Source organism: Engystomops pustulosus, chromosome 11, assembly GCF_040894005.1.
Source record: "Engystomops pustulosus chromosome 11, aEngPut4.maternal, whole genome shotgun sequence".
NCBI classification, from domain to species: Eukaryota; Metazoa; Chordata; class Amphibia; order Anura; family Leptodactylidae; genus Engystomops; species Engystomops pustulosus.
The window spans coordinates 39,018,668-39,090,756 of NC_092421.1; the positions used below are offsets into that span (position 1 = coordinate 39,018,668).

The window sequence follows — 72,089 nt, forward strand, 5'->3', positions numbered from 1 at the left end:
TGCTTACTGTGAGGGCGCGTTCACACGTTGCGTTTTGGTCACGTTTTCAATGCGTTTGAAACGCATATACAACAGTTGATGAGAGGGGATTTGCCTAATTACATTACCGTTTACATTTGTAAACGCAATGTTAACGCATGATTAGGCAAATCACCTCTCCTCAGCTGTTGTATATGCGTTTTAAACGCAATGAAAACGCAGGTTAATACGCAACGTGTGAACGCGCCCTCAGGCTGCGCTCACATGTTGCTCTTTGGTTGTGTTTTCATTGCGTTTTAAACAGCTGAGATGAGGTGATTGGCCTAAATACATTACTGTTAACGTTTGCATTTACAAAACGCACGCATTAACAATGTGTTAACACATGCATTTTGTTAAGACATGCCTTAACATAGCGTTAATTGGTCACCTGGCAACGCTGAGGGTGCGTTCATAACGCAACGCTAGCGCACAGGGGGAAGTGCTTGGGCCGATCGCATATGCGCTTCCCAGAAAACGCATACGGTTCTCTGGAAACACATAAATCACCTCTCCTCAGCTGTTGTAATGCGTTTTAAAACACAACCAAAGCGCAACGTGTGAACGTGCCCTCAGGGTTGCGGCAGAATTAATGAATCCCCCCCACAGTGTTCTGATTATCGACTGCATGCTTTCCGTAGAAACGCACATGTGATTGGGCCTCGGCCCGCCGCATTACACTAGTGATGTGTTTGTAAACACACATACAGCAATGGAGAAAACCGCTTCAAGGGCGCGGTCACACGGTGCGTTTTTAAACACATTACAACAGCTGAGATGAGGTGATTTGCCTAATTACATTACAGTTAACATTTGTGTTTACAAAAGGCAGTGTAAACATGATGTCAACGCATGCATTAACAATGCGTTTACATTTGCGTTTGGTTACCAATTTGTTAACCCCTTAGCGCTCTGCGCCGTAGCTGTACTGCGCAGCTTCCGACGATTAGCGCTCAGCGCAGTGCAGCTACGGCGCAGAGCCGATGCCGGTTCAGCGCTGCATAGTAGCCGAACCGGCATCGTTAGCCGCGGGATTTCAGCGGTAATTTACCGCTGACATCCCCGGCTAACACCCGCGGTCGGAGTGGGCTCCGATCGCGGGTGTTTAACCTGTTAAATGCCGCGGTCAACGCGACCGCGGCATTTAACTTGCCTTCTGGGGGTCTTTACCCCACGATCGGCCCCCCCGCACCGTTTTCGGGGGGGCCGATTGCTGTTTTGGCACCTCTGGGGTCCGATCGGGACCCCAGAGAAGCCTGGAGGGTTTACCTTTAAGATGGCGTCTGTGACGTCATCTTAAAGGCAAAGTGTCAGCCTATGCATCTGCATAGGCTGGCACTGCTAATACCCTGCAATACATTAGTATGTTAGTAAAACCACTTTCAGACCATAACCTTCTCTCTTTTACTGTAAATAGCTCTTGTCCTGTACAGAATAAGTCCATTTATCACACATACCGGAACCCACGTGCCATCAGTGTTCCCCACCTCATAGAAACTGTGCAGCCATCGCTGTCCCCCATCTCCTCTCTCTCCTGTCCTAACCTGGCCACTAATCATTACAATCATGTTCTCAAAAGCGCCCTGGACAAGATGGCACCACCATCGGTTCGAGCCTTTCGACACAGATGTAGGCAACCTTGGCAGACGGCACTAACCCGTTTCCTTCGTAAGTGCGCCAGGAGTGACGAACGTCTGTGGAGAAAATCGGGCACTTCCTCTGACTTTCTTCACTTTAAATTTATGCTTAAATCCTATAACTCTGCTCTCCATCTTGCTAAACAGGTCTATTTTACTAATCTAATATCTTCTCTTTCTAACAACCCCAAAAGGCTTTTCAATACTCTTCACTCCTTACTAACACCAAAGGTGCAGCCACCGGTCACAGACCTTGGGGCTGAAGATATGGCCACCTACTTTAAAGATAAAATCGACTGCATTCGCCAGGAAGTAATTTCTCAGTCCACTAACTCCATAAATCCACTTTTCTCTGATACCTTACCCTGTTCACTCTCTTCCTTTGAGCCAGTCACAGAGGAAGAAGTATCCAGGCTTCTTCTCTCTGCTCGCCCCACTACCTGCATCAGTGACCCCATCCCCTCACATCTGGTACAGTCTCTCTCCCCAGCAGTCACTTCTCACCTAACTAAAATCTTCAACCTCTCTCTCTCTTCTGGTGTCTTTCCCTCTTCTTTCAAGCATGCTATTGTTACCCCTTTACTAAAGAAACCTTCCCTGGACCCATCCAGTGCTGCTAACTACCGACCAGTTTCTAACCTCCCTTTCATCTCCAAACTCCAGGAACGCCTGGTCTATTCTCGACTTTCCCGTTTTCTCTCAGCTAACTCCCTCCTTGACCCCCTGCAATCTGGTTTCCGCCCTATGCATTCTACGGAAACTGCTCTTACTAAAGTCTCCAATGATCTCCTCACTGCTAAATCCAAAGGTGACTCTTCTCTCCTCATTCTTCTGGATCTCTCCGCAGCGTTCGATACTGTGGACCACCAGCTCCTCCTCAGGATGCTTTGCTCCATTGGCCTAAAAGGCTCTGCACTCTCTTGGTTTTCCTCCTATCTCTCTGACCGCACTTTCAGTGTCTCCTTTTCTGGATCTCTCTCTTCTTCTGTTCCGCTCTCTGTCGGGGTTCCTCAGGGCTCAGTCCTAGGTCCTCTCCTCTTCTCCCTCTATACTGCACCCATTGGACAAACCATCAGCAGATTTGGTTTTCAATATCATCTTTATGCTGATGACACCCAGCTGTATACCTCAGCACGTAACATCACTCCTGCCCTAATCCAGAACACTAGTGACTGTCTCTCTGCTGTCTCTAACATCATGTCCTCTCTCTTCTTGAAACTTAATCTTTCTAAGACCGAACTTCTTGTCTTTCCACCATCCACTAAAAGAGCCTATCCTAACCTCTCCATATCAGTCTGTGGGGTCACCATAACCCCAAAGCAGTAGGCCCGCTGTCTTGGGGTTGTGTTGGATTCCGACCTCTCCTTTGAGCCACACATTCAATCTCTTGCTCGCTCTTGCCGGATGCATCTCAGAAACATCTCCAGAATCCGACCGTTTCTCACATTTGAAACCTGTAAAATGCTAACTGTTGCTCTGATTCACTCTCGACTAGACTACTGTAACTCTCTACTAACCGGTCTTCCACTCACCAAACTCTCTCCTCTCCAATCGATTCTTAATGCAGCAGCCAGGCTCGTCTTTCAGACTAAACGCTACACGGATGCCTCCAGTTCATGCCAGTCACTGCACTGGCTGCCAGTCTCCTTTCGAATACAGTTTAAAATAACAACCCTCATCCACAAAGCTCTGAATAATGCTGCACCTTCCTACCTCTCCTCTCTTATCTCAGTCTATCGCCCAACTCGTGCTCTTAGATCCGCCAGTAATCTTAGATTAACCTCTACCCTAGTGCGGACCTCCCACTCGCGTCTCCAAGACTTCTCTAGAGCTGCACCAATTCTATGGAATGCTCTGCCCCGGACTATCAGACTAATACCTAACCTCCAAAGTTTCAAACGTGCTCTTAAAACCCATTTCTTTAGGCAAGCCTATAACACTTATTAACTGCATGAAGTTTTAACTCTTCTACTAACCCGTCCTGTGTCGTCCTCCCATCTGTTATCCAGCAACCAACAGGCACCAGACTTCTATGCAGTCCCATTCACCCTGGACCTGGTATATAAGATGACGGCTGAGTGGTTCAAGCGACAGCAATTCCATTTATTATATTTTGTTCTATTCCCTAAGAAGAATGGCTTGACCGTTAAATATTCTTTTACCTCGTGTTACCCCATCATCTTCATAAACCGTAAGCTCTGGCGAGCAGGGACCTCACTCCTGTTGTTCCATACAAATGTTGTGCTCTGTTATATTACATTTGTATTTGTTTCCTATGATTTGTAAAGCGCTACGTAATATGATGGCGCTATATAAATAAAGATTATTACATGGCGTTTTTAGGCCGTCTTTTGTTAGTGCGTTTTCAGACCGGTTTGTGTTTTTAACAGGTTTGACCAATTATCTTAATACAAACTGGTCATAAACGGCCCAAAAACAGGTTCAAAATGCCACGTGTGCCGCCAGCCTTATCCCATCAGCTACTGACAGGCATAGGGGGACTGTGGGTAGCTAAAATAATAATAATGCTAAAACACAATGTAACCTCAGCATGTGATCACAATTCAAGACCTTGGAATGCGTCAACAATGCAGCGCATTGTAGGCACGCGGCCTGACGCACGATAACATGCAAGAATGCACCGTGTGACAGCACCCGGAGGAGATATATATATAAAATAGAAGGAGGGCTACCCGAGGCAATGCCTGTTGGTTATGGACCACCCATCTGCAGCAGGCCTCAGGTATTTCAATATTCTAATGTAAGATTCCATGGATACCAGAATTTTGAGTGCGATACAATATCTGGAGTAGAATCATAATACTCAATACTGATGCTATATTTTCAAGAAAAGGGGTGTTGAATATCTAATTTCAAAATGTTTAAGGCGCAATCACATAGGGTATTTACATTGCACTTAGAAATGCTGTACAAGCACGTGGGAACGCTAGCGCACAGGGGGAAGCGCTCGGGCCGATCACATATGCGTTTCCCAGAAAACGCATGCGATTGATAACCCGACTGCATGCGGTTCTCTGGAAACGCATATGCGATCGCCCCGAGCCCCACCCCTTGTGCGGTAGCGTTGCATTATGAACGCGCCCACAGCCCCAACACTTGTGTTTCCACTGAAACACACGTGACTGGTAACTTTAGTATCCTTTTACACTTTATTGCCACACTTGGCTGTGGGTGTTATAATTTTTTGCGACATTTGATGTTTTCATTGCTATCATTTTTAAGACCGTATATTTTTCAAAATGGCAAAAAAAGTACCTATTCAACTATTTTCCGTTAAACGCAGTGAAAAACCGTTATTATATTTTGATAGATCAGAAGCATCGATAACTAATGTGTTTATCATTTTTACTGTTTACTTATTTTTATACAAGTTCTAGGGAAAAGGGATTGATTTGAATTTTTAGGTTTTTGTATTATAACTTTTATATTATAATTTTGACTTTTACTATTTTTTCAAACTCCCTAGGGTACTTTAACCCTAGATTGTCTGATCGATCCTATCATATACTGCCATACTACAGTATATGGGGATTTCCCTCCTCATTCATTACAATATGCTGATCGCAGATTGTAATGAAGGGGTTAAACCAAGGCATCCTTGGGTCTTCGTTAGACCCGAGGCTGTAATGTCGACAGATCGCTGCTCCCCGATAACGTCAATCCTCGGCAAGATGGCGGCGCCATTTTTTAAAACCAGCCAACAGCTTTGGACGCCCTTTTCATGCACCCGCAGCCGGTATGTGAAGACTGTTGCGTGACATGTCGTGATGCGATTAGAATAGAATAATCTTAAAATTTAGCGAACCTGGTCAAATTGAATTAAGAAAAATTTGCTCATCTCTAGCAGTCAGTAACAAATGTGGTGCATGGTCCAGCTAAGCAGAAACAGCCCCATTAGGTGCAGATTTTTCTGTCTTTTCTGACACAGAGCATCCGCAACACAAAACTGGCGCAGACACTTTAATAAAAGTGGTCTCCGAGTTGTGTATTGGGAGGTTCTGCAGCAGATGGCGCGTGTATGGGGAGGTTCTGCAGCAGATGGCGCGTGTATGGGGAGGTTCTGCAGCAGATGGCGCGTGTATGGGGAGGTTCTGCAGCAGATGGCGCGTGTATGGGGAGGTTCTGCAGCAGATGGCGCGTGTATGGGGAGGTTCTGCAGCAGATGGCGCGTGTATGGGGAGGTTCTGCAGCAGATGGCGCGTGTATGGGGAGGTTCTGCAGCAGATGGCGCGTGTATGGGGAGGTTCTGCAGCAGATGGCGCGTGTATGGGGAGGTTCTGCAGCAGATGGCGCGTGTATGGGGAGGTTCTGCAGCAGATGGCGCGTGTATGGGGAGGTTCTGCAGCAGATGGCGCGTGTATGGGGAGGTTCTGCAGCAGATGGCGCGTGTATGGGGAGGTTCTGCAGCAGATGGCGCGTGTATGGGGAGGTTCTGCAGCAGATGGCGCGTGTATGGGGAGGTTCTGCAGCAGATGGCGCGTGTATGGGGAGGTTCTGCAGCAGATGGCGCGTGTATGGGGAGGTTCTGCAGCAGATGGCGCGTGTATGGGGAGGTTCTGCAGCAGATGGCGCGTGTATGAGGAGGTTCTGCAGCAGATGGGGCATACATTGGGAGGTTCTGCTGCTCCTGCTCATCAGTGGCTTTAGTAACATAAATCAAGAAATCCAGAGATTTAACTCTTACCCTGCGAGACAACTTGTCTGCATAGCCATTAGCAGCAAGAAAGCAGGGCAAGGCTACATGCACACTGCCGTGAGCCCGCCGCACCGTAGCACAGCGGGCTCACGGCAGCGCGGGGAGAGGAGGTGAGCGCAGCTCACCCCCGCCCCTCTCCATAGCGATATATGGCCGCAGCGCCGTAGCACAGGAAAAGATAGGACATGTCCCATCTTTTCCCGGGCTACGGAGCGGTACGGTGCCGCACATGTACGGCACTGTACTGCTCCCATAGGGCGCCGTGAGCCCATAGAAGTGTATGGGGGACGTATATCGGCCGCATATACGTCGGCTGTATATACGTCCCCCATACTGTAGTGTTAATGTAGCCTAAGAGTTAAATCTCTGGATTTCTTGCTTTATGTTACTAAAGTCAGTGATGAGCAGGAGCAGCAGAACCTCCCAATATATGCAGACAGGCAGGTTAAGGGTTAAACCTCCTTACTAGTCAGAGATGAGGAGACATGGCCCATACACCAATACTGAGGAGCGGCCATACTGATGGTTCTCATCAACATCAAGTGTTTCCATTAAGTAGAATAACAGAGTGGCAGTAAGCAGAAACCTCTCCCGACCGCAATAACTACTTATTACTTATAACAACAAAGGCAGCAACCAGCATTACAGCTATTAATACAGTAGATATAAGGAAACCTTCTGCAGAGCTTCATCTACTGCTGGTCTCTGTTATTCTCCTCCACAATAGAAAAAGGTAATGGAAACCCCTATGTAAAGCTGAGGACCTGTGGTTGGAGGGGGGCCCCAGCCACAACTTTGCTATGGGTCCCACTCATTCCTAGTTACGCCAGTGGTTAGAAGTTATCTTTATCACAGTCTTACATGCTGGTGTGTGCCCCCTCTAGCAGGATCCATTCTTCTTTTAGCTTCTTACGCCATTGTTATTACAAAAACAAGGCTTTAAAAAAATATGCAAATGAGCCTGAGGGGCTCCTGGCTCAATTGACAGCTATGGAGCCCCTCAGGCTCATTTGGTTAATTTAAGGTAGTTTTTAGCTTAAAGCAGCTAAAAGAAGAGCATATCCGGCCACAGCAGGCACACACCAGCATGTAGTTGTGTTTGGTTCACCATCCTTCTTCCGGCTGGTAAATTTCCGTAAAGTGAACGAGGTTGAGCAGCAATTATTTTTGTTTCTTTAAGAAATTTGTAAAAATGTAAAATAAACAAAAACAAAAAAAAAACAGCAACAACAAAATAAACCCCACAAATAAAGTACTGAAAGTAGCAATTTTTATTTGAGTTAAAATTATTTACAAAAAAACCCAAAGACATACTTCATGAAACTGGTACAAACTTGATTTTTATTTTCCTGCCGTTGGCTTTTGCTCCAAAGATCACAGCTGAGAAATACTGTATAAAATAAAAATAGGATTGGATTCAGAAAAGTACTCTACCATTCTATCTCCAATGGCTTGTATTTACACAAATATATACAGTGGAAAAACAAAAAAGTTATTTTAAAATTCTTTAATCTGAAATAAGGTTCCAAGTACCCTTTAAAGCAAATGGGGATTTCAGCCAAACAAAATGTACTGCGACTTAAAAAAATGGCTCCCAGAGACTGCGACTGCCCAAGCATCAGCCCCCCACCTTGCCAGAGCACATCCTAAGGAGCGTCACCAGACACCGCGACTCGTGTTATTAGGATAAGCTCCACCTTTTAATATGCAGAGATAATGTAAAGGGCTCTCATGTGAACACTATGCAAAAAAACCTGGAATAGTATTTGGTAAGAAGTGTGTAATATTCATGACCGGTGCGAAGACCACATACATGATATTCAATAGCTCAAAAATAAAGTGAATTTATTAAAGTAATTTGTGAAATTTAAACAAAAAGCCAAATTATTTCTTCCACTGGTTAAAAATTTGGTTTTAAAAGGTTTCTCCATTAGATGCTGCACAGCTCTTGGCCTGTACTTTACTGTGTGCGCTATTCTGGCTTTGTTCGCACATGGTGTCGATGCACTGTAAACCGATATTATATGCAATTCAAAATCCATGTGTGAACGCAGGCTCTGGAGTCCACAGCAAATAATAAGCGGCTGCCTGGTTATAGCAGTGATCCTCCCAGCCTGTGAGTGGCGCCTCCTTTCCTTTGGAGTTGGAAGAAGCACAGGAAGCAGAGTGTGACAGGGACTGGGACATGTTTTACAGGAGTAGAAAAGAAGCAGTAAGCAGTTTAATCTTGTTACTAGTCAATGAAAAACCCGTTAATTTGTCATATAATTGTAGACAAGGTACTGAAATCAGACACAGAAAATTAACCCTGCCATGCAAATTAACCCACACAAAGAAATACTTCACTAAAAGGAACCTGTCACCAGGGGCATCACTAAAGCCCATTACAGCCGCATTACAAATATGTCTTTCGGCATTCAAACCAAAGCAAGCCCTGGAAGACATCTTTGCTATCCAGCTATAATGGACTTCTACAACCTGTCTTTAGTAACAAATGAGGTCCCTGGTGACTATGATTACAAAACATTGTTCTTGTTCCAAAATGGTTCCTTTCCATGGCTGCAACGTTACAAAAATAAGTTTGTAAACTTATATGCAACTCACCTGATGTGAGGCCAATGATGCTAAAGGAGTCCTGCATAGTAAATCCTACTTGCATTGCCCTGCAGGTCTCACTGCTAGGACATGCTGCTATGTGGAACACAGAGTTCTGTTACATTATTGGACACTTCGTGTCAGGTGATGTCATCTAAGGTCCTGTTACATTTGAAATTTCTACCTCGTGTATCTGAGCACATGAAATTACAGTGCGGCATGGAGGAGGAGTAGTAGTCCATGTTGGCATGCTGTGATTTCATGTGATTAGATACACACATTGGGTATACATTTCAAATGTAACAGGACCTCAATTGACACTCTGGCCACGTGACATCACTCAACAAGGCATACGACATGCAGAGGTTTAGATGGGAGGGGCCGGTCGAGCAGGACACGTTCCCTCTAATGCCAGGGAATATAAGTCGATCTTATGGGGATGTGAGGGTATCGATTTTTAGTCCGTTAATAGGGCTCTATGGGAACCTGGGACTTGGTGTATTTGTGGAAATGCGGTGACAGATTCCCTTAAATGGTAGATTTGACTGTTTTTTGTAATAAACGGCTCTTGCTTTTTGTACAGCTATGGGCATCCAGCCCTCTGATTTCTACAAAGGCAAAACTAGCCTAAATGCAAGCACGAGTATAGCGAGTCAACATGTAAGATGTGGTGAGTATTAAAAGCCGAGTAGAAACTTAGCATCACTTCCACCCCTTAAAAATGGCTGATCTTACTAAGCAGGCATGTAAATGAGTAAAACTGAGGAAAAATATTTTCCCACCATGTTCTCAGCTCCGTCTGCTCTATAGTATTCTGCATGTTCATTGTAGCAAACACTCTCAAAGTAGATATAAATAATAAAACATAGCAACAAATAGTCACGTCCCCTCCGCTGTGTCTCATAAAGCAACTTGGTCCTATGTTAGTGATCCAGATGAAATTGGAACTGTACTGGCGGGGAGACATATACCTAAAGTTATAGCGTGCGCTCATCACACCGTGACCGGGGGTCATAGGCCTCTATGGGGACCGTGATAGGCCATGCGCATGGGGGGAATAAAGCTGGGACAGAAGCCAGTTAAAAACAGATTTTTCAGAATTGTTTTGGAAAATCTGCACAAATTTGGGAACACGAAATTCTTGCTACAGCTCAGTTCACACTTATTAATTGTGAGAAAGAAATATTATAAAGTAATGCTACCCCCACCCCCAATTTAATAATGGAAGAATCTGCTGAAATCTGTGTTTACCTCCTACTTCTGTACTTAACTAAGGCTTTTTATTGGCTGAACATGTCCTGTCATGTTCTATCTGCAGAAAGTATGATAAAAAGCAGGTGGAGGGGAGCAGAGGAAAAGAAAAAAAAAATCAATATTAATTCATAACCCTGTCCTTTCTGCACCCAAAGGTTCAATGGGGGATGCTCATCAACCATTGGACTCATTGTACACATCATATTCATCTTGATGGGTTCCCTTTAAAATTAAAAATATTATTAAACATGCACAAGTCAAAAAACCTTTCTGTAAAAGCTTGAACCGGGCAGTAACTCACAATCGGGACCTATTAGCCGTTACTTATAAATAAAAAGGGGCCAAACCACATAAAGCTATTCTTTGGAAAGACAGACTTGCCTTCTCCATCGCCTATAGAGCCATCATTTACTCTTCATCTGTAAAGAGCACAATCGTGGGAGAAAGTGCAATATTAGTGGATTCTAGAAATTGTCTGAAAATTAATATATCTTATTAACATTTTCACATAAATATTGCTAAAAAACTCAACTAATATGAATTTTATACACAAGACCTTAGACTACCTACCTTGCTCTTCTAGCTTTGTGGACTTTTTTTTTCTATTTTTTTATTATTTAGATAAAAGGCAGAGATGCAGTTTGGCTGATAACTATATGGCTTACGTAAGGTCTCCTTGTCATCCTGTACCCCGTCAGGGAATAGCAGAGACTGGGAAATATTCTCATTATGTATATAGATCTACATCAGCAGAACATTCTCCTCTCATCTTCTCAAAATGTTCACGCTAACATCCATGAGCCACACTTGTCCATCACATCACAGAGCTCCCTCCATCTGAGCCTGAAGCGACCTTTCGTGGTAGGTGGTCAGAACATCCGGCGCTTAAATTACAAATTCACGTGAAGAGCGCCCGCCGTTTTCGCATGTTGACAAAAAGTTTATGACACGGAATTAAAAGGTGCAACAAACTTGTGCATTGCAGCGCAACGTTAAGAGCCTGTAAATGCAAGGAGGACCCTTGATCATGGCTGAAGGCATTTTTCCCATGTCACGCAGGGTGGTCGTTACAGAAGAACAAGGGTAAAACGCTCCCTGAAAGTAATTAAGGGCACATGCCTTCTCATTGACATTAGTCCAAGATGACACCTGAGATGGACCACCTAAAATATAAAAATAGACCCCCACTGAGTTCATTCTGTACAATTGAGCTATAGACAAAAGTGTATCTGAAATTGCGCTCTGGCACACTCCATCCAGCAACCCCCACACCCCAGTCTTCTGGCCCGCCAATGGCAAAAATTTGGTGCTGCACCACTTAACAGAATTCACAACAAAACTGCTTTAAAAGGTATCCATAAATCTTAAATTAAGAATAAACGGGGTGGAGAAGGAAGGGTTTAAGGTGAATATATACAGAAAATACATTGTGTTATGATCGGAAGCATCTAGTACAAAAAAAGAGTAAGCAAAATAGCCAAGGGCCAAAAATCTGTTAACAGTTTTCTAACAACTTTTACATAACTCTTAACAGTTTGGAAGCATTAAAAGCCTATTACAAAGCAAACAACAAAAGAAAGGTTGAGAAAACGGGAAAACCAAAAAGGAAAAAAAAAAAAAAGAAAAAAAAAGAAAAAAAAAAAAAAAAAAAGAAGGAAAAGCAGCCTTTCGTCTGGAGCGCGGTTAGCAGATGTCATTGTACTGGCATGTAATGCAGTACTTCAATAGTAACACAGCAGTTGCACGATCAGCAGCAAATTCTTTGCAAGTTTACATTTGATTCTTTAGAACTGGCCATGACCAAACTTATCCAGAGGAAATAAATAGAAAACCCTAATTCCACCCTACACAGAACTCAAATACTGTGAGTACGGCCGGGTCTCATTCATCTACACAACCTCCGCTCCTTAGATTCCAAATCACACGGGTGTCCGGCTGGAATCTGGTTGAAGAAGCAAACGCAAGCTCAACAAGACGGCGAAAAGGGGGGTCCGGTTTTTCAATGTAATTCACACAGAAAATTGCGCTCAGTGCATCTTCATGGACTCTTATACATGACTTGTTCCTTTTATACAAGGAGTTTATCCAGCATTAAGAAGTCTGTTTATGTAGATACCTAGCAGTGTTCCAAATACTCAATGACTCTGGAGATTGACTTCTGCCCCGTGGTTCCCACTGCACACTGGAAGAGATACAGGAAACCAGTTACATTAATGGCGCGAAAATACACACAGTACACATGACGTATAGTAATTATAAACATCAATCACTTAGATGTATTCTGAATACACATGGGATATAGAGGTATTATGTTATATTCCATATTCTAGAATTCAGAATTTAACTTAAAGGGAACCTGTCATCAGGGATGTCCATTTTAGCTGGCAACAGCTCCTAATAGCCTCTGCTATGCAGATTTTAAAAATGGTTTATATAAACTACTGAAATCATTCATATAACCTTCTCCCTGCCAGCTACAAGTAGTGAGTCCCTGGGAAAGGGGAAGCTTACAAAGATTCAGAATGATAAAAAGTACATGGCACAGGCTATTAGAACCTGTCACCAGCTAAAAATTACATTCCTGGTGACAAGTTCACTGGAGAGTTTCAACATTTGCTAACAGTGGGACCTCCGGCACCATCAGTTCAGTTGCCTTCTAGAATAGTGTTTCTAGTGGAATCAATAAATTGATGTTCTTGAACCAGTTATGTATCTGGCTCAAGCTGCATTTTAATTCCTGGCAATATTTCAGGAAGCAGGACTCCAAGCATCATAACCTTACCATGATTATATTGACTCCCAGCATCATAGATTACTATGATCCCTGGAGGACATCATTCAGTCAGGAAATACCATCATCTGTATTTCAATGACCAAACCATATGAAAATGACTGCAAATTTTTGTAGTGCTATCGTCTCATTGAGTGAAAACAGCAGCACACAGCAGTGTTCTAACTCTGCTAATCAATTGAGTTGTAAAGTCCCACTGTAAAGCTTGATTTAGCGCCAAAAAGAAAGGGACAGCTATGCAATATGACAACTAGTTACTTACTGTAAGATTCATGAAACTGAGAAACTTTTTTAGCATTTCAGTCATTATTGAGAAATCTCCATCTGGTAGATGACTCCGTACAGTAGTCACGTTGATCTGAAAGTGTAAAACCAAGTCAAGAAATCAGGTCCTTGAACAATTGACAGGTCAACCTGAAGCCACATGCAATGCCAGTCAAATCTCCCATGATATAGCGTGACATCACAGGCCTAGATGAGGCGGTTAACTGCTCACTGGGACTAGTTAAGACATGTATATGAATGTGCAAATTTGAGGTTTAAAAAGCTTATGAATTTTTGATTAGCAACAGAAAACATATCAAACAACAGGTGGACGTGTGTGACAATCCTGCTGATCAATAGGCTGAAGCAGACTTCACTGTCCTGTAATTATATATACATTGGTCACAAGATTACTGCTTCTTTACAATGTTAGGTGCTAGAGCCATCTGAGGGAACATATATTGCAGGTTCTTGAAGATCTTTGGATCACCAAATGACTGACATGCAAACAACTCAAAGATATTTGATGTAAAACACAACACCACTAAGTATTTTACACTGACCGGACTCTCCTGACAGAGACAGCCCAGGAGCAAAGCTGTGTAAGAAGCGACAATGCAATCTTCCATGTGCTTTCCTGCATGTTGGAGGGCTGCATAGAAAAAAGAAAAAACGTTAAAGACATACAGCCATTTATTTTTACACAATACACCATTCTAGCTCATAGCTTGTTTGTCTTAACACTTTTGACCTTAAAGGAAACCTACCACTGCTGATGGTAGGTATTAGATGTAAACACCGGGCACCAGCTAGTGTTTTAAACCGCTATATCGCGGTTTAAACACATTTTGATGAACAGCCCCGAGGTAGCTTCGGCGCTGCGCGCGCCTCCATAGGAAGTGCCGGAGGCATCACGCGCGCACGGCTGCGCGTTGCGCCGAAGCTACCTCGGGGCTGTTCATCAAAATGTGTTTAAACCGCGATATAGCGGTTTAAAACACTAGCTGGTGCCCGGTGTTTACATCTAATACCTACCATCAGCAGTGGTAGGTTTCCCTTAAAGAGAACCCATCATGCAAACTTACCCCCCTAAACTAAATATATTTTCATAAACTGCCATGAGAGAGCATTGTCTCTATCCCTTCATTGTCCCTCTACATGCCTGTAACCCTAAGCAATGAGGTCCTAAAGCTGTATGCAAATGACCTGTGAAATGTCCAATGAAGCATTAGCATATTCAAGCTGTCCACTCTATTCATGAGTGGGAGGCACAGCCACACCCCCAGTGCATGACTGACAGGCTGTATAATGATGTGCTTCCTGGTGCTGGTGGCCACGCCCCCTGCAGCCTGTGTGTGCATTTGTGTGTGTGTATAGGAGAGATACAGCAGCTCCAGGCAGCCATGTTACAGCAGAACATGTCAGATTCATGTGTAGCTGATGTCTGTGTCTCTCACCTGTATATTAGGAGGATGCAGCATGTCAGCAGATGCAACACACACACTAGCCATGCTTTACTATACATTACACACAGACATGAGCAGGGGGAGGAGAGGGGAGGGGTAACAGGGGTGACATCACTGCCTCTGACCATGTGACCAGCCTCATTTACATAATAAAGAATAGATGATTTTACAATGAATAATGTATGAAATAACTAGATAAAGGCTGGGATGGGATAATTGTGAGCTGCTCCAACAGGTAGAGGTGACAGGACTAGTGACACAGACCTGATGACAGGTGTCCTTTAAGAAGTGAGAATTGCACTCCTGAATCAAGTAGTCCGTCTATAAATGTTATATGACCCATCAAATCACTAGCAGTGTATATCTGTACTGTGTTAGGCATCATGTCTGATAAAGAGAACTAGTATTCTCAAAAGCTCACCACCAAATAAACTCAGTCACAAAAAGGTATCGCCTGATTTCTTCACTCTTCTTTCCGTCAAATCAATGTGTTTTTGGCTATTTGCTGCTGAAGTACACACACCACCTAAGGCTAGGTTCATATTAAATTTTGTGCCAAACATAAGGCCATGTCAGAGGGATTGCTTATACAGGGGGATATGTTGCCCGGAGACCCCCCTCTCCCTTTGAATGCAGGGGGAGGATTGTACATCAGCAGCAGCCAGCGATTGGGTGCTGCCGATGTACTGTGGTGTTCCCCTAGTGCATCTTCCTGCTGAGCTGCCTAACAGTTGTGGTGGTGGATACAAAACGTTGTCTACGCTCCCCATAGGCTTCTATTGACTCCGCTGAGCAAAAAAGCAAACAATAAACCATTAAAAATTAGTGAAATTTGAAACCAAATGGAGCAAAAAAGAAATACATCTGCTAGTTCAAAAGCACAACAAAAAGTTCTCTCTGCTCCGGTGGCACAGTACCTACTTGGCTATAACTATAGGGCCTTAAACTCCACCTGCAAGAATTTACCTTTATTAAGGTCAAGTTCCTCTTCCTCCTCTTCCTTCTTTGGAGGTTCCTCAGAGTTGGGGCTTTTTTCGGTTGCTACCCACTGGATCTCTCCTCCGGTTTCCTGCCACTCTCCGCTCTTGTCATGCTGTGCTGTAGGGACTTCTTTTATCAGCTCATCTGTCTGACTCTCAGCTAACAGGGCAGCTTTCTCCCTCTCCAGGAAAAGCTAAGAGGGAAATTTAATGGAATATAAATCATTGTTGATAAAGGACTACTTTAAAAGGTGTCAAATTTCTCCAAATATTCTGTAGTATCCAAATCTAACGTTTATAACGAAGTTGTAAAATCTAGTCTCAGTTTCTACACCAGTTGAGTCTATGACAAGCCAAAATGTGGGACAAGCCAAAAAAAAAAAAGAAATAACGTGCAGCGCCCATCAGCAGCTTAGGTAAACTATACATTAAGCTTGCCCTTGTAATAGTTCAGCCATGCAGTAATAGGACCTGGCCTGTCTATCCAACAATGCACGGCTACGACAGCGCAAAAATGGGAGCGATCTCACAAAACAACAATTCCTATTGTCATTATGGTTATGGGGTTCTTTTAACACAGACATGAACTCTCTGGTACTGGTTAAACAGTCATTTTATGTGTTTCAAGTGGGAACAAACACTATTTTCCAAGCACTTAACATCACCTAAATAATAATAAATCTGGCATTGAACCCATTTAAATATATGCATAAAATATGCAAAATGAGCCTCTCTTACCAAAACCAACGCATGTACGGCATCAATATATCTCATTTCTACAGTGATCACTTCTCCCTCCTCACTAAAGGAATCATACGATTGTAACGTCTGCATGTTGACAAGGCAGTGCCGGTTTCTAGCACTGTACTCCACTAAATTGATCAACAAACCTAATCCCTAAAAAGAAGGAAACAAAAAGACAAAATTTCAATATACATAAGCTAAAATAGAATATTTTAGAGGAGTTCAAAAAAGTTGTGAAGAGAAACGCCTGGAGGTTCATACCCACAGCTACTTTATACTTGCAGGTCCGGTGATAACACTAGATCGTGTCACCACTGTAGAGGGGCCACACAGCATTGGGATTATTATAGCTGGATGGATGGATGACAGGGATTTTTTTCCCCCTAATTTTACAACATTTGTTGTGCTGAAAAACCCCTGGAATAAGTTTATCAAAGCGGATTATTGTGAATATTTATCAATTGTTTAGCTACATCTATGAATGATCACACACAGAAGTACATGTGTCAGCAAAGTCAGTCACTGCTGATGCACAGGTCATCACCCCACTTTCTGATGGTAGGTGCCCTTTAATGGGTTTACAGCCATAATTGCTTCCATTGCAATCTTAACCGGTTCGCGACCGCCCGCCGTGTATTCACGGCGGCGGTCGCGTTCCGATGCATGTAGAGGGCTCGCGGGTTGATCCCTCTCCATAGCCGGTAAGTCTCTGCTGCATATTGCAGCAAAGGCTTACCGGTAACACCCGCGATCAGTGCAGGCACCGATCGCGGGCGTTTTCTTGCAGATCGCCGCCGGCAATCCTTTCCGAGGATCGCCGCTCCCCGTGATGTCATCGGGATAGCGGCGATCCGTCGCCATGGTAGCTTCGGGTCTCACGAAGACCCGAAGCTACTACGGGTTAACCCATTCATTACAATGTGCTATCAGCACATTGTAATGTATGAGGAGTAAAATCCCTATATACTGCCATACTGTAGTATGGCAGTATATGGTACGATCGATCAGACAACTTAGGGTTAAAGTACCCTAAGGAGTCTGAAAAATAGTAAAAATAAAAATTAAAAGTTTAAAAAAAAACCTAAAAATTCAAATCACCCCCTTTCCCTAGAACTGATATAAATATAAACAGTAAAAATCATAAACACATTAGGTATCGCCGCGTCAGAAAATGCCTGATCAAAATATAATAACGGTTTTTCACTGTGTTTAACCCCGTAACGGAAAATCGCGTCCAAAAAATTAAAAATTCTATAAAAAGTGATCAAAAGGTCGTACAGTCCTAAAAATAATATCATTGAAAACATCATCAAAAGTAGCAAAAGATGACACCACCTTCAACTCCATACAACGAAGTATGGAAAAGTTATAAGCACAAGAAGACGGCAAAATAAAAAAAAAATTTTTGTACATGAGGTTTTAATTTTTGTAAATGTATGAAAACATTATAAAACCTATACAAATTTGGTATCCCTGTAATCGTATTGACCCAAAGAATAAATAAGATGCGTCATTTGTGGCGTGAAGTGAAAGCGGTAATATCCAAGCCCACAAGAATACGACACAAATGCGTTTTTTCACCATTTTCACTGCATTTGGAATTTTTTTCCCGCTTCCCAGTACATTGCATGGAATATTCAATGCAATCACTATGAAGTGCAATGTGTTACGCAAAAAACAAGCCGTCACATAGCTTTTTACATGTAAAAATAAAAAAGTTATAGAATTTTGAAGGTGGGGAGTGAAAAATGGAAATGAAAAACGGGAAAGGGCCCGGTCCTTAAAGAGAACCCGTCATGCAAAATAACCCCCCTAAACTAAATATATTTTCATAAACTGCCATGAGAGAGCATTGCCTCTATCCCTTCATTGTCCCTCTACATGCCTGTAAACCTAAGCAATGAGGTCCTAAAGCTGTATGCAAATGACCTGTGAAATGTCCAATGAAGCATTAGCATATTCAAGCTGTCCACTCTATTCATGAGTGGGAGGCACAGCCACACCCCCAGTGCTTGACTGACAGCCTGTATAATGATGTGAGGCTGTATAATAATGTGCTTCCTGGTGCTGGTGGCCACGCCCCCTGCAGCCTGTGTGTGCATGTGTGTGTGTGCGTGTGTGTGTGTTTAGGAGAGATACAGCAGCTCCAGGCTGCAGCCATGTTACAGCAGAACATGTCAGATTCATGTGTAGCTGATGTCTGTGTCTCTCACCTGTATATTAGGAGGATGCAGCATGTCAGCAGATGCAGCACACACACTAGCCATGCTTTACTATACATTACACACAGACCTGAGCAGGGGGAGGAGAGGGGAGGGGGAACAGGTGTGACATCACTGCCTCTGACCATGTGACCAGCCTCATTTACATAATAAAGAATAGATGATTTTACAATGAATAATGTATGAAATAACTATATAAAGGCTGGGATGGGTTCCTTGTGAGCTGCTCTAACAGGTAGAGGTGACAGGACTAGTGACACAGACCTGATGACAGGTGTCCTTTAACCGGTTAAAAATGTATGTCATAATACATGAAGAATTCCTAAAATCTCTTTCTTCTTGAAGGACTGAACTCGCAAGAATAAAAATAACTTACCAAAACTCGAATATCAAATCTCTGTTCTTGAGGTAGGAACTTTGGAACTTGAAGAACACAATTGAGTGCAGTGCTTATCAGATTGTCTTGCTCCCCAGTCTTTGTGCTGCCCCATTCTGTAGAATACAAATAATATTAAATTTAATAGTGCAGTAATAGACCATGTGCTGGTGCTACCACTATTACAGCCACCAAGCCACGAGAGAAAGCTGCAACACTGGTGGTGCAACGCTTTTAAAAAGACACATTTTATAGTTAATACAGTAATACAACAAGCTCATACCATTGTCATGTGTTAGATTGAGCAGTACACCAATGATGGCTCTCATACAGTCCTCCACAGCTTTGCCAACATGGCTGCCCGCACTGTGGTGTATAAGTGGCTTATTGTAAGGAATGCAGATGCTCTCTTCAGCTCGGTTGTATCTCTGAATGAACTCCTCGCAGTGCCGCAGAGCTCTGTCCAGAAACCAAAAGAAAGACTCAATGCAAAGTCATAATTCCATTAACCGGAAGGAGTTATCCCTCAAAAATGGAGGGGGAGCAGGAGAAGGAAAAAAACACAAACAATACAGTCAAGACAATAGCAATTGCTCCATGCAGTAATATATAGCGTCTATTGTATATGGAGACACCAAAGAGTAAGCCATGTACAAAAACATCTTATATGGGGAGAGGATGGTAAGGGAAGGATGGAAAGAGAATGAAAATTTTAAGTGTCCAGATTAGGGGACACCTCCATCAGTCTTTATACGCCAGATGGTTTATCTTCTAATACATTAATGTCTCAGGGCTGCAGTAATCTGTGCAGCAGAAACAGAAGACTATCACAGGGAGATGACAGAAGCGCTTTATTATCACTTCTCATCCGCTTTTCCAGGACTTACCATGACGTGTCAATTGCCTGGTGGCTTTTCAACTACAAGATGGTGTCCTACCACTCCCACTGAATACCACAGAAGCTTCAGAAATTGCATAGCACAGCGCTCAGCTATCCCCCCATACTCAGACTGTGAACAGGAGTGCTGGAGATAACCGTGCACTGTGCTCTGCAGTTTTAGATGTTCCCAGAGTATACTGTATTTTATAAATACATTGTAAATGTAAAATAAAGATTTGTTACGTACTAAAACAGAGAATATATTAAACAAAGTAAAAATGTAACTTACTTTGCTGAAGACACAATGAGTTGGGAATCTTTGTATGCAATTAAGTAGCTCTGGTTTTCTGGATTGTGTACGGTGACCTGGAAAAGTAGAATAATGCATAATTGTTACTGTTGTCTGGAAAGTGTAAATTAGGTAATATCACAAAATATGCCAAAGGCTGGACAATACAAGTTGTGAAAATCCTGCAACTACATATTAAGGGTTTACCAGCAGGTACTTAAATGAGAAAATTACCAGCCTGGATAATAGGAAGTTAATTTTTATCTTCAGTCCCTCTACCTCTACTGTGTAGGGGACTTTAGATTTTTACTCTAATACATCAAGAAGTGAGCACCTGTGTGACATCTCACGACCAGGGATCGGTTTCTGTGTTTCGATTTTTCACTCCCAGTCTTTAAAACCATAACTATTTTATCACCCAGTGTACAGAGCAATACGAGGGCTGCGGTTCTACTTCACAAAATTGTATTTTCTAGTGATAGTATTTCATACTCCATGTTGTGTACTGGTAAGCCGGAAAAAAATTCCATCCACAATTTGTGACTCCATTTGGTGCCAGCTCCATAAGTGGGCATTTGCAGTAAACATCCACTATGTATGAAGAGGGCTTAGCCTGTGAGCTCTCTTCCTACATCCTAAACGGTCATGCACATCAAAATACATTAGGAACGACAAAAGTGAAAAATAGCCACATGATGAATTGTCAGTTGTAGTTGTTGACGTTAAAAATAGATTTGAAATTGAGCAAATTTCTGAGATTTTATGAAATTCAGAAGTTTCATTGTGGTGATAAGATCTTAATAATCAGAGAGACTCAAACACAGGCCGGAAGCTAAGACAATCAACATCTAAGCAGTGTTCAGGCACTCCCGCTCATAAAATTAATGGAGGGGGGAGAAGAGTTCCCCTACATCATTTCACTAGTACAGGTATAGGTTATGTTAGCGTGCAGGTCATTAGGAGGTCTTTGGGGATCCCCTGTGAATAGTTTGATCAGCCCTTTCTTCTGGTTCCCCAGGCGCCAGACTTGTTATTTTTTTGCATTGAATATTTATATCTGTGTTACCCTTTTTGTATAATAACCCTTTTTAATTGAAAGCACTGTCCTTTGATATTATAAGTCTATTTAATAGCCTTCTTGTGTTCTAATGATTCCATAATTCTGAGGAGACGTTACCTACATTGATTTCTTAATTTGTGACTAATCTATTATTGGTGCATAATATATCTGTCAGAGAGCTATCAGAGCACAGTGCATTGAGACCCGGAAGGCTCTCTTCCTGAACTGCAGTCAGATCCAGTCAGCGAGGACCTAGGCTCCTTACACTCGAGCACAATTATACATTCATGAAAAAAAAAAAAAAAAAAACAAGATTAAGTTGCTCACACTCTCCAAGACTCTTAAACATCTTTCAGCTCCCCACAAAAATGCGACTAATTTTTCTTCATCTTCATCACTGTCGAGATGATTCACACATTCTTTCACTGTAGGGAAAATAAAATGCATAGTTAACATACCAGAGACAAGACTACATGCTGCACGTTGAGAAAACAAACATGTAAGCTATGTCATACCGACCTTTATCTACAATATGGTCCAGTCCACCTAAAAGCCTTAGCTCCTCCTTAAACCAATCTCCGGCACGCTTGGAAGTTAAGGACAACAAAGTCTCCATCGCTAAATGGCCAGTCTGAAAGCAAAAACAAAAATCATCATCAAAACCTTGTATACAAACAGATATAGCACAGCAACTAAGCGGAATTGCAGTTTTGCAACCAGGACTTACTGTGATATTTTCTAAATCGAGATGTTTGTTGTGAACGGTTTCACAGAGCTTTCTAATTTTCTCTTTTATTTTGTTCATATCCTTCTCATTCATGTGCCTGGAGGTGGTGTCTTGCTCCATTTCTAGAAGTCTAATCATGAGGTCTAAACTAGCTCGGTCAAGGTCCATGTTCAAGCGGTCTCTGCTCAATATGTACATAAGTGCAGCGGTACAAAGTGCTAGATTCTAGAGAAGGGGAATATTACACACAATGTATTAACATGTACATTCATTCCTAACATGTCAAAATTGTTTACTAACTGCACGCCATGTGTGAGCGCACCCTGACAGAAGGTAGTGCAATCCATGTGTAACGTTATTATAATACATTTTCTGGTGGTTGGTACATTGACTGTACAGCCCCTCTCATGCTGTTATTTTTTTGTTTTGTTTTTTTTAAAGGTCAATTAAGTAAAAGTTAATGGAATAACAGATAGTTTTTGTTATTGTGTAGAAGGGAATTTTTCTAATATATTTTTGGGAACATATTTTCACGAATACAGCTGGTGACGGGTTCCCGTAGAGTCCTAGTAACTGACACCCTTCTTTTAGCTAAAAATTCAACTTTAATCTATATTCCATGGAGTCATAGGGGGCATACCCTGCTTGGCCGGCCCCTCCCATTCAATCCTCCCCAAATTACAAATTTCTTCTCAGCATGTTATGTCATGTTTGCAATGTCTTCCCCATGTATGTATCTGATCAAATGATCACAACATGCCTCCTCCATGGACATCTACTCCTACCCATCTACCATGGAGGCATGCTGTGATTTCATGGATTTTCATTCACTGGTTTAACCCCTTAAGTATCTAACAAATTTTACTTTCCCGTGATGTTATTTATTATTCCATGCCGTGTACTGGGAAGCGGGAAAAAAATTCAAAATTAAAAAGAAAAGGTTAACACCCACGATGGGTGCAAGCACCGACCGAGGGTGTTAGCGGTGGGTCTTTGTTGCGATATGCAGCAAAGCCCATCTCTGTATGAAGAGGGTTCAGCCCGTGAGCCCTCTTCATACACCCTTCATAGCTCTGTGGCGGATATATCAGTCAGAGAGCGTGAAAAGGTTAAAAAAATCATTTGGATATTTTACTTTAAAAAAAAAAAAAGCTAAAAGAGAAGATCCTGCAAGAGAAGCCACACACCAGCATGTAAGTGTGCTTGGATTACAATATTTCATCTTTCTGATAGATGTCTTTTAAAAAAAAGGCTGCCAGAAACCGAAAAACACTAAACAAAAAAACCCACCAAAAACAAAACATTGGTGGCCGGGAGGTGGCTGCTGGAAAAAACCGTAACTTCACGGCCCCTCCCGGAGCTGTATAATAGAGGACAGGTTGGTGTGGCAGGCCACCTCAGCAGGCCGGAAGCTCAACACATTGCAGCTTCCGTACCCCTAAAACACCGGGAGTGATAGCTGAGGCAAGTAATTATATAATCACATTTTTTAAGCAGCCCTCTCCCAGCCACAAATGTTTTTTTTTTTAAGTCTCGGACAACCCCTTTAAGAAACTATGATAAGTTTCACAGTGTAAAGTTTATGATAAGTTTAACAGCTTAAAAGCAAACTGAGGAGAATGTTAACGCTTTCTGCTTACTTCCTGGCTGTACATTATTTTTAACCATCAAGCAGAAAGTGAGGGGTTAATCCTCAACTGTGGGAGCACACAAGGGGACATCAAATACAAGTTCATAGTCAGGCTCCATAGACACACACAGTACAGAATGAAATACAGATCTCTACAAGAGGTAGCATGCAGCACGTTTTTGTAAAAACAAAGCTGAATTTCTTACTGAAGTATATTAGAAAATGTTAACACTTCCCCCAGACACAATATTAAAAATTATCTCAAATGATTTAAGTTTTAAAAGCGGTATATGAGGGACATTCATGACAGGTGGATCAGATACTTCAAAATCCCTTTTAATAGAGGGGCAGGACAAAGAATTGTACATACGCCAGTGCATGCGCTATGATATCAAGAGTTCTTGCTATAGACAGCTTTGTAAAAGGGATCTATCAAAAAGTTTCTGCAAAGAAAACAGTTCTAATAGCTTATAAAATGAAAGCTAAGCTCTGATTGGTTGACATGAGAGAATAACACTTTTGGTAAATGAGGCCCAGTGTGTTTACTACAGATGAATATGTACCGGGTGATGCTGACTGTCATCCAGTGTTTTAAAGACCATGGCTACCATCCCATGTGCTCGCAGGTGCATTCGGAAACTTGGCATTGCACACTTTGTTGCCAAGCTGATAACACTGTGGAAAAAAAATAGAAGTATTTTGAATACAGCCACATTCTAAGCCACAAACATGATGTAAAGTGCATCCAATAACCCACTGTAAGCTTACACTAAGCTAATAATAGCCAAAAGCAAAAAGAGGTTTCAAACAACACCCTCCAGCGCAGTGACTTAGCGCTAAGTGTCCGATATATCAGACACAGGGCTGATGCCGGTTCTGCTCAAGAATTTAACCGGCATCGGGACACACGGGGTGCCGGCTGTGACCGATACCTGACACCCCAGTGTAACACCCACGGTCGTAGTGAGCTCCGATCGCGGGTGTTTAACCCATAAATGTAGCAGTCATTCAACAAGCCTTGGGGCCCGGGGGTGGTTTGTTCTTGGGAGGCGCTTTCCCCCATGATCGAACACGGGCCGTTTTTGGGAGGGAGCCGATCGTTGCCAACACTGCCAATACCCTGCATTACATCAGTATTGCAAGAGTTTTATCATCAACAAGCAATCAGATGTGCTGCCATCTTTTTGAAGTCGCCTGCGCCGATTGGCTGGAAAACACCCGCCATTGGTGCCGGCACCGATCAAGGGTGTTACCGTTAAGCCTTTGCTGCAATATGCAGGGCTCAGGACAGGGCTCAGTCATCAGTAAGAGGTTAAGAAGCAAACTCTGAAATAGCATCTGATCGAAGAAGGTTCCCTTAGCACATCACCAGGGCACCTTCCTAGCATGCTCCATTATATCCCACCTATCTTGCCATCTTCCACACTTTTTAGAGAAGTATGGTACACAAAAGATCAATTTGTAGAGTAAAAACACTTCTCCCAGCTTTGAGTATTTTTAGCCACAAGGGGGTGGGGGAGTACTAGCTGTGTTTGTAATGGCCATTAGAGGATATGGGGGAAGAATGTAACAGTATGACATTCATCTCACCTAAGGCATCTTGTGTTTATGGGCTGATTACTCTTCAATCCACTCAGCAGGTATTCAATGTCATCTGTGAACTCCTGGTTTTCACCAAACTCCACCACATCATTGAAGTGCTTGACGTGTTGTACGACGGTGTACAGCTGAAAGAAACGTACATCACAGGCAATGGTAATTATCTCATTAGTCCTACACTTATGATCTTTATTATTTGTAACAAAAACCCATTGTTGATGGAAAGAGAACTGTATTACTCATTTGCACCTACATTCTGGCAAAAGCACAGTGCATATATTTAGCCAAAAAATATGTATTTGTGCACAGAATTTTATGTGTAGACAAATTTTTGTCGTACACAAAATAAAATACATGTATTCATTACAGTGCAACATTTTATTAAAGAGGACCTGTCACCCCCAAAAAATACCACCAAATATTTACCCTCTAATCCTGTCCCCAGCCCCTTTATATATTACATTTTTTTTAAAAATCTATGTTTGCAAAGTTTGTTTTAATCGATCCGACCTCTTACCAAATATCCTTGTATTCTGTCCCCTGACAGTCAGCGGTATTCATGAGGGGGCCGGCCGACACACCCCCTCCATGCCCCTATCAGCAGCTCTACCTTTAAGAATAGCCGTCAGCAGCGTGTATATTGCGCAATCGCTGCCGGATCTCTGCGATGCAGCACACTGACAGCACCAGCTGCGGCGCACTGTACTGACATCAGCTGCGCTTATTCACAGCACCGGCCGAACATTCAACCGATTGTGAATAAGCCCCTCTGTGGTCTATTGCACAATATACGCGCTGCTGCCGGCTATTCTTACAGGTCCCCGACTGACAGGGGCTATTCTGTGCAAAGTACAACAGAAACTTCCAAAATTTCTTCTAACTTAGGGAATCTCACTTAGACACCTGAAGGGACCCCCATGAGCTATAATGGGAATCTCTCAGTCCTACATGGGGACCATTACTGCATGCAGATGTTGTGTACTATTAACTGCATCTACTGCCTCCATTTCTTAGGTTGTAACATATCTGAATGACTAATTATTCAGTACTTCTTACAAATTATTATTACATTGTCTACTATAGTTAAGATAACAATTATCAACCAATAAAGAATTATCTAATCTTAAAAGCTAGTTTAGGTGAAAAACAGTAAAACCAAGGATATGAGTAAGAGAAAAAATAAACTCACTTCTTTGTGCTCCTTCCTACATTTCAGTGCAGTCACCATGTCTTGATAGGGCTGAGTGGGAATTGTCACCGTTTTGATAACTTTAGGAGGAGGAGCTGGCGCTTTGAAGACACCATCATCTTTTGGAGCTGAAGTCTCAGATGGTTTTGCCTATAATCATGTAACACACAAGTTAAAAACTGAACAGACGGTGAAACGTGCTCTCTTAGACTAAGTATTACTCAGGGGTCTGTGGAAATCTGAAAGTTTATTACAATAGGGGAAAAAAGACCTTTCAGGAGGTGGCCAAAAAGCAGAAAAGGTCTGCCAAGGTATCTGCATTCTTGGGAACTAATCAAAAGTGTGGATGGGTGCGACTGCTTCACCAGTCAAGCAGAGAAACTAAGCGTCCAGGCCTCAGCTTTCATAAACCAACATGCTGCCAAAAGGTTTTAGACTTTCAAACCTTTTTCAGAGTGGTGTTGAGCGGAAAAGAGCAAAGCAGTCTAACCTAACACGCCATGAAAGATCAAATGCAAGCAGGGCTTAAGACATGAGGATATGGAAATGTTATGTTATGTTTGGACAGACGCCTGGTTAAGAGAAAACTTAGAAAACCCACAGTCAAAACTGTACTACATTCTGACTGAGTTCCTTATATTTAGTATGTCTTGTCACAAATCCTTAATGTTTACTTACTGGGGCAGATTGAGCTTTGGACGCAGGTAAGGAAGGAAGCTCCTCTGCTTCTGGTTGGTTCCAGTGTCTTGCATTATAAACAGCTTTTGTTGGGGACTATTAAAAAAAAAAAATTACAAACAACATGTTCATTGCTTAGGTATAACCATTCATGATGCATCCTTGACATTTCAAGCGTGAACATATTCCAGAAGTCCTCTAACACAAGCGCCGCATCATAGGAAGTAACCATAGTCATAAGCTTCTGTTTGGTTCCACTTTACGCAGTAAATGAAGTCGCCTTAATAGAAACCGACTTCACTGAGCGTGTGCCGTAGATCCATGGATGGCATTGGCTTCATGGAAGAAACACATGGATGACAAATTTGCCTGTCACAATGGACTCATGTGTTTACTTCCTACAGCACATGTGGTACCACATTTGGCGCTTGTATGGAATCTAAGAATGCAATACAAATGTACAGGGGCGCAGCTCAGCCCAATCACATATGTGTCGCTAAAGCACATTGTATGTTACAGCTCCCTGGTTACCGTAATTACTCGAGTATAAGTAGAGACCCCTAATTTTTCCACCAAAAACTGGGAAAACCTATTGACTCGGCAGGCGCGCCCTGCAGCCTGATACAGAAGACGACAGGCGTGGAAGACAGAAGAGGAGCAGCGCTGCGCATCGGGGGAGCAGCGCTGCGCATCGGGGGAGCAGCGCTGCGCATCGGGGGAGCAGCGCTGCGCATCGGGGCCGCCGGAGGGCGAGTATACACTTTTTTTTTTTTTTTTTTTTTTAGTACTGGGCTCTTTTGCTGATGTTTGTATAAGCCATGTGTTTTGTGCTGAAAACCTCGGCTTATACACGAATGTATACAGTATCTTAATTCTTACATCTCTGAGTTCTGGTATCCAAATTGGGTCCCTTTCACAAGACATTTATGTCAACTTTTATGTCAACTGTATACTAGCTCTCAGAACAGCAGCTAGATTACGGCCGTCATAGAAGTGCATTATGCACGGCACAGTATGGTGACAACACTTGTGTACATACGTATAGCCCAGCTGCTTGGCTCCCTATGATGAGGGGAAGGGTGAGCAGCAATCACCCAAACATTTTACACCCAGGTCCTGGCCTGGGCATAGCAGATGTGCGTGTGAGGGGGGCCTAAAGGCGACTGACATACAATAGCACAAGTCCAAGGAAGACACACACACACAAATACACACAATAACTCATGAAGGTATACAAATCAATTTGTTTTATAATAAAACAAAAATTAGGTAATTATACCAAATAGAACCAGATATTTACCCGTTTTGGTCCACTGAATATTTTTCGGGTGCCATCTTTATTTTTATCTCCTGCTCTGCTGGCAGGTTTCTTAAACACCTCAGGGACAGCATATGGATCTTCTGCAGAATCTACATAAAAAGAGAAATGACACAAGCGATAGGAAAATAATTTAGAAATATTGCAGAAAGGGAGAAAATCTAAATATCAAATAATATTACAGATTATTGCCTTTTAGTTTTATTAAAGTCTCCCTTCCTATGTCTATGGCACCTGGTTGGGTTTAGCAGATGCCGTTTCACGGCACAGCGCCCGAGCCGGATGGACATGGAAAAATTTAGGACTTGTCCTATATTTTGACGTATTATAGCGCAGCCGCTTGGCTTCTCCACCTGGCTGTATGCTACAAACTTTCTGATTCCTTAAATTACATATTTATATCTCATTATACTTTCTAGCAAGACCATTGGAGACCTTGCAGTTTCAGTGATTGCGCATTATACCACCCTCACAGGGCTTATTCGCATGGCCACTTTCAGTTCTTAAAATATGGACATAAAATAGAAGATACCAAGCTACTAGGTCAAGATTCCTGTCGAAGATGTCAATAAAAGCACTTGTAAGTGCTCCGAATATGCAATAAAAGAGCTTCTAGACAGATCCACTGAAGCCGTTGGTCTCCGTTCACAATGTGTTCTCAGATGGATCCTATATGGTTTTATCGGCTTCTTTATGTGGACTAGAGAGAGAACAAATCCATAGTGCAAATCGCCCACACTTTTAAAATGTTGTTAAAAATATTCTCACAAAGAACGATAAAATAGTGCTTTGTATAAAATCTATGTTTACACAAGCCAGCAAATGTATCTGCCCGACCCTGGGTCTCGCCATATGGCTTCTTCTGGGGCATGGCCACAACCACACACCTTTTTATACTGCAAGAGTCTACACATAAAATGAACAAAAATATTTAAATACAGGCAGTCCCCTAGTGAAGCTCTCTGGATACTTTACTTTAGCCCCAGACTGCAATGATCAACTGTAAGGTGTCTGTAATGAAGCTTTATTGATAATCCTTGGTCCCATTACAGCAAAAAATTTTCAACTCACTGGGGCAAAAAAATTTTTGTCTGGAACTACAATTATAAAATATATACTTCCAATGTGCATACAAATTCAACTTAAAAATAAACCTATGGAACCTATCAGAAGGCTCCAAACGGATTATTCAGAATTCCTGCTTAACCAATGAAAACAGGAAATCTGATCACTAATCAGTTTACAGAACGCCAGGAGCAGCACACCATCCTTATATCCTTACCGTCAGGAGATCGCCTCCTCTCTATGGATATGTCCATTATTATAGTGAACTGCCAATGAAAATATACAACAGTGAACACTTCTACTTCTTAACCAATCATAGGGGCACCTAGCCTCTAGGGGGATTTCAATTGTTGCGAACCACCAATAGAAATATACCAAAAGAGACACACCTATTATGAATTCCAACTAACAGAGAATGAATTACAGGAGGACACACCTTTCTAACAACCAATCAATAAGATGCCTACATTGTAACGTACCACCAATAAGTGCCCTAGTGTGGGGTACACCCCCTTCCCGACAATCCAATCATAAACGTGCCTCTCTTATATGGGGATTAACATTGTAAAATGCAAATGCAAGTGATCGAGGAGAAAAAAAGCCACATATACACAGTCTTAACATGCTGCTTTCAGTTTAACAAAATATAGAAGAAAATAAATTTGCAGGTTACTACTCTTTTCTTCACCCCTATTTTAATAATAACCTGTGTATTAGTAAAGTAAAAATACCTGTACAAACTTAATATTCTAACGTTATATACACTGTTCACACCCTAAATTTGAGTCTTAACTAGCACGTCAGAAGAACAGGGCACAAATTGAAGACTCGAATTGAAGAACATAATCGGAATATTAAAAAAGATTTAATGACACACTTTGTCAGCTCAGTTTATACAAAAAGATAATAGGGATCCCAAGAGGTTAATTTTTATGGGTTTAGAAATCGGTACTAGTAATTGGGGGTCGGAGGGGTTAAACAAAATTAAATCAGAGAGAAGCCTGGCGGATATTACACCTGATTACTTTGACCCCAAAAGGCTTAAATAAAGATTTTGAGATAAAGTTGCTAATTAAGACAAATGTAGGGTGTGAAGAGGGTGTGAGTATGTAAGGATAGATTTTTATTACGTTAGTAGAGATAATTTTCACTTCACTAATACACAGGTTATTAATATAGGGGTGAAGTAGAATAATAAGCGACTAATTTATTTTCTTCTGTATTTTGTTAAACTGAAAGCAGTATGTTAAAACTGCATGTATACATGGTTTTTTTCCCCTCGATCACTTGCATTTTTACAATGTTAATTTCCATAGGAATGGGGGGGGGGGTGTATACCACACTAGGGCACCTGTTGGTGGTACAATACAATTTAAATTCCCATAGAGATGATGCATCTTATTGATTGGTTAGAGAGGCATGTCCTCCTGTAATTCACTCTCTATTGGTTGGAATTTCCATAAAAGTGAGAGGCTTATCCGATTGGTTGGACAATACAATGATAAAGTGATAAAGTCCATAGCATCAAGGTATATTTCCATTGGTGGTTCACAACAATTGAAATCCCCATGGAGAGTAGGCACCCCATGATTGGTTAAGAAGTAGGTGTGTTCACTTTTGCATATTTGTAATGGCAGTTCGCGATAAAGGACCACCCCATAGAGAGGAGGCGATCTCCTGATTGGATATAAGGATGGTGTGCTCTTCCTGACACTCTACAAACTGATTAGTGATCCGAATGAATGTTTTCATAGGTTAAACAAAACTAGCAGGAATTTTGAATAATCCGTTTGGAATCTTCTGATTGGCCCATATAAGGCCATGTAGTAAAACCGGGGAAAGTTAAAGTTCCATAAATGGTTTTGAATGCAATGTAATATAGAAATTATATACAAGATATTTGTAAAAACATATAGTTGCGAAAACATAGATTTTATACATTCTTTGTGAGTATAATAAATATTTTTAATAATATTTAAAAAATGTTGGTGATTTGCACTATGGATTTGTTCTCTCTCTGGTCCACATGAAGGCGGTGATAAAACCATATAGGATCCGTCTCAGAAACTGTGGTGTGTTTTCCTGAACAGTGTGCATGGAGACCAAAATTGAGGTAGTAGCTTGGTATCTTCTACTTTATATTTGCTGGTCTTCAGTTTGACTTGCTTAAAAGCCAATACATTTGTGAGTATTTTTAACAAAAAATTTGTTCTTCTTAAAATATGGACAGTGTAATGGTTTTATTTGCAGGGCCAAATGCCTAACAAGGACACCGTAGTTATCTATGATAGCAGAGGTCCCTGCCTACTTTTAAGTAAAACAAGGACCAAATTGTGCCTTGTGACCTAATGTACAGAGAACTCGTTTTAACCTGTCCTGAAAACCAAATCAGGACAACACTTATAATTTACAGCGTGGCAACCTGGCTTGGTCAATGTGCGGTGAGAAAGTGTGCTCACCGCCCTAAGTGCCGGTGTCATAAACCTCAATGCAGGTCGTGTGCATGGGGCCCAATAGAAGGATGTAGATGGAGAACTCACATCCAGTATGAAAGGTTGCCACCCAAATAACGCAGTCACTGCTATGGCCTGCCATCAGAAAAATGCCCTTCCTGCAGCATGGAGTGGCTCAGGAAACTGCCCCAGCAGTCTTTCAGGCTCATTAGCATAATTGTAAAAGTTGGTTTTAAAAGGAAAGAGGTCATGGATAACAACAGAGGAAAATGAATGGTGGATAACGGAAGGTGAGGACAGTTCCTGATGGCCTATTTAATATGAAGACTGAAGTGGTGATAAGGGGACGGATTGCTACTCTCACACATCTGCTACCACATTGCTCTCTGCCACACTTGCAGTAGCTATGAAGAGTCGGGGGACATCTCAATACAGTGGAGGTGAGTCCGTATGATAACATTTTTCTGAAACGGAAGTCAGACATGTCATTCTATGTAATGCAATGAAGGCCCGTGGGAGAGCTACAGGATTTTCTGAGATTGGTGATAAGACAACCCCATTGATCAGCTTGACCTGCACAATGCAGAGAGCTGGAAGCAGGCCTCTCTCCGTACACTGCATGATGGCCATGCCAGACTATTATCACTCAACACAGGGGTGGTCTGAACTTTCCTGAACTATTCTACATCTACCTGCAATCTAACTAACTTTCTATTATACTCACCTTTAAGGGGAGTCTTTCCACGGCTCTGGAATTGGTCATGTGACGGCGCATCTTATACTCTCTCCACTTCCGCCGACGTAAATGCCACATCACTCACAACTCCTGCACGGCATGGACGCGAAAGTCTATGCACATGCTGGGCAAATACGCACGCACCGTAATACACAGCAGGTGTCGATGTGTATGTATATAAACTTTTGCGAACTCATGAGGGCATCGTCACAAAAGAGCTTACTACAATTAATGTGTGACCAACCCTATGACATATGTGAGCACACCAACATACATGTGCCATCACATATGTTGTGGAGCAGGTGGGGTATGTTTGTCACATATGAGCACCTCATATGTGACAATCCTCTCCACTACATATGTGACCATCCACATGTGAAGAAAAATGTAATCAACCCACATTACGGCATATGAGCTTGTGGGATGGCCGCAGTTGTCGCAGGGAGGTGGTCACATATGATCACATCTGAGACAGCCCCCCCTAGCATGTGACTACCCCCCAATCACATTCATACCACAATAACCAGCTTTAATTTGAAATGGGGTCAAAAGATATAAATCTAATTGCAGTGAAAATGGTGTCACCAATTGACAAATGAAAGTTCTACTTTATTCTTTGGGTCTGTGCAATCATGGGGATACCACATTTATATAGGTTTTATAATATTTTCATTCTCTGTGCCCTAGGCAGGAAACAAAAAGGTGCAGCGGGCCCGATGCAGCAGAGCCTGGAAGGTGCAGCGGGCCCGATGCAGCAGAGCCTGGAAGGTGCAGCGGGCCCGATGCAGCAGAGCCTGGAAGGTGCAGCGGGCGGGGTTGCCAGCACCGTGTAGGCTGGAATGGGTGGATACAGGCTCTGCTGTGTTTACAACACAATGCACTGTGGGGAGTGTAGTTTTTGCAGCACAAAATCGTCCATACAGAAAGCTGAGATTGTAAACATTTGCAGGCTGATGTGTAACCATATATGCAGGGAGGATTTAAAGTTTGAATCAAGGTAAGGGATTGTCATTAGGATCATGAACTACGAATACTGGAGAGGATTTTTAAGAGAAATTAGCTGCAAAAAGCACAGCACGGTGACTGCACAGTACACAGGCCTTAATAGACATTCAAGACCTCGAGGTCCAAATGAAAATACATCACCCTCCAAATCTGGGCCAATCCCATTAAACCACCTCCTTGTTTTGACATCCCCCATCGAAAGGATTACATTACCTTAACATTGTAGGCCAGTCTTTTCCTAGAACTTATACTTATAGGTTTACTTGGTTCTCTCAACTAACGGAGAATATATTATTTGGAGAGAAAACTACAATATTTTTGTTGTTCATTGCAACACAAGAATTAAAATATTTCACTGTACAGGATGTATTAACTTCTTAAATGCAGAATTGTAAAACCTAACTGATAGATTTAACATGTTTTATTTAGTAGACCTTTTTTGTAAATTGATATGTTCTGTACATTAAAGTAAACCTACCATCACGGATCTACCTACTTAGTGGCAGTATGCACATTTTCTAAAAAAAGCTACTGGGGCGTGGAGTAGCCGGAGTTGAGTATACACATTGCGGCTACTCCACGCCCCAGTAGCCTTTTTGATCCTCCTATCAAATATCTTCAGCACGCAGCTACAAGGAACCTCACCCACGAAGCCGGAGTTCTACACATGTCCACAACGCAGGCTACACGATCTCCGCTCCGAAGCCGGAGATACTGCGCATATGTATAACTACAGCTTTGCGGACGAGCGCAGCTCCTTTTAGATATCTGGGTAGGAGAATCAAAGAAAATTTGCATATTACCCCAATACCAAATTATAAAAGATAGGTTGGAGCCATCCTTACATTTGTAAGATGCAACTACCTAGGGAGATCCGTGGTGGTAGGTTTCCTTTAATCACAGGACAGCTGTATCATGACCTTAGTGGTTATGTGCCATAGAGACATGGGTCACTGGTTGGTTGGCAGACATGTAAAAGGTTTTATCCTATCCCAATTTTCTTAAAATAGCACAATCCTTTAAAGAGACAATACAATAATTTTTGGTTACCCCCAAAATTATCAACCATGCTCTGATTTTAACTCAATGATTACACTCTTTAAGTGACCCAATTACCCTTGAAGGATATGAGAGAAGGATCAGAGAAAACTTCAGAAGACATGAAGGACAGCTGGAGCCCACCACCTATTTCCCTATGTGAGCAGCTACACATCTATGACTTACCTTTGCTTTTGCTCGGTAGAGGACTACTACTGCTCATGGGTTGAGTGGTGAGTGGCTTCTCTGTGGTGTAAAATGAGCAGTTTTTGCTTATTAAATTCTACAATAAAGTGTATCCAACAATAATTCAAATGTTTAAATAAATCTTTCCAATATTACTTACCAATATTATTGGCAGACTGCATACTTTGCATATTGATGCTGCCTCCTAAGCTCGGTAAAATGGACTCTTCCATCATTGCTGTATTCTTGGCTTTCTTTTTGGATTTTCTTTCTTTTTGCTGCCATTCATCTTCATCCTCATCATCACTTTCACTCAAGTCGTCAAATCCAAAATACTTTATTCTATAGCTCGACTGCCCAAATGGTTTAGAGCCGCTGTAGTCATCACCAGCACCTTCCTCTTGTTCATCAAAGCCAAAAAACTCCAGTTTGGCATCCTTCTTAGATTTAGAGTTACCTGGGCGAAACCTGGTGGTAGTTTTTGTTGTTGCAAGATCAGCTTTTTTCCGTAAACGTCCTGCCTCCCCTAAATCAGTAGAAGGGCTTGTAGTAAACTCATCCATACTGCGCTCCATGCTATCCTGTATGGTAACATTACATACAGACAAACATGACGGGTGAAGGACTGTATAATCTCTAGTCCGACCAGCGGGCCTAAAACCACTGCTTTTATTCACAGCATTTGTCTTATCTGTCGCACTGTTAGATTTGCCTGAACCATCTAAAAGTTTATCAAAGTTTGATGAACCCTGTGTAGATTTTGCTTTGCTAGACCTACAGTATGTCCTACAATTACTAAGTTTTACATAACCTTGGCCAACATCTTCAGTCATCTGCTCCTCTGGGCTGATCGGTTGTTCCTTGAACTGGATGTAATCATCTTCAACCTTAGGACTTTCGACCTTAGGACTACTTGCACCTAAACTGAGCTCAAGGTCAGGACTCCCCGAGTTGTCCTCAGTCAGATCCTCCCAGTCAAACAGTCCAAATTTCTCTCTAGTCTGATCTTTCTGTAAAGGAGAATCTGATTTCTTCACAGGTTCCAAACCCCAGTCATCCGTGTCAGTGGTGAAACTCGAGAGGAAGGATTCCACAGGTTTTTTGCTACTATTACAAGATTTTGTGGAAACTCCAAAATTTAACATATCAAATGTTTTCTTGCTGTCCAAGCTGCTTGTTTGAGAACTGCAACTGTTTTTATCTTCCACAAAACTCTGTGCGTTACCTAATGAGGCAGAAATAGAAGAGACAAAAACTTCAATACACATGACTTTATACACCCAGGGTTAAGATTAACATTTCTGTCCTATTTAATTACATGGAAATTATTAAACCTCTGTCTGAACTGGAAAACATCAGACGTATTGCACCTTAACCGCCAATTATATGCTGAGGCATCATTAGTCAGGCTAGTTACAGGCGATCCTACGAGCTGCTGTGCTATGAACAGGTTAGGTTGAGGATAATAATAGGTTCACAGCAATGTATGAAACATGATGCACCAACTCTGCCCTGTTCACACTTCACCAGATCTGCTCTTCAACGCCACCACACCAGGGCTCACGTTTACTTCGTTATTTTGGTTTACTTTGTAATATATTGAATTTCAAATGCCCCAGCTTTTTGTTTACCCCTCCCCTTTCCTCTACTAAGGAAATATGCAGATCCTAATCTTAATTGAGAACCTGTGCCTTCACCCTTTAATGTGGGGACATCTTTATATGCCCTCATTTCACTATAGAACTTTAACCCAGACAAAGCACAGGCAGAGGTCTTAATACCAGTACATGCAAAATGGATGCCTGTACGAAGAGGAAAAGAGTATTATGTATTTTTTCTCATCTTCCAAACTGTCCTTACGCTTGCGGTTCTCATCAATGGCAATAATGGGTCTTGTGATTAGACAGAGTGGGGCGATTATTGAATTCCATTATCCGGCACTGTTCAGTAAAAGCTGCCGATGCTCGATCACATGACACATTAGTAAGAAAGTCGTGTCGATGACCAGCAGTGCTCAACAAGTGGTCCAGGGAAGAATCGCAGTGCTTTGGGTGCTGAGGACACTACCTTGGTGAACCAAATTCCTCATTAGAATGCAGTTGGTTATCACACTTAATTTTGTTCCTTCTCTGGCATTTTCCTTCTACTGGGAGTTCCATGTATGTAATTTACTACTAGCGTTAAACATGTGATACAATGCCAGTCCCATGTTCCGCTGATTAAAAAGGTAAAACCTCGAAAAAATACATATAATGGAAATCTATCATCAAAATCATCTGTGATAAACCAGGGGAACTTACTCATATGGGAGATTAATCATGTGCCAATATGGTGCCATTATGAGAGCAGCCACGCCACCCATGTCTGGCCAGATACATCATGAGGCTTAGGTGTCTTGATGTATCCGGAAGACGGCGTGTACTTTTGCTTAACAAGTTAAAGAAACCCCCTTGCCCAACCCCTCCACCGGACGCCACACACAGTCACGCCCACAGTGCGTGGAGGTGGCGTATTCGCCATTTTGCGCTGCTCAAGAATTTGTGATTAGTTTCTACATCAGAAAACTCCTCTAAGGCTTGCTCTAGGGCAATTCGGAATTACGATTTAATGTAGTGTGACATCTGAGTAGAGTGATAGCACAAATTTTAAAGTTTATGTATATGAAAACATGATGGGGCTGTGCTAGTAAAAATAACTTGTCCTGGTGCTATGACAGCATAGACCAGCGGTGGCGAACCTATGGCACGGGTGCCAGAGGTGGCACTCGGGGCTCTTTCTGTGGGCACTCAGGCCTTCACCCCAACACAGGGTTTGCCAGACAGGACGCAAGGCTACGTCCTGCGGTCCAACATAGCCCTCAACTTGCCATGCTCAACACCATTTTAAAGCGACATCCTTGGCTGTCAGGGCTACAGGAGGAATGAGAAGGTGTGGATAGAGATAGATTATTGTTGGATCTCCTGCTCTGGGAACTCCAATTCTTCCTCTTCAGGGGACCATGGAGGGAAGCTACAATCCAAATTTCTCTATGATCTTTCTATTGCATTAGTGAACTCATGATGCTAATACGATTGAAACCTGTGATACAGCAGGGATCAATAAGTTACTGCTTACGTTGTCAAGTTGGCACTTTGCAACATGTAAGTGGGTTTTTGTTGTGCTTTGGGCACCCTATCTCCAAAAGGTTCGCCATCACTGGCATAGACCATACTATCAGAAAAATTCAGCAGTTAATCTTTTGCTTGCCGATGTTAAATATTTTAAAACTGGGTTTTCATTAAAAATCTTATTGGGCATCTGCAGCCTACCTGTATTCTTTAAGACTTCTTAGGTGAGTTCTATAGCAGACATCCACTTACAGTATTTGACATAAAGACAGAGATGGCACCACTAGCGTAAATGTACAAGTTAGTGGAACGGAAGCAGTAATCCCACAGCCATTCCGCAAGCTTCAGAAACAAGACACAATTAGCTTGTTTCTGATTAGGATACTGCTGCAGTCTGAGCTCAACATATGCACTGCAAAGGTTGATTTTTTCCAACAGCAATATTAAAGGGACATATAACTTTTCTACAGCAGATGAAAAATCGGCAGCAAATTGTTTCTGCTTAGCATGTTTGGGATTGCCTTCAATCCCCTACACTACTCTACGCTGCTCTATTACGCTAACAAAAATGACTTCTGTCAGAACATGGCATTTTGAACATGTTTGTAGTAATTTCTCAATATACTGACTTGCCAGTTTCTCCAGTAGTTTTACTATACATTTGCCAATGCTGCATAGCAGCCCGTTAGAAAGATAGAGAGATCTAGATAGAGAAATAGAAAGAGATAGATCAATCCATCAATAATTAAAACCAAAGAATGGCAGACCACCAATAGTTCTCTTGAAGAATATGTGGATACTTTACTCACACAGAGTGCAAAAAGGCAACATTTCGGTTCCTATTCGGGAACCTTTGTCAAGCTTGAAAGGAATGGAAACGTTATATAAACAGGTGGGCTCATGCTCATTTAGCTGAAACTATGTATATAGGACAGGAACTGCCTCTGATTCCAAGTTTCAGCTAAATGAGCATAAGCCCAACTGCATATAATGCTGTAAGCAGGACAAAGTCGTTGACAACTATAAAATGTAGCTGACAAGGCACTGGGGACATTGACAAGCAAATATATTGAGAACTAGGCAACATTAGTCATATATTACAGTGTATATCAGTGTATATTACAAACATGTTCAAAACGCTAAGCTCTAATGACAGAAGTCCATTATAGTATAACAGACAATTAGCTAGACTGAGCTATCGATGTAGTGTAGTTCACCTCTCATTAATAGCCTGGAAGTACCAAATAAGCGCTTAGGATCATTTTGCATTACACATCCTTTTCTCTAAGTTAAAGACCTTTCTTAACAATATCAATAGTGCAGGTAACGGTAACTTTGATCTATTTTTCTTCCTCCATCCCTCTGCAGTGACCCATGTTACTGTCAGCTATGGGATCCCCAGAGCACATAGATCCCCTTCTCACTAAAAGTTGGAGAGGAAGGACAAGCAAGCCCCGCCCATCCATTCAAACATTTGGGGATGGCCCAGACAATCAACCACAGCACATGGCTCTCTCTGACTGCCCCACGGACAATGAACGGAGCAGCAAGGCGCACGCAACACCCTTAACTTTCTGCTGTCTGCTTGCTTTGAGGGAAGGACGACTAAAAGGGCAGTTTCAAACTGTGGTTGTTCCATGAAATATTGACTTTGCCATGTCCCGTTTCACAAGTCAATCACAGTGTATAGGACGGGACTCCGATTATCATAGTTATACATGATAAAAGGAGTCCCGTCCTCCGTGCAGAACAGTAGTGATGAACTGTTTAAGGAGGTCACAAGATTAATACCTGTGATGGTTTTCTTAGGAGAGCTCAGATGTTTTTTGTTGTCTTCAGTGACCTTGTTTGCATTTTTTTCTTTTAATCCATATACCGCACTGTCAAAAGAAAGACACTTGTATGACACGTTGGATTCTGAAGCAATGGGGTGATCCATTCTGTTAAATGCATCGAACACCGGGGTGACATTTTCAGATCCTGTGGCAGCCATACGCTCTGGGGGTTGCTGAGTGACGCTCTTAGGCTGAGATATATTTTTTGAGGACACCGGCTTTGACTCTTCATCGCTATCAAATCCAAATGGATCCTCCGCCATGTCATCATCATCATCGACTTTGGTTCGCTTCGGGAGGTCTGCCACGTCCGGTTTGTGATTCTGTCTCTTTTGTCCTACTTTGGCCACAAATGTGGTCTCTCCCCATTTTGTACTAAGAGTGGTTCGTTTATTGGAGAAAACTTCATCAAACTTAGAATTTCCATTTCCACCCTTGCGGCTGTACGTTTTCCCAAATCTGGATGTCATATTGAAGCCTGTTTCATATTCTCTGTAACAGAAGCAGAAACATAAAATAAGACATTAAAAGTCTGACTACAAGCCATGACGTCATATTTACCCCGATACCCAACACCCCGGGAGAACAATGGAAATGATCACTCTGTTATGAACTAGAGTATCATGATTTGTTCTGTACATAATTAGGATGGAAATGTGCCCAATAGATAATTTTACTCTTTAGTCTATTTTTAAACTACTTTAAATAACAAACTAATAACAAAGTTCATGCATTTGTCTATAAAATGCCTTCAGCATTATAAGTTCTAAAAATATATTTCTTAGCATCTCATAATCAATATTAGGACAACGATGTATTTGGCCATAGACAAAAGCAATTTCACTTGTTAGGTACCAATGTGGTCAGTAGCTCCATGGAGCCGAACACTTCAGCCTTTTCCTGTATAGTGTATAAACTTCACATCTCAAAACTTTTCCTGCTACTGACAGATCTACAAAGAAATGGTGGAAATGGGCAATTCCTTACAAAGGCGACAGTGTCTCGTCACACAGACTTCAAGAAATACTTGTGATAAAGTATAAAACTGATCTGCAATGTGTGTTTATGTCCCCCATGATTTGTAAAGTGCTGTAGAATATAATAAGGCTATTTAAAGATTAACCATTTAAGATGCTAATAGTTGTACACAACACCCAGCAGATGACATTATCTCACCAATATATAACTGACCATATGTACTACTACCAATCAAGAGTAGGCAAAATAAATCTACCCGCATTCCCCACTATGGGGGTAGCAGAATCCAGATGAGGCCTGTAGCCTTCCCAGTATACCACTACTGGTAACACAACCTTAACATTACAGGTGTCATTCAGGATAAGGTCATTTTTGTCCTCAACTCCTCACCTTCCAAAAGCCTAACTTTATTTTTCAGCTTCAAAGGGCAAGTTGACAATTATTTCCCGTTCACAAAATAACTTTCAGACAGGTCGTGGTACAACTGATATGCCCCTCACTGCTTCAATAGTATGGGAGAATTGGAAATTCCAGAGCACAGCGCTCAGTTATCACTCCCTGCTATAATACCAGAGACAGCGAGCTCTTCCTATGACTGTGGGGGTCTCAGCAGTTGGGAATAAGAATCAATGTTGATAGAGAATATACTCCCAATATGTTAAAAAGAAAGCCCCATCTTTATTGTTAGGGCAAAATAAAATTCTTTGTATTAACATATTCTGACAATCATAGCAATTTTATTTTATTCTCTTGTGTGCAGTCGTCCACCACTCTCAGCATGGGAGAGGGAGGTGTTGCAGGCGCATAATTAGCAACCCGAAGCGCAGGATATCATGTCCCCGAGCTTGCCAACGACCGCTACGATAAGGTCCTGGAAGGGACTTCACAAGACCCTCCATCTCAGGCCATTTTATGGACAAGAATGGCAGCTGATGAAGTGAAAAGCATTTATTGAACCAAGGGCATTGTGAGCTGTATACTGGCAAGTCACCTTATTTCATACCCTCCACACATTACAGAAAACATCAAGTAAACCTATGATAACAGATAACAAGGGGATGCAGCTGTGGTTAAGCAATGAACTAAAGAAAATTTCACTTCTGAATTCCTAGGTGACCTGGCATCCAGGGATCTGCAGTGTACTCATTTATTAAATAGGGTTTGTTGTGCCTTCCTGAAAGGCCAGTGATCTATATGCTATACGGTTCAAGAGAATCTCCAAATACAGGCAGTGCCCGGGTTAATACAGGATGGGTTCTGTAGGTCTGTTCTCAAATTTAATCTGTATGTAAGACGGAACTGTATATTTTATAATTGTTATTTCTGACAAATGGATTTCAAAAATGTTGGGTTGTAGAAAGAACCAGGATAAACAATAAATATTCTTTACAGACAGCTTTGTTAAAGCCTGGGACTAAAGTGCAGTAAATTACAAAAATCCAGAGGTCCATTTGTAACTTTGAGTCTTCTGTAAGTCGGGTGTTCTTAACCCCTTCCCGCCGCGGTCCTTTTTCGATATTGCGTTTTCATTTTTCACACCCCACATTCAAAAATCTGTAACTTTTTTTATTTTTCCATGTACAGAGCTGTGTGATGGCTTATTTTCTGCGTAACAAATTACACTTCAAAATGGTGGTATTTAATATTCCATGGCGTGTACTGAGAAGCGGGAAAAAAATTCCAAATGCAGTGAAATTGGTAAAAAAACGCATTTGTTCCGTATTCTTGTGGGCTTGGATTTTACGGATTTCACTGTGCCCCAAATGACATGTCTACTTTATTCTTTGGGTCGGTACGATTACGGGGATACCAAATTTGTATAGGTTTTATAATGTTTTCATACATTTAAAAAAAATTAAAACCTCCTGGGGGATTTTGGCATCTTCTGGCGCCAATAACTTTTTCATACTTTGGTGTACGGAGCTTTGGGTGGTGTAGTTTTTTGCGGATTTTGATGACGTTTACAATGTTATCATTTTTAGGACTGTACGACCTTTTGATCACTTTTTATAGAATTTTAAATTTTTTCTTAAATGGCAAAAAAGTGCCATTTTCAACTTTGGCCACGATTTTCAGTTGAAGGGTTAAACGCAGTGAAAAAACGTTATCATATTTTGATAGATCGGGCATTTTCGGACGCGGCAATACCTAATGTGTTTATGATTTTTACTGTTTATTTATATTTATATCAATTCTAGGGAAAGGGGGGTGATTTGAATTTTTAAATTTTTTTATTATAATTTTTTTATTTTAACTTTTTTTTTATTTTTACTGTTTTTCAGACTCCCTAGGGTACTTTAACCCTAGGGTGTCTGTACGATCCTATCATATACTGCCATACTACAGTGCTGACAGCACATTGTAATGAATGGGTTAACCCGAAGTAGTTTCGGGTCTTCGTGAGACCCGAAGCTACCATGGCGACGGATCGCTGCTCCCCGATAACGTCACGGGGAGCGACGATCCACAGAAAGATGGCGGCACCCGCGCAAAGGTGCCGGCGGCGAACCGCGGTAAAACACCCGCGATCGGTGCCGGCACCGGTCGCGGGTGTTACCGGTAAGCCTTTGACTTACCGGCTATGGAGAGGGCTCGGCCCGCGAGCCCTCTCCATGCACCGGAACCCGACATGTGACGTACTATTACGTCACATGTCGGTAAGGGGTTAAATAAGGGACCGTCTGAGTATGTAATCACATCAAAAAGAATAATACCTTTAAAAAACATCTACCATCAGGTTTAATAACTTGTTTGTCCTTTTGTCTGGGGGATGGCCGTGCTTGTATGTCCGTGCTTGTATGTCCGGGCACTGACAGATTATAATTAAATAGACATTATAAAAGTTTAATCTGTCAGTGCCCAGACATAAAAGCGAGGTCATCCCCTAGACCAGTGATGGCGAACTACAACCGAAATCCACTTATTTACCGTGAAGTGCCAACATGGAATTTTAATCTGTAACTTATTGCTACCTGTTCTTCCACATCTTTAACCGGTTAAGGACCGGGCCCTTTCCTGTTTTTTTATGTCCATTTTTCACTCCCCACCTTCAAAAATCTATAACTTTTTTATTTTTACACGTAAAGAGCTGTGTGACAGCTTGTTTTCTGCGTAACAAATTGCACTTCATAATGATGGTATTAAATATTACATGCCATGTACTCGGAAGCAGGAAAAAAATTTCAAATGCAATGAAAATGGTGAAAAAACACATTTGCGCCATTTTCTTGTGGGCTTGGATATTACGTCTTTCACTGAGCGCCCCAAATGACATGTCTACTTTATTCTTTGGGTCGGTAAGATTAAGGGGATACCAAATTTGTATAGGTTTTATAATGATTTCATACATTTACAAAAATTAAAACCTCCTGTACAAAAAAATTTTTTTTGATTTTGCCAACTTCTGGCGCTAATAACTTTTTTATACTCTGGTGTACGGAGCTGTGTGTGGTGTCATTTTTTGCGAAATTTGATAATATTTTCAATGATATCATTTTTAGGACTGTACGACCTTTTGATCACTTTTTATAGATTTTTTTAGATTTTTCAAAATGGCAAAAAAGTGCCATTTTCGACTTTGGGCGCTATTTTCCGTTACGGGGTTAAACACATTGAAAAACCGTTATCATATTTTGATAGATCGGGCATTTTCGGACGCGTCGATACCTGATGTGTTTATGATTTTTACTGTTTATTTATATTTATGTCAGTTCTAGGGAAAGGGGGCGATTTGAAATTTTAGGTTTTTTTATTATAATTTTTTTTTTTTAACTTTTTTTTATTTTTATTTATACTATTTTTCAGACTCCCTAGGGTACTTTAACCCTAGGTTGTCTGATCTATCCTATCATATACTGCCATACTACAGTATGGCAGTATACGGGGATTTTCTTCCTCATTCATTACAATGTGCTATCAGCACATTGTAATGAAGGGGTCAAAACGAAATAGCCTCGGGTCTTCGGAAGACCCGAGGCTACCATGGAGACGGATCGCTATTTGTTTGAGGCTGCCGGCAGCTTTGCCGGCAGCCCACGCTGTAAAAACACCCGCGATCGGTGCTAGCACCGATCGCGGATGTTACCGGTAAGCCTTTGCTGCAATATGCAGCAAAGACTTACCGGCTATGGAGAGGGCTCAGCCCGTGAGCCCTCTCCATGCAGCGCGACCGCCGCCGTGAATACACGGCGGGCGGTCGCAAACCGGTTAAATTGTATCGGCTGCTAGAGGCCACCAGTTGAAAGAAGGAGGACACATTCAGATGATCATTGTAGCTTCTCTCCAGGGTCTTTCTGTAGAGGAAAAATGGTGGGTCCAGCAGTAGGACCTCCAAAGATAATGCAGCTCTGTCAAAACCTTCTCACTTTTCCTGCAGTTCCAAACAGCCAATGAAGTGTCGAATATCGCTGAGAGCAGCACCTCTTAATTTGTCTGGGACTGCAGGAAGATTCAGTGTTTGGTGAATTCTGTCCTGGGGTGATGGCCTGAGTGCCCATAGAAAGGGCTCTGAGTGCCACCTCTGGCACCCGTGCCATAGGTTCGCCATCACTGCCCTAGACTAATGGACAAACAAGTAAGTTATGAGGAGCTACGCGCACGCGCAGACGGCAGGCTTCGCGGGGCTATCCTCACGTCCAATAGATGCACCTACCACCAGATCTACCTTTATAGGTAGATCTGTGGTGGCAGGTTTCCTTTAAATTAACACTTATTCTTGTCACCTAACCTGACATCTACATGGAAAAAGTCATAGAACTCAAATGGATCAACCATAAATCTATTGTATGTAGCAGACACTAGAACATCCCATGCCAAAGTTAAGAAACATATGATTTAGATTTCAAGGTTGTGGCTGGACTCTCCTTACAGAAATCTCTGCATTGAAGTGCTCCAAAGCTCGTCTCAGCCATGTTCTGTTTAACAACAGTAGTCGGCTTCTGAAGTGTAAGAAGCGAGCATGGAAATGATACATTCTGTACGTGGGCCAAAAAGAGTCCAGCATACACATGTTGGCAGCAGAGGATATCTAAAAAGCAGACTACAGGCGGTCCCCTACTTAAGAACACCCAACTTCCAGACCACCCTTAGTTACAAACGGACCTCTGGATGTTAGTAATTTACTGTACTTTAGCCTTAGGCTACAATAAACAGCTTTTAAGAGTCTGTAGTTAATATTTATTGTTAATCCTTGTTCTTATGACAACCCAACATTTTTAAAATCCAGTTGTCACAGAGACCAAAAAAAATTTGGTTGGGGTTACAATTATAAAATATACAGTTCCGACTTACATACAAATTCAACTAAAGAAGAAACCTTCAGACCCGTCTTGTATGTAACCCGGGGACTGCCTGTATACAATATAGTGTGAGGATTCTTGTTAGTAAATTTAGCCTAGAAAATATCTTATAACAGTGGTAAGTGCATATCTGCCATTATCTGTACACCCAAGACATCAATACATACAGATACAACGACAAGAGAGGGGCAAGATAAGAAGCTCCTGCCAAACACAAACCTATAGAAAGCAGAAAAACACCAATACACCACAAATAGCCACGACCAAGAGTAAAATGGCCAAACGGTATATTCTGGCAACCATTAAAGAAGTTTTCCTCAGGATAAAGCCTAACTTGATGAGACCCCCAAAACATAACGAAAACAAGGGGTCCACTGTGCCTCCGTCAGACCCCTAATCGCTCAGTCTGAGTAATGGAGCAGATGGCCGCACATGACTGTATTTCTCCATTAATCTCTATGAGAAACCCTCACTGATCACTTCTGTTCGTGGGAAAACTCCTTTACGACATTATACTCCAAAATATTTATCAACATTCCATATTAAGCATGGAGCAGGTGACCCTCCAATCGGCCCCATGCCTGGTTTCCTTGAAAAATAATACCAGGAGCTCAAGCCACCATCTGGTACCAAGACCGACTGCAGTCCTCTAATGTCTCCTTGTACCACACCCATTGGCATCAATACATCACTATCGAAGAATAGTAACTGAACACGGAAGACCAACCCTGTCCTACTACATAGAGGGCAAAGCAAAGCGTGCCATGCTGGATCCAAGAATGCAGGCATCTTACACATGGCTCCTAACAATTATCATGTACCTATTCTAAGGGCTCTTTGGCATCGGTGTTGGCAAATCCGTGGTTGTGCTCTGTGTTCTGTAATGGCTCTATTGGGCAGTGTACCGCTAGGTCACGACAGACTTATAACGGAATGGCATAGGACTCCGAAATACAGAATGATACATTTTATGAACTGCCCCTCATGTAGGCTGCTCTGACCTCTGCAGTCACACAAGGTCATGGGCAAAGGGTAAATAGGCTACAGATTGTGCAGACAGAAGACTGGAAGGGCTCATACAGTTTAGTGTCCACCAAGCAGACACAAGGGGCAACTCCTTCACGTACTTGTCTCTTAGTCAGTGTCATACATGTCCTACCATGGACAGCCATCATTGATACAAAGTCACAAATTCAGGCTGTCAGGAGTCAGGACCCCGTATGGAGGCCTCACAAGTAACATAACACTGCATTTGTAGATAGAGGGGTCACCCGAAGAAGTTACAAAACAACGACCACCAACATCTCACGTGTGGTCACTCAAGGCAGGATATGCAATTGTATTGTAAGAGTAGTGACACTGGACAAGTCCAAGAAGATCCCGATTTCAGTTCTAGGGAATTATAGCAGGGGATATGCGCACACCGGGGCGTCACGGGCAGGGGATATGCGCACACCGGGGCGTCACGGGCAGGGGATATGCGCACACCGGGGCGTCACGGGCAGGGGATATGCGCACACCGGGGCGTCACGGGCAGGGGATATGCGCACACCGGGGCGTCACGGGCAGGGGATATGCGCACACCGGGGCGTCACGGGCAGGGGATATGCGCACACCGGGGCGTCACGGGCAGGGGATATGCGCACACCGGGGCGTCACGGGCAGGGGATATGCGCACACCGGGGCGTCACGGGCAGGGGATATGCGCACACCGGGGCGTCACGGGCAGGGGATATGCGCACACCGGGGCGTCACGGGCAGGGGATATGCGCACACCGGGGCGTCACGGGCAGGGGATATGCGCACACCGGGGCGTCACGGGCAGGGGATATGCGCACACCGGGGCGTCACGGGCAGGGGATATGCGCACACCGGGGCGTCACGGGCAGGGGATATGCGCACACCGGGGCGTCACGGGCAGGGGATATGCGCACACCGGGGCGTCACGGGCAGGGGATATGCGCACACCGGGGCGTCACGGGCAGGGGATATGCGCACACCGGGGCGTCACGGGCAGGGGATATGCGCACACCGGGGCGTCACGGGCAGGGGATATGCGCACACCGGGGCGTCACGGGCAGGGGATATGCGCACACCGGGGCGTCACGGGCAGGGGATATGCGCACACCGGGGCGTCACGGGCAGGGGATATGCGCACACCGGGGCGTCACGGGCAGGGGATATGCGCACACCGGGGCGTCACGGGCAGGGGATATGCGTACACCGTGATGTCACGGGCAGGGGGATATGCGTACCCCGGGATGTCACGGGCAGGGGGATATGTGTACACCGTGATGTCACGGGCAGGGGGATATGCGTACCCCGGGATGTCACGGGCAGGGGGATATGTGTACACCGTGATGTCACGGGCAGGGGGATATGCGTACCCCGGGATGTCACGGGCAGGGGGATATGCGTACCCCGGGATGTCACGGGCAGGGGATATGTGTACACCGTGATGTCACGGGCAGGGGATGTGTGTACACCGTGATGTCACGGGCAGGGGATGTGTGTACACCGTGATGTCACGGGCAGGGGATGTGTGTACACCGTGATGTCAAGGGCAGGGGATATGTGTACACCGTGATGTCACGGGCAGGGGATATGTGTACACCGTGATGTCACGGGCAGGGGATATGTGTACACCGTGATGTCACGGGCAGGGGATATGTGTACACCGTGATGTCACGGGCAGGGGATATGTGTACACCGTGATGTCACGGGCAGGGGATATGCTTACACCGGGATGTCACTCCTCTACATACAAGTCACAATACACACAGACCACAGAGCTGTATGAATACCGCACACAGCTCGTGGTCCCCAGCCGCGGCCGCACACATACCCGGGGGCCGCCTGCCGTCTATCCCGGAGCCCCAAGTTGATTCTCCGGCCGCAGGAAAGTTTCCTCCCCGCTCCCGGAGGCCGCACTCGGCCACAGGAAACTTCCCCCAAACTCGGGCTCAGGCAGGCGCCGGCTCTAGGCCGCAGAGCTCGGGCCCGGTGACAGAGCGGCCCGGCTCCCGGGGCGTCACACATGCGGTCTCCCCACCTCTCACCCTCCAGGGAGAAACTCACACTCTCTAATCCCCTGGGCTCCACTCACAGCTCGGAGTCTCCCTTCCACCGGCAGCCGATCACCACAGCGGCTTCTCCTCGCCCTCCGATCCCTGGCAGACGGGAGTAACAACGACAAAACCGACGGGAAATATCCGGCTGTTATTATTTAAACAGGGCCCGGGAACATCCCTCCGCCATTTGCCCCCCTTCCGTCACTACGCTCACACAGCGCCCGCCCGCCAATCAGTGAGCGCCTTACTCAGCCGTCAAGCACCAAGAACCACTGCGCATGCGTCGACAAAGGCGGACCCCAGCTAGTGACGCAGGACTGTACACGAAACCAATAGGCTGATCACAAATACGGAAGTTGCGGCGCATTATGGGACTGGTAGTTTTACGTCCAGCGTATACCGATGCATTCATACCATAATGTTTTGTTTTCTTCATATGTTTTATTTACTACTATTTTGTGTTTTTGAAAGAGATGTGTTTATATCTATCATATCGTCGCCAGGGTAGAAAAATAAATAAAAAAAGTTAAAAAAAAATAAATAAAAATTCAAATCACCCCCATTCCCTAGAACTGATATAAAAATAAATAAACAAAAAAAAATCACAAAATGATCACAAAAAGTTATTAAAATATAACGTTTTTTCACTGTGTTTAAAGGGAACCTGTCAGCAGGGTCCTCATTTTCTGTTAAGACAGGTCACAGGAGCCCATTACAGCTGCAGTGCAAATCTGCTTTTCTGCCTTTTCTAAGCATTTGCATTACAATATAATTGTTTGTTATAACTTTCTCTTGCACTCTGACAAAATCCCGGGGTAGTTACAGGGGTTGGGCTTTGGTTCGGATGCATTTCAAAAAACAACATGTGACTTGTCTGAGCTACAGGCTGTCTCCATCTTTGTGCTCCTTTACAGCTGGTCCCTCCCCCACTGATGTCAGGCTGACCAGGCTGTGACCTCTGAGAAGAAGCAGGAGGTGGAGCTGTACAGGAGCACAAAGGTGGGGGCTAAGATCTGAGGAGTGAGTAGAACAGACAAGTCACATGTTGTTTTCTGAAATTCATCCAAACCAAAGCCCAACTCCTAGAACTACACAGATGATTATTTAAGGGTGCAAGGTAAGTTATAAGACACAATTATATTATAATGCAATGGATTAGAGAAGTCAGAAAGACATATGTGTACTGCAGCTCTGATGGGCTTCTGCAACCTGTCTTTAGTGAAAATGAGGTCCCTGGTGACAGGTTCCCTTTAACCCTGTAACAGAAACAAGCACCCAAAGTCAAAAATACCACTTTCTTTTTTTGAAAACTATAAAAAAAATCTATAACATTTGATCAAAAGGCTGCACAATACTTAAAATGGTAGCATTGAAAACATTATAAAACCTATATACATTTGGTATCCCAACAACCCAAAGAATAATGGAGACATGTCACTTAGGGGTCACAGTGAAAGCTGTAAAATCCAAGCCCACAAAAAAACTGTGCAAATGCATTTTTTCACCAATTTCACTTCATTTGGAAATTATACAGGTACACGGAATATGCTGTTACATACCATCACTATGAAGTGTAATTTGTTACGCAGAAAACAAGCCCTCACACAGCTCTCTATGTTGAAAAATACAAATGCTATGGACTTTTTAAGGAGGGACTGAAAAATGAAAACGCAAAAAGGAAAAAGGTCCTGGTCGCTAAGGAATTAAAGGGATTTTGTCAGCAAAGATAAGTAAATTAGCATTTAATCCGCTTTCCTTATAACCATTAAAATGAACTTGGTTAATGTTCCTATGCGGTCAGTGTGCCTCAATACATAAGACACTTTTCTATCCCAATTGGGCTGACTTTCTTATCTTCATATCTACCCTGAAGAAGGTCTAACATAGATCGAAATGTTAAAAAACAGATGTGAAGTGCCAATCGGTTATGCTTCCATAAAGAATATTTGTTGTTGAACTACTGCTAGGTTTATACGATTTATTGAAACAAGGATTGGTATCCTACTTTTGCACTTACTAAGTTTATTTTTTCTGCATAGTGGAGTAACGTGTATTAATATTCAAAGTACACAACACATGTGCCAAACACATCAGAGATGCAGGACAGTTTGAAAGTAGAGAAGTCAATCATTTTTTTCCATGCTGCAACAGCACTGGTTTACCTCAAAACACACTGTTGACACATTCCCTCTAAATATGAATGGTTTTGTTTCAAAATATTGACCCCACCTCCAAATTTTGTAAACTGTGTTACCTCTTTGCATTTTCCTAGGTCCCCTCAAAAATTTTCAGTACTGCCCTCCAGAGCCCCCTGATGAATTATATACATTTGACCCCACCATGAACTATATATGCTGAGACGCCAGTGAATTTTAGAGACCAAGGCCCTCATGAATTATATACACTGAGACTCCTCATGAATTATACACATTGGGCCCCCTAATGATTATATATACTGAGCCCCTAATGAATTATACACACCAAGCCCCCTAATGAATTATACATACTGAGGCCCCTCACGAATAATACACAACAAGCACATTATGAATTATATATACTGAGCCCCCTAATGAATTATATACAACAAACCCCTCATGAATTATTTACACTGGGGCACTTCGTGAATTATACACACCAAGCCCCTCATGAATTATAAACACTGAGGCCCCTCATGAATTATACACATTGGGCCCCCTAATTAATTATATACAGTGAGCCCCTTATGGATTATGTACACTGTCCCCCCTGAATTTTGCATAATAGTCCCCAAAATATACACACTGCACTCCCATGAATTTTACATAGGGGCCCCTCATTAATCACATTGCCCTCCTATAACTTTTACATAAGGCCCCTTTATTATACACACTGCCCCCCATTAATTTTCCATAGGGCCCTCTCATGATACACACAGATCCCCTCATGAATTATTGTCAAAAGCATAAAAAATCATGTATTTACCTTGTCATGTTGCTGCTGCAGCTGGAGGGAATGGGATCCATGGCATCTACTGTAGGGTGAGAGTGCGACTTGCGCTGGGAAGCCTCCCGGCCGCATCACATACACAGTGTCAGCAGCAGTCATAGAATTCGAGCGCCCACATCAAGTACTATTGAAGTCACTGGCAGGCGCCTACTATGGGTTGGTGTTAGGGCCCACTAATCTTTTCACCAGTCCACCAGTGGGACAGTCCAACCCTGGGTTGTTCTGCCACAACAAGTTATCTAACCACAGGACGGGGCTAACTTGCTGTTTGTGTCGATTTCAGTGGTAGCACACCCACAAATTATAAGATCGGGGATCCCGTTGTGCCTAAATTAATAGAGCAGCCGGTTGCTCATGTGTCCTGCTGCTCTATGCATCTCTATGGTGCTGCTGGAGAAAACCAGATTCCGCACGCAGCTATCTCCGCCAGCTCCATAGACTGTGTTAACAGAGCGGCAGCATGCATTACCGACTTGTAGTTCCATTTGGGGTACAATGAGGGAGATATCCCCACTGATTCATCAGGGTCCCACTACTGATCAGAAAGTTAGTCCTTATCCTGTGGATAGGTGACCTGTGACAGGACAACCCCTTTAAGTTTATTGACTAGACTTAGCAACAGGGCAGTGAACAATACTAAATCGAAAAAACACCGCACTATGTGCGTGTCCAGCTCACCCTTCTAGCCACTGTAGTCTTCAATTGCATGCAGGTGCTCGTAGATCCAAGCAAAGGAAACAATGCATCACACCAACATGGAGGATAGATTATATCGGCACTTATCCGCACATAGAGAAAGCATTGCTTGATAAAATCTTCTTTATTGAAACATAATGCTTAAAAACAGAGCACGTTTCCACAAGAGAACAACAACAGACCTACGCGTTTCGGCGTTTAGGCCTTATTCATGGTCTACACTTTGTATCCAACACATGCCATTTAAAACAACCCGCCCAGGGTCACGTGAAGGTCAGAACCTCCCATGAAGTCACATAACTAAGGTGGAGGAAAATAGCCCACACCCCCAAAACGGAGTGAGTATTAAAACAGCGTATTGGAATGAAATATACTGTATATAAATAGAAAACCTACAGATACAACAATCCTATTAATTCCAGAGGAAAATAAATGTATTAGAATAATAATAACTGTAATTATAAGAACCATATAGAGCGCATATTCATAGGCACAGTGTTCGAATCCTAAGCGCATAGCTAATGCTACCTAATGTGTCCGGCCAACCTAGACAAAAGAATTGTATATAGGTAACGATTTGAGTTACTATGACTGACACCTTCTGTATCATACAGATATCCATTCAATAGTTCTCCTGCAGTGCACATGTATACCAAGTGCATATATATAAATCACAAAAATAATAGACCATAAATGTGCAACACCCTCGCCGATGCAATGGCGCAGGAGTGTTTGCGAATACGTCCCACCTGCATGTATTCACATCACACTACATGGTCCTTATAGGACATAGGGGATATTGCAGTGGTGAATCCTGCCTGGCAAGGCAGAGGTTAAGTATTGTGTATGATGCAAGATGCTATTGTCCAATCATCTGTGTTCTGTAAGCTGAGATGTGATTGGAGGAGCAGCCACCACCTGACCAAAGGGAGGTAATAAAACCCCTGGCCAGGAATGTTCTGGAGATTATTTCTAGTAAGGAATCCTAGAGAAGTCTCTCAAGAGGATTCTAGTTGAGAGAGATTCCAGTGTAGGAGAATCCTAGAGAGTGAGTGAGTGAGAAGAGCAATCTCTGTCTAGCCCATACCAGAGCAGGAAGAGCCTAGCCCCTGCCTCTGAAGAGTGGAGTCTAAGACTAGAGTTAGTGTAGTGAGGAAAAGGGGTATCATCTTACCTTTAAAGGTGATACCTGAAGCCCTACAGGACAAGCTGAAGCTTCCTATCAGGATACAGCTGCCTCCCAGCCTGCCCTATACATCCAGGCTGGTGAACTATCTCCTGAGGCTCCCTCCAAAAGCATCTCAGCACTCCATCTACCTGTTAAAGGCACATTGCTGCGGTTCCTGCCGGTTCAAATAAAGAACTGTAAGTTGTTTTCTTCAACTACTGTCTCCGTCTGGTCCCTGCTAATACGGCTGCCTTCATCACCGGCACCCTGTCCATCACCCAGAGACTCACACTCGGGACATTGAGGGGTTGCCCCAGGGAGATCCGCTATAGCAGCCTCTCCCTCATCATTTCTTGCCAACACCACCCTGCTGGAGACCTGCCAGGCTGTAGGACAGCCCTCCGGTTCCCCCATACCAAGCACCGTGACAATAGCGTGCTTAGGCCGCAACCGCCAGCCACTCCGCGGGCCCCGGCTGTCTCTAGGCCTCACCTCAAGGGCTAGGCCCCGGTGGGGGATGTTGCAAGTGGCGTCACGAACAGGATTGATACTTCTGTGCCTTATTACGGCATTAAAGACTTTCCTTTATTGAAAAGACTGTGCTGCCTAACCCTGCTGCCATCCGGGTTTAGGCCCAAGTAATTGTGTGTTTCTGGATTGAACTGTGTTAATGCTGCCACGTGCTGTCGAGCGCCGCTCCAGCACTCAAGAGGTTAATCCCTGCAAGAACTGTACCAGCTCTGCTACATCCGGCGCTGCCGCGCCTGAAGATTTTACCTCAGAAACTGTGGCGCAGCAAATAATTCAAGCCCGCCAAAACCTTCACTGGCGGGAAACCCAGATGACTCACCAAACTCCGCCCACGCGCGAATGGCGCGAACCCCGCCTCCTGTGGCGCAGGAAAAATTAGAGCCCGCCACAGCTCTTGGCGGGAAGGACTTGGACTCCTCCCACTGGCTTGAGGCGGACTTCCTGCCCTGCCTCAGAGAAGCGCCAGAACTCGTGCTGATCTTGGAGAGTGAGGTCAGCACCATGTAGGGTCCTCCGCCATTCCCCCCTGTGGAGCTGCCGGAGTTCTACGAAATACTGGAGACTATGGTCGTGGTCTCTGCCCAGCCGGTCCGGAGACCCTCCGCTGGACATCGGCTGCACCGAGGACTGACCCGGGCCTTCGTCACCAGGACGTGTTTCCAAACGGTGACGCAGCACCAGGTACCGCCCGGGCGGTTCCTCGTGCCTCTCCCGGCTACCATGCTGGTACCGCGGACCCACGTGGAGGCGCCACGTGGGGAGGCCCCGACTCCTGTCGAGCCAACGCCTGGGCCTATTGCTGCCGCTCCACCTGCTCCGAGGCCTACCATTCCCGCTATGCGGCCTGCCAGCCCCGCTGTGATGGTTCCTGATCCTCCGGCAGTTCCTGATCCTCCGGCACCTACCTGTCGCCCAAGGAGATCCGAGCCTGCACCGGAGCCACGAGCCCCAGCACCGGCACCTCCGCAGCCTCAAGGCCGAGGTGAGGCCGTCCGCCGGCGACTCCGAGACGCTGTCTCGGAACAGCGACGCCGAGAGAAGGAGGCCCAACGGTATATGGCCGGCCGGTCTACAGCCGGAGCTTGGGTGGAAAAGAACCGCACCACCGGCATGGTCCGGTTCTTCGATAAGCAACGTGACTACGGCTTCGCCACCCAGGACTACACCGGACGGGAGGTATTTATTCCCCGCCGGTCTGTCAAGAGGCCTGACTTGCCGGAGAGACTGCACAATCTGAAGCCAGGAGAGTGCATCGAGTTCTCCATGCAGGAGGGGCCCCGAGGACCATGGGCGGCTGGTGTGATCCAGATCCCGGACTCCGATGAGGACCGCTACCCCTCGTACGACGAGCTGTATGAGGACGACGAGTGGCCGGAGTCCCCGAACACTTCCTCTTCCTCGGCTGCGAGTCCCCGGGCGGTGACCCACGTGAATGCCCCATCCACGGTAATCGTGAGTACGGGTCCCATTGCCATCCATGGGCCGGGCATGATCCAGGGCGCCACCCCCACCGTCTCCCCTGCCGGGAGCATTGCCAGGTCCCGTGGATCTTCTGTGGGAGATGACATCCCGGCTAGTGAACCTTGTCCGGAGGTTCCGTCTAGGCCCACATCTCCCCTTGCCGGTTACCAATGGGGTGATGACCCGGCCCCGGAAGAACCGGAGCTGGAAGGAGCTGCGGCGCTGCCGCAGGTCCCTGTTTATTTCTTCCTGGACCCCTCCGTGGTCCCTGGCTCAGTTGAGCCCCCGGCTGGAACAGCCGACACCCCGGGCGACAGTGCTCCTCCCCCTGAAGGTCCGGAGGATGTTGCTGCACCTGCAGTACCCGCTACTGCCACCGGGTGTCCCCAGCCGGCACCTACTCCCGCTGAGGACGCACAGGATTCCTTGCTGGAGCTGGATCCTGACTCTGCAGAACCCAGCGAAGGTGCATCTGACTAACCCCTGAAGGGCTGTAGCCCTCTCCAGGTACTATGTCCATTGTACATATTGTATATTTCTGCCCCTATCCCTATAGAGCCAGAAACTGTCCTGAGACTCTTACCCTTATTTATATCAGTCAAGAGATTATACACTGTCATGTGCTATGATAGCACCCTTCCTCTGCCACAGCAGAGATTCCTACCAAAGGACTCTGTCCCTCTACACAAAGAGGAGACCCTTTGTTTCTTTATTGCACTTTTCCCCACCTCAAGGGCTGTACCCAGAAGATGGACTTTGCCATTAAAGACCTTCTGTGAGACTTTTGCCAACTCCAAGGAAAAGTTGCCACTTTATTTATTATCATTTTGCACTTAATGCCTTCCTTTTTAGGTATGGACATTCTGCTTGCACTCTTTATGCCTTTTCTTTGCAGGAAAAGAGACATTTACTATCTTGCTACCCTGAGTAGCCTATCTACCTCTGTAACGTTTGTAACGTTCAAGAGGTGTACCCATTGGGCTGCTAAGCCAATGTGAGTTGACCTGTTTGCACACTGTCAAAATGTATGCCAGTAGTCTGCATTAACCCTTTCATAGGCTTTACAGGTTGTAGTGTGGCTGTGTCGGACCGTCTTTTTGTGTAAAACACTGACCGCTACCTGATCCCTCAAACTGAGGTTTGCACATGGGGGTAGTCCGTAAACTGCGGGTCTTTCGGGGACCGGGGGTGTTACACAGTTAGCACCTGGATGCCCCCCATACATGGGTAAGGATGCCAGTCAGGAGGTACTTGTGTCGCATATGCTAACGCAATGCATATACACACACTATATAATTGCCGCCAGGGAAGAAGTGTTGATACAACAAATATACAGGCCGTGGTGCAAGGAGTGGATTACAGGACATGACACCACACCTTTCCTACTGTACAGTTCGGTTTAATGGCGTCAGCGACCAACTGTCATACAGCTACATGTTTTTTGTCTCAGTCCGACACCAACCCAGGTGCCTGTCTCCAGGACCATGGGCGGTTTGTCCCTACACCTCACACAGCCTGCACTTCCCAGAAGTGCCCTTAGCCACCTCTGCCCCCTCAAGCCATCTGTAGTCGAGCCGAGGGCGGCTCTTTCAATTGCCCCCGGGGTATGCAACACCCTCGCCGATGCAATGGCGCAGGAGTGTTTGCGAATACGTCCCACCTGCATGTATTCACATCACACTACATGGTCCTTATAGGACATAGGGGATATTGCAGTGGTGAATCCTGCCTGGCAAGGCAGAGGTTAAGTATTGTGTATGATGCAAGATGCTATTGTCCAATCATCTGTGTTCTGTAAGCTGAGATGTGATTGGAGGAGCAGCCACCACCTGACCAAAGGGAGGTAATAAAACCCCTGGCCAGGAATGTTCTAGAGATTATTTCTAGTAAGGAAGTAAGAAGTCTCTCAAGAGGATTCTAGTTGAGAGAGATTCCAGTGTAGGAGAATCCTAGAGAGTGAGTGAGTGAGAAGAGCAATCTCTGTCTAGCCCATACCAGAGCAGGAAGAGCCTAGCCCCTGCCTCTGAAGAGTGGAGTCTAAGACTAGAGTTAGTGTAGTGAGGAAAAGGGGTATCATCTTACCTTTAAAGGTGATACCTGAAGCCCTACAGGACAAGCTGAAGCTTCCTACCAGGACACAGCTGCCTCCCAGCCTGCCCTATACATCCAGGCTGGTGAACTATCTCCTGAGGCTCCCTCCAAAAGCATCTCAGCACTCCATCTACCTGTTAAAGGCACGTTGCTGCGGTTCCTGCCGGTTCAAATAAAGAACTGTAAGTTGTTTTCTTCAACTACTGTCTCCGTCTGGTCCCTGCTAATACGGCTGCCTTCATCACCGGCACCCTGTCCATCACCCAGAGACTCACACTCGGGACATTGAGGGGTTGCCCCAGGGAGATCCGCTATAGCAGCCTCTCCCTCATCATTTCTTGCCAACACCACCCTGCTGGAGACCTGCCAGGCTGTAGGACAGCCCTCCGGTTCCCCCGTACCAAGCACCGTGACAATAGCGTGCTTAGGCCGCAACCGCCAGCCACTCCGGTACCGCGGGCCCCGACTGTCTCTAGGCCTCACCTCAAGGGCTAGGCCCCGGTGGGGGATGTTGCAAATTATTAAAAAGAATGTATATGCACCTACACGAAAACTAATATGTTAGGATCAGGTCCTGTCTGATGTTCAGACCTTGCAGTTGCCGGCTACCTAGAACGAACATCCAATAACTTTCCCTATTGTAAAGACTTCTTTCAATATCTCCTCCTCGTGTTTGTTTGAAGACTTTTTCTATTCCTTTCCACTTGAACCCTATATCACTTTTATTATGTGTCTCTCTAAAATGCCGGGATGCAGCTGATATAACCGCAGAGTTCGAGATATCCGATAAATGCCTCTGAATTCTAATTTTGAGGTGTCCACATATTGTTTATTACAATTGGTGCACTCCACAATGTATATAGTATTGTTAGTGTTGTAATTGACATAAGATTTAATATTGTAAGTCTTTTGAGTGGTGGTAGATGTAAATCCAGTGCCCACCATGATATGTGCACATGCAATACACCTGGAGTGCCCATAACTGTAACAACCAGGATGGTTCAACCAAGTGGGATGTACCGAAGGCTTTTCACTAAGGAACAGGGATGGAGAGAGCTGTGAGCCCAACAAGGGTGCTTTTTTGGAAACCGCCTTCACTCCCTTTGAAAGAATAGGCTCTAGCTGCTTATCTTGCTGTAGGATGGAAATGCTATGCTTAATCATATCAGCAATTTGACCAAACTGTTTGCTATAAACGGTGGAGAAGACAACACTGTTGTTAATGTTTGAAACTCTATCATGTGTACCATGAAGTAAAGAATGTTTTGTCACTTCTCTAATCCTTTCTTAAGCCTTATTAATGTCATTCATTCTGTACTTTTTTTTGTTTCAATCTATTTATTAATTGATTTCTGTGTGTTACAAAATCCTGAGTTTTAGTGCAATTATGTCTAAGTCTAACTATTTCCCCATAGGGTATGTCCCCTGTCACATGTGCCAGGTGACATGATGTGGCCAACAAAACGGAATTCCCAGGTAGTTCTTTTCTTTATGGGACTCTGCTTATGCCACTCACATTCCCCATAAAGACCACATCCAAAAAAGGGATACTTGCACCCTCCCCATACTGATTGGTAAGTTGGAGGTTCATGTTGTTCTGGTTAAGGTATTGGGCAAAGGATACACACCCTTTCTCGTCTTCCCTCCAAATCCACAACAGGTCATCGATTTATCTGCCCATCCAGGCTATCGCCTCCCAGTGTAGATTCAGAGGGGAGAAGACGAAGTGCTCCTCCCACTGTGTCATAAAGAGTATTTGCAAGGGAGGGGGAAAATTTGTCCCCCATGGTTGCCCCCTCCACTTGCAAATAAAAACAACCATCAAACATAAAAAAGTTGTTTTTCAACAAAAATTCAGTAGCCATAATAAGAAACTCTTTAAGTTGATTACTGAAGGTGCTGTACTTCTGTAAATGCCAGCTCAAATATTGTAAGTCTAACTCATGCGGTATTGAAGAGTAAAGGGCTGTAATGTCACCCGTAGCCCAACCATATCCATCTTTCCACTCTATATTACCGATTTTCTGTAATAGGTGCTTAGTATCTTGCAGGAAACTGGGGGAGACCCTTGTTAAGTGTTGTAAAAAATGGTCAACCCACTCCCCTAATATTTCTCCTAAGCTCCCAATACACTCTACAATTGGTCTGGGGGAGGGGGGGGGGGAGAGTGGAAGATGGCAATGGTGGGTTCCTGAACATCAAGATATTTTTTCATTTTTAGTGGTGAGCACTCCTATAGTGTTACCTTTCTACTTTCTCTAATAGTTTAGATAATTTACGTTGGAATATTTTGGTTGGATCTTCCATAAGTTTGTGGTAGGTGTCCTGTAATAGAGACTCATTGAGTTTTTTTTATATAAGGATACATTCATCACCACCACTGCCCCCCTTCCTTTGTCCGCCTTCCTGACTACTATATCAGGGTGCAGCCTCAGTTGTTCTAAAGCCCGCGCCTCACCTGTTGTTAAATTACATTGTCTTCCCTGACTTTCTGTAGTGGTGTTTTTCAACTGTGTGAGTTTTCTTTCTACATAGTCTTGGTACCTATCCATTTTAGTACCAACAGAGTCATTAGTATTGGCTGATTCACAGGATAAAGCCCTTAATATTAGTACATTCATCTGATCTAAGAAATCATTATTAGTCACATCTAATGCAAAAAGTTCTTTCATATACTGATTTTAAATGACGTCGTCACTGTTGTCTAAGACCAAGTCCATATTGCTGGGCTCCAACATCTTTCCTATTGTAGAGAAATGCTTTTTTACTGTTATGCACCTAATAAATCTATTCCCGTCCATTTCATAATTGTTAATTTGTTCCTCATGCACACTTTGTGTTAGCTGGCTTCGAAGAGTTTCTTTCAATAATTTGATTTCTTCCTTCCTTAAATTATTAAGGATTGTTTTCTCTTCTTTATTGATTAAACTCATAAGATTGTGTGAACAATCAGATTAAATATTATTCCATTCAACTTGAAAACTTGAGAACACAGTGGTGGGAAATTTCTTAATTCTTAACCCTCGCGGGATCATTTTTTTAACGCAATAAGAGCTCAAAGTCTCTGCGTCCCACCACACTTTCATCTCCTTCTCCAGAAGTTTAAAAAGGTGTACAAAGGTGTACACTGTACAAATCTGGACAAATGCTCCCCTTCTACCGGATCAGAATTAAAAATCTTCACAGCTGTTTCTTTTCTATGTATTTGTTTGTAGTTGGTCTGCACTCGGTGGCTCTCCTCGTGCTCGTGGACAGTAGTGATCTATGTAGATAAGAAAATCCCAGCGCCTCGAGGTAGCTCAAATAAATTTCTCCTTTTATTTATATACGGTAGCTTAATTACAAAGCAAACAATACACAGAAAACACATTTTTTCGGCTCTACCAGAGCCTTCATCAGCTCATAAAGCTGCGACAGAAAACGATTGTGTGTGTGCCAAAATCCCAGCGCAGACACTTGTTAAATATTTGTGCAAGCCATATAAGGCCCGGAAAACGGTGCACAGTCCGACGAAAGTGAGCAGCGCGACCCTTCTTTAAATGAGCCCCATTAGGTAATACCATGCCCCATAATGTATAAAAATATAAAAACAATTATTTCCGGAAGTGAACCCCACAACAGAAAATGGTGGGCACCCCTATGCACCCTGCCCGCTTGCACGCACAATGACGCAGCAGTGTCAGCGCCGTGTGATGTCATAGTGTATGTGTGAATTTGTGAGGGGAGGCTGCTTGACATTTCCCACCTTAGGCTTATAATTTTCCCAGTTTTTTTGTGGTAAAATTAGGTGCCTTGGAATAAACTCAGGTTTATATGCAATTTTTTTCATTATAGTGAAAAGGCCAAAGACAAGGGGACATTATAGATGTATGTGGGGCTATAGAAACAGGGGTATTATAATGTCCCCTTTTCTGTAGCCCCCTTCTTATATAGATGGGCTACAGAACAGTGGGGCAGCTGCAGGAAAGGGGGCATTTTAGACCAGGGGCTGTTGGAAAGCACATTATATGGGTTAGGGTTAGATCCATCCTGTTTGATTACAACCAGATGTAATCATTACAATGATACAGTAGGCTCTGATAGTGCAGTAGTAACCAGCAATGTGAAGCATCACATGGTCTACAGTGACATCTTGTGGTATCATCTTGAACATGCAAGTAAAAATGTGGCAGAACTGGGTTTTGTCAAGTAAACAATGCTTGATAGTTGCATAAACTAAAAACTATGTAATTGTTTAGGCACTGTTAGTAGTTATCTATTGTACAATTTCTGATTTGAAGAGTAAAGCCCATGAGCGAAATTATACTGGCAAATTTCCAAACCGATACAGAATGGACATGCAGAGTTCAGTTCAGCATTTCTAGGTTTCAGCCTGTAAATCCAGCATGCACTCTATGTTAATTGGAAACTTCCGTGTGGGCAACAGACTTTAGATATACTTTACTTTGCTTTCATACTGTCCTTTATGCAAGCCTGATATAGAGCTGGAGGAGCAGATTGTACATAATGTCATAGAGTTTGAGGAGCTAAGCAGATTATACATAGTGTCCTATCTGTTATAGAGCAGGAGGCGCTGAGCAGATTATACGTAGTGGGGCAGATTTACTTACCCGGTCCTGTCGCGATCCAGCGGCGCGTTTTCCGTTGAGGATTCGGGTCTTCCGGCATTCACTAAGGTAGTGCGCCCGATGTCCACCAGGTGTCACTGCTGAGCTGAAGTCTGCCGGAGTTCACCTTCCCATCGTGGGTGCAGGTAAGCGCGTGTCAAGCGACACAATTTTTTTAAAAATTCTCTGGCCACGCCCCCTGATTTCCGTCGCATGCATGCAAGCCGATGCACCACAATCCGATCGCGTGCGCCATAAACCCAGGGGAAATTAAGCAAACCGGTAATTTTTGGGAAACCTGACAAAAAATAGTAATTCGGGCCCCTAGTAACATTCGGGCTCTATAACATACTACCAGCAAATAGTACTCTACAGAAAATCTGCTCAGCTTCCCCAATTCAATGACATTTTACCTGACAATCGGTCACTTTGTACAAGTTTCTCGACTCCTCCTGCTCTAAAACATGCTGCTTGTAGCTATACAAATAAAAATAGAGTAATATTGTTTTGAACTTTATGCTCCAAATCCCAGCATCCATTACAGCTTGGAATATGAGACTACTATCCTAATCATCTTGGCTATCTCATACATAAAACTGGCTAACAAGCAGATGAGTAGCTAAAAAGATTCTTGTCTTGTTGTAGAATACATATTACAGACCTGTTCTCACATTTTCTAATAGCTCAGTGTCAGCAGTGGATTATAATAAGCGGTTTGGATAAGCGGTTTGGGCGGTAGCCGAGTTTCCATGCCTTCTAGAAGACCCATGGCTACCCAAACCCCCTGTGTAATTTTATATTGTGAAGTACCTCATACATCTGTTCCTGCTCTCTATATACATGTACACAAGAGCCAGCTCAGGACCTTTGAAAGTTCTTCAAAGGTCCTGAAACAGATTGAAAGCAGCAGAAGGGGCACATCCTCCATTCCCCAAGTAGCTTGATTCTAGTACCAGATGTAGGAAGTGATTCCAGACTTGTAGGGGCTACAATATTCATACAGCCCAGGGCCCATGCCAGGCTTAATCCACCCATGCTCAGTGTGTTATTAGGTAGATTCCTAAGGAAAAGGAAAAAAACATAATCCCTCTCATTGATAGTGGGCTGTTAGCCATGATAATTGCCAATCTGCATCTTGTGTTTGACATGAATTATTTAAAATGAAATCCATCCATCCATCTTATTATCATAAAAAGTGTTGGCTCAAGTTTGCAAAAAAAGTTGACAGTAGAAATTTGGAAAAATGTAATTTGATGAGATTAGACAAAAAGGAATTGACTGGGCTTTAAATGGGTATTCCCACGAAGACAAGTTTCTTAAATGTACTCAGGATAACAAAATAACACATTCTCTAATTCACTGTTATTAACAAAAATCACCCCACAGAATTAGATGGATACTACAGTAATGTGTCTGCTTAGAGAGTCTCCGCCCACAGCCAGGGATTTTACACTGAGAACTATAGAGAGTGATAGGAGCTAAAACAGCAGTAAAACTGAGTAAATTGTAAATAAAGGGGTTAAAATGATCTTTATTGTGTAGACATCACTAGAATCAAGGGGAAAAGGGGGGTAATGGATGAAAAAATTAGAGGTACTGTCAAGTTCAGCGACTTATGATTGGTTCACAGCATAGTCTTTGGGTCCTTGATCAGATTCAATGGAGAGCTGTATGTCCATATTCTACAAGAGACGTTACTTCATACACTCAATGCTATGCGTAATGTTCCAGTAGAACAACGACCTGGAGCATATGTCAAGAATGGTGAAGACATGGTTCAATGCCAATGAAGTCGTGTTGGTGGATTGGGTCTAAGAGTCTCCAGACCTCAACCCAATTGTACACTTTTAGGTGTTTAAGATGGACCTGTGAGACCCAGGATCTGATTTTGGTCAAAATATGCTTGAAACTGTACAATGGTATTGTCCAGAAGGATTCAGGCAGTGCTGAAACCCAGAGGTGGATTTACAAAATACAAACACAAACAAATAAAAATGTAAAATTTAGATTTTTGTTGCAGAACAGTAACAATGCAGTTACATAGGAAAGATTATTATATATAAAATGACCGCAGCCTCATGTTCAAGGTGACACAAGTATTAAGACCAGGTCTAAACTGGTGGATATTTAGCTGTAGTCTCTGAATGTTTTCCACTGGATACTATAAGTATACTCCCGTCCTGCTCTTCACCTCACTACACCCAACTGGCAAGGTGTAGTGTAGTGTAGGTGGGGCTTATTACACACTTTGAGAGGGTATAGTAAATGCTCCCACATTGTTTCTCTCTTACTCAACAAATGGAATTTAACAAGCCTTGTCTACCATATTTTCTATAACCTTAACCGGAAAACAGGTAGAAGTTGGAGATGAAATCTCCGCTAGTTCTGACAGGTTTACCCTCCTACTCCGTGCCAGATTTACATAGACGCCGAAGCCTTTTAGTAAATTCGGTGTGCAATGTGACAGTGGGGAAAACATTAAGGGCAGTGGCGTAACTACAGCCGTAGCAGCCGTAGCGTCTGCTACGGGGCCCGGAAGGTCCAGGGGCCCGTGGCGCACGGGCAATTTAAAACAAATCATGGCCGTGCTCCCGGGCTACATCATTACAGGGTCCCGTCAGGCAGACTGGAGATGGGAGTGTTGCTTAATTATTTTATGCTCTCCCCCACCCCCAGGTGGCGCAAACTTGTTCTCCCATAGCCAGGTTCTAATTATCTTTTCCGAGTATCTTCCATACTCGGATGAAAGTCCCCTCCAGGCCGGACACATAGTCCTGCAGGGAGTGGTGGAGGAGGTAGCACTGCAGGTGCCTGGGGCTGTTAAAGGTGATGATGCCACCGAGTCTGTGCGCTGGAAGTCCGCCCTGCGCTCCCTCTAGCCACCGCTCCTCCTCCTCGGAGCATGGGCCCTGCAGGATCCCCACCATGAACATCAGCCCACACAGCAGCAGCAGCACGGATCCCTGGGCCATGTTCTGCTGCACTGACTGAAAACAGCGATCCTGAGCTGCCAGGGCCTCGGGAATCCCCTGCTACACAGCATGCAGTACAGGCCGGCCAGGGAGCTGCACTATCCCAGGAACTGGGTCCTAGGAGGAGGAGCCCGAGTACAGCAACAATCAGCCAGGAGATTCTCTTTAAATTTTTAACAGACCTCTGCTTGTTGACAATTAATTGAACTCCCCCTCCTCTGGATAGTACCCTGACAGCAATCAGAGAAAGTAAAGATGTAAAGTAAAGGTTAATCAGTGTGCAGTGACAGGTGGGATGCAACTGTCACAAACCCCCAGTTTAGAAGTGGCCCAACTTATCTGCTATTTTGGAGTAGAGAGGTGCAGAACCCCAACACAGAGAGGATGCTACTGGTAAGTCTGCAGCTGCCTTTTCCCCTCCATGTATACATGTATGTATGTATGTATGTATGTATGTATGTATCTATCATCAATCTATCTATCTATCTATCTCATATCTATCTATCATCAATCTATCTCATATCTATCTATCATCAATCTATATATATATATCTCATATATAGCTATCTGTTGTATGTGTGCGTTTATGTATATGCAATATAAGTGTATATGATGCATATATGATGTATTGTGTGTATATAATATATGTATATGTTCATAATATCTATATGTATGTGTGTAAGTTCTGTAGTCGAAAGTGCTAGCAATAGGCTAGCATTTGCGATTATTTCAGGGCCTCTGCCAATAAATATGCCCCAATGTGTGTATATGATGTGTGTATAATATATATGTATATAAGTGTAAATATTGGGGCAGATTTATCAAGCTGTCTGAAAATCAGAATATTTCTAGTTGCCCATGGCAACCAATTACAGCTCCCCTTAAAAATATTCATGAGCACTGGTAAAAAGAAAGCTGAGCTGTAATTGGTTGCCATGGGCAACTAGAAATATTCTGACTTTCAGACACATTGAAAAATCTGCCCCATTATGTTTATTTGTATATATGTATATGATTTATATATATTGGATGTGTACATACTGTGTGTGTATATACTTTATAAGTTTGCATATAATATATGTATCAGTACAAGAATGTGTGTATGAGTTTATACATGTGTAAGAGTGTATTAATATGTGTATGACTATAAAACTTTGTGCATATAAATGTGTGTAATTTTACAAATATGTATATTTTTTGAGGGGAAGGGGGGCCCCATGAGAAAATCTGCTATGGGGCCCGGCCTCTCCTAGTTACGCACCTGATTAAGGGGCACATGTATCATAGTTTCAGCTAGGCAAATTGTCAAATTTTAGCGACTTGCCGTTTTTGCGCCATTTTTGTGACTTTTAACTCTGTTCTTTTTCAATTATACCTTGTCTGCATCTTTGTGCAAAGCGCCTTATGTATCATTGTTTTCTAGATGATTTTGGTGCCATTTTTGCTGCAATTCTGCACCTTGTACAGGGCAGGTGCAAAGGAAGTTTTTTTTTTCATGGACCCGATTTTAACATATAAATTGGAATTATTTCACATGCTTTGACTATTTAACATTTTGCACAGTGACCTCTTTTGTCAAAATTTTTTTATTTTTTTTATTGGTTACTTCTAAGGGTTACAGGTAGCGATTTAATTGCGTTTTTAATGCATTTTGAAACTAATTACAGCAGCTGAGTAGAGGATTTGCCTTATTTCATGACGGTTAACATTTGCGTTTACAAAACGCTATATAAACGCCATGTTAATGCATGTGTTAACATTGTGTTTACTATGCGTTTTGTACATACAAATATTAACAGTAATGTAATTAGGAAAATCACCTCTCCTCAGCTGTTGTAATAGGTTTCAAAATGCATTCAAAATGCAACATGTTAAATCCCAAATTAACAGTAGTGTCCACTCCTGTATATAACCCCCCTTACGTGACTTGCGTCCATGTGGATTTGAGACATTTGCAACAAAAAGTCTCAAAAAGAGGCCAAAATTTGCACCTGCAAGGATAGGAAAAACTGAACATGTATCACAAGTGCAAAAACTAGCCGCCAAAAGTCTCTAAAATGCACCTCAGAGAGACCAAACTATGATACATGTGCCCCTAAGACTGGTATACTTAGTAAACTTTGAACAATTTGCACACTCAACATTTAGGTTGCATGTTATAGAGTTTTATATTTTCCACAGGTGAATACCATGATTCAGACTTCTAGTAAGTGAATCTAATTTCACTAAAGCTGGTAAATTCTGAAACTTTCCATTCAGTTGTCTTGGAAAGCTGGGTAACCAGTGGAAACCCTTATGAAATTTGTAAAAACATCTTTGATCACTTTTTTCAATTCAGACATTGAATAAGGCCTCTGTGGGAATTGTGTGCTTGAACTGGTAACTGTAGCACATGATGTTTTACTGTATTATATGCACCCTAGTAAAGTGTGTAGCTTTAAACTCCCCTTGGATCAAGCAAGTGTTAACCACGATAAATAAGTCTTCTTTCAGTGTCTTTAACCTCTTATGTTAAAACTGCAAAATGCGTACGTTATTAGCATAGCAAATAAAAAGCGTAAAATAAAAATTGTTCCCAGTTAAATAAACCAGCATGAGAAATCCCACAGAACTTGGAAGAACTAATTAGAGGAACTGGACACGGTCCAGAAAAACAAGTGTTTGTAAAGAATAACAATTCTTGAACAGGAGGAGACATTGGAGGACAAATTCCACGGCCGAGTTTAAGCCATCTGGAGATTTCAGAATACAATCAAAATTCTGAAAATAAGAGTTTATTTTTATTTTATGTGTCTTTGTTTGCCAAATACATTTCTTCTCATTACATTCATACACAGAACGTTTGAGGACATTTCTGTTCATTTTGTTTACTTTTAGTTATTTGTGAAAATGATTGTGATTCTACAAAATATGGCTACCTTAATACTACAACTCCCAGCAAGGCCAAACAGACTATTAGAGGCATTTATCAAAAACTGTCTTATGGATATGTTTCTGGAATTGTGCTTTAGTAAGAACACTATAAATAGAAATGTCTTTTATTTTACCACTGCAGTGAGTGTTTATCCGTAGCATCTTTAGCTAAAGGGAACCTGTCACCAGGGACCTGATTTTCACTAAAGACAGGTTACATTTGCACATATTCCTTTCTGCTTTCTCTAAGCATTTGCATTACAATATAATTGTGCATTATAACTTACCTTGCACCCTGACAGAATCATCTGTGTAATCCTAGGAGTTGGACTGTGGTTTGGTATGAATTTCATTTCAGATCTTGGCCCCCACCTGTGTGCTCCTGTACAGCTCCCTACTTCCCCCACTGTTGTCAGCTCACCATGCTGTGACCTCTGTGAAGAAGCAGGAGGGAGGAGCTGTACAGGAGCAGAAAAATGCATCCAAACCAAAGCCCAACCCCTGGGACTACACAGAGGATTCTGTCAAGGTAAGTTATAACACACAATTCATTTTTGTAATGTAAAAGCATAATGGCCTTCTGTAACCAGTCTTTAGTGAAAATGAGGTCCCTGGCGATGGGTTCCTTTTAACATTACGGGTTCATCTGAACAAACCATTTATGTTTTTTTGTGCCCCCCTTAAGGTATTGTTTTATAGACAGGTATGTCACTTATGTAAATATTGTTACACAGTGTCAGGAGAAGTGGTGGATGGGGTATACATTTGCTCAAGGTTCCTCACATCTACATGTTTCTAGAAAACAACCAGGATGTATCTCAGTTCTTTGCAGACTCCTCTGTATTCAGGTTTCCAGAAAAAGGACCTGTGTTGTTGGAGTGGGGAAGAGAGGGTGGGCCCCACTCCATTTGGACAGTCCGGGTTTTGGCTGTCCTCATTACCTGGTCAAAAGGTGTACTGGGCTAATTTAAGGAGACCAGTGATGTCCCTCAGGGCAATTTGTAACTCGGGAAACAACCAAGTGCACTGCTGTGTTGTTTGAGAGGCTGTGCAGTTGGTGCAGTAAGTGGCCAGATGCCCTAGGATTTATTTTTGTTTGTCCTTTGTTTTTGCTGCCAAACAGTTTGGGGCCAATTAAACCAAAACGGACTTTGACGTTCTTGTCTCATCACAAAAAGTGCCTGTCTCCCCAGGAGACGACTACCCCACTACCTAATTCCTTACAGTATGCATGGCATAGAGAGCCACAAACTGGAAGGCACCTTTCAAAAATTTACATCTAGGGTGCAGTCCGGGTTATAACACAAGACTAACGAAAAGAGGAAAGTAAAGTACAACCCAAGAGATGCACATCGTGAATAAACACAAGATGTATAATAGAACCACTTTATTGAACAAATGAAAATGAACACTACGTGGATTAAAAACTATTGAAAAAAAGGTTTAAAACAAATAACACAATGGTGCAAGCCTGTGATGCTACAGCCCACCAACCACCCTACCAAGTCCATACAAAATCCATGTGATTAAGTGAAGGTCCATTACATGGTCACATAATTAGAACAATGAAATGTATGCAAATGGACCTTAGTTAACCTCATTAAAGAGAAAAGTGAATATTGATAAAACTACATGCTGAACAGCAGCAAAAGCTAAAAAGAACAGCAAACTACAATGCTGGTCCAGGGTGACGATGTGTCCCTACATGTATTACATAGGGTCCCCTGAGGAAGCCATTGTTTATAGCGTTATCCTGTAAAGATGTGTTACCTTCCTGACCCAAACTCTGATCTACATTGAAATTTTTAACCTTTCTCCTTAGACTGCACCTTAGCTACCCAAAAACTCAACATACCCCGACTTCGACTTGTAGTATCTATCTCATATCACACCTGTCTCACTCCCCACTCACCAGTTTAATACTCTATGGCAGGGGTCAGGAACCTTTTTGGCTGAGAGAGCCATAAGCGCCATATATTTTAAAATATAATTCTGCGAGAGCCGTACAATATGCTTAAAGGGACACTGACAGAACAATGGCTCCAGCAGTCATTAGTACAGCAAGGAGTGTTCCTCCCCCAGGTACTAAGCTTCCACTGGACCAAAGCAATGGTAATTCCCTGTAAAATAAAAAATAGATAATTTACATTCGAGCTTGTTCCAATACAGACGCCAACCGCTGCAGAACATCCCCATACAGACGCCAACCACTGCAGAACATCCCTAAACAGACGCCAACCAATGCAGAACATCCCTATACAGACGCCAACCAATGCAGAACATCCCTATACAGACGCCAACCAATGCAGAACATCCCTATACAGACGCCAACCAATGCAGAACATCCCTATACAGACGCCAACCAATGCAGAACATCCTTATACAGACGCCAACCAATGCAGAACATCCCTATACAGACGCCAACCAATGCAGAACATCCTTATACAGACGCCAACCAATGCAGAACATCCCTATACAGACGCCAACCAATGCAGAACATCCCTATACAGACGCCAACCAATGCAGAACATCCCTATACAGACGCCAATCAATGCAGAACATCCCTATACAGACGCCAACCAATGCAGAACATCCTTATACAGACGCCAACCAATGCAGAACATCCCTATACAGACGCCAACCAATGCAGAACATCCCTATACAGACGCCAACCAATGCAGAACATCATTATACAGACGCCAACCAATGCAGAACATCCCTATACAGACGCCAACCAATGCAGAACATCCCTATACAGACGCCAACCAATGCAGAACATCCTTATACAGACGCCAACCAATGCAGAACATCCCTATACAGACGCCAACCACTGCAGAACATCCCTATACAGACGCCAACCAATGCAGAACATCATTATACAGACGCCAACCAATGCAGAACATCCCTATACAGACGCCAACCACTGCAGAACATCCTTATACAGACGCCAACCAATGCAGAACATCCCTATACAGACGCCAACCAATGCAGAACATCCCTATACAGACGCCAACCAATGCAGAACATCCTTATACAGACGCCAACCAATGCAGAACATCCCTATACAGACGCCAACCAATGCAGAACATCCCTATACAGACGCCAACCAATGCAGAACATCCCTATACAGACGCCAACCAATGCAGAACATCCCTATACAGACGCCAACCAATGCAGAACATCCTTATACAGACGCCAACCAATGCAGAACATCCCTATACAGACGCCAACCAATGCAGAACATCCCTATACAGACGCCAACCAATGCAGAACATCATTATACAGACGCCAACCAATGCAGAACATCCCTATACAGACGCCAACCAATGCAGAACATCCCTATACAGACGCCAACCAATGCAGAACATCCTTATACAGACGCCAACCAATGCAGAACATCCCTATACAGACGCCAACCAATGCAGAACATCCCTATACAGACGCCAACCAATGCAGAACA

General features: G+C 43.3%; 1 protein-coding gene and 1 long non-coding RNA gene across 12 annotated transcripts in view; one reads left to right on the forward strand and one right to left on the reverse strand.

Moving 5' to 3' along the window:
• Positions 1-7,625: 7,625 nt before the first annotated feature.
• On the reverse strand, positions 7,626-49,472 carry WAPL (WAPL cohesin release factor). 11 transcript variants are annotated; one of them, XM_072130488.1, is made up of 22 exons: positions 48,980-48,998; positions 39,816-40,351; positions 35,078-36,142; positions 34,918-34,977; positions 28,417-28,526; positions 27,117-27,212; positions 26,439-26,588; positions 25,241-25,377; positions 24,214-24,325; positions 22,021-22,245; positions 21,813-21,924; positions 21,621-21,718; positions 20,234-20,310; positions 19,348-19,523; positions 19,065-19,180; positions 16,461-16,619; positions 15,709-15,916; positions 13,840-13,928; positions 13,275-13,370; positions 12,338-12,403; positions 10,603-10,640; positions 7,626-7,762 (listed from the first exon to the last, which is right to left on the reverse strand). In XM_072130488.1, the coding sequence occupies exons 2-20, from the start codon at positions 40,327-40,329 to the stop codon at positions 12,338-12,340; spliced, it is 3,666 nt and encodes a 1,221-aa protein (XP_071986589.1). In that variant the 5' UTR covers positions 40,330-40,351; positions 48,980-48,998; the 3' UTR covers positions 7,626-7,762; positions 10,603-10,640. The 11 variants fall into 11 exon arrangements, 8 of the variants coding, with proteins under 8 accessions (XP_071986589.1, XP_071986588.1, XP_071986587.1 ...); XR_011850721.1 differs by lacking the exon at positions 48,980-48,998 and having other exon boundaries at positions 10,603-10,696; positions 10,792-12,403; XM_072130487.1 differs by lacking the exon at positions 10,603-10,640.
• A 15,876-nt stretch (positions 49,473-65,348) lies between these two features.
• LOC140105928 (uncharacterized) overlaps positions 65,349-72,089 on the forward strand; it is a 23,467-nt gene continuing 16,726 nt past the window's right edge. Inside the window, exon 1 of the long non-coding RNA XR_011850680.1 lies at positions 65,349-66,109. This is a non-coding gene — a long non-coding RNA (uncharacterized lncRNA). The remainder of the gene's footprint in view (positions 66,110-72,089) is intronic.

Coding starts and splice junctions, on each gene's coding strand:
- WAPL (XM_072130489.1), bottom strand. CDS start 40,329: ATGACATCCAGATTTGGGAAAACGTACAGCCGCAAGGGTGGAAATGGA. Junction 36,143..39,815: donor TCCTAAGAAAACCATCACAG/GTATTAATCTTG, acceptor CTGCCTCATTAG/GTAACGCACAGAGTTTTGTG. Junction 21,719..21,812: donor GGACCATATTGTAGATAAAG/GTCGGTATGACA, acceptor TTTTCCCTACAG/TGAAAGAATGTGTGAATCAT.